Source organism: Crinia signifera, chromosome 7, assembly GCF_055691185.1.
Source record: "Crinia signifera chromosome 7, ASM5569118v1, whole genome shotgun sequence".
In the NCBI taxonomy this organism is placed as follows: Eukaryota; Metazoa; Chordata; class Amphibia; order Anura; family Myobatrachidae; genus Crinia; species Crinia signifera.
Window position 1 is genome coordinate 165925902 of NC_139223.1, and position 72089 is coordinate 165997990.

Consider the following 72089-nt stretch of genomic DNA (forward strand, 5'->3'; position numbering starts at 1 on the left):
CGCAGCCCCAAAAGTGTGGTTGTACATCTGAGAGGAATCTTTTAAAATGCCTTATTCAATGGTTGATGATCCCCAAAGCAGTTATTTTGAGGCAAATGTAACAGAGTTATGTGTGGGTATAGCTACCTTGTGGTAGCTGTGCAGAATATGTTTGCCCAGGTTGCTATTGTATAATCTAGCAGATGTTTTAAATATGATGCATTTTCATGTCTACTTAAACGCCATTTTTTTGGAGGAACGGGGAATACAGCAGAGGACCGGAGGTAATATTGGCCCCCCGGATTACCATAAAATTAATAATAATAATTTTTACAGTGCTTTTCGTTTCCCCTCCACCTTGCTCCTAGCTTCCCTGCTAAGTGCAGGTAAACTGGAGTTTGCTGCTCTTTTCCCATGTGGGCCTCTGGATGTTGCCCTGTTTTTCTCCCCCACACCCTCCTTTATCCCGGCTGCAGCAGTGGGCCAGAAGCAGGCCACTTCTGTTCGTCTGTGACCAGGTGTGGGGAACGGGAGCTGCTGCTCTTTCCCACAGCCTGACGCCTCAGCCACCTTCCTGCCCGTACGCTGGGTCCCTGACCTGGCTGCAGTGCGATGAGCTGCTGGCAGTGGTTTCTACTTTGTAAGCAGCATGGCGGACAACAGTAATGGGAGCCGTTGGGAGATGCAGCGCCGTTGTTGCTGCTCTGCAGCCCAGTGCCCGCTCGCCGAAAAGCATGTGGGCTGGCGGACAGAGGATTGTGTCCGGAACTCCACTCTCAGCCGGGGCAGACCGGGGATGTAGTCTGGCTTGTATGCCCCCCTCCTTCCGGCACTGTTCCCATTGTCCGCCGCTGCTGCACCCCTACTCCCCATGCTGGTGACTCCCCGCCGATGACTGAAGGTGACCCCCTTCCCCTTTCAGTCGCCGCTGGCCTGGCTGGTGACCGGGAGACTGCGGCCCTGTCTGGGCCTACAAGCGCTGATCGTGTCGACCGCCGAGCGATACCGGAGGTGAGTGGGGCAGGCTTGGTATCTGCTGCAGCGCTGCTATCCGCCCCGCTGCTATCCGTCCCAAGGTCCCTAATGACTCGTGCGGGCGGTCGGGCAGGATGGTACTGCTCTGAGGCCAAAGAGCGGGGGCTTTGTAGTACATTTAGCAGCCCATCGTCCCGGCCCTCGGTCTAATATTAAGTATAGGGCTGGTAGTTATTAAGAACAGGGTTTCCTGTATAGTCTGTACTAAAGCTGCTAAGATTAGGGCCTTGCTGTTAAAAGATTTGCCACGCAAGTAGGGTTCAAATCTCCTATCTATGAGCCCCCCTGTAATCTATGGACCTAATAGTGTAAATAAGGAGAATCTCTTACCTGGGCCATCCAGGGGAAATTCCACAGGGAAAGGCAATTTAAAACCTACAGTAGGCCTCAATTCTAAAGCAGGCTCAGTGGTGAAAACAAAGGATTCCACTCACCGAGATCCGACAGGAAATAGGCCATAAGCAGGAGCAGCACTCCCCCCGACCATCCAGAGGAAATTCCACAGGGAAAAGAGGAAGACTCCTCCTTCCCTGCCTCTATTATCCCAGCTAACTCTGCCCTCCCCTGTTTTCCTATTGGCTCCGAGTCACATGCTCCATAGTGTCCACACAGCCTTGGATGTTTAATTCACTCCTTTCCTATGGCAGTCATTACGTTATTCTACACAATGCAGTGGGTGTCTGTGCGATACGGGCATCATGAACAGCTGCAGGGGGAAAAAACATTCATCCCAGCTAGGATTTTTTTCTTGTTCCTCCACTTCCTGTAAGTGTAAAGGATCTGAAACAACGCAAACACCATGATTATTGCCAGTACGGTCAGTATTTACACACTGGTTCCAACAAGAGAGAAGAGACTCACATATTGGGCTGTAAAGTGGAAAGCGTATATGCCTCTTAAATGGGTACAAGATACATTCAAAACTAGACTGCTCATTGATTACAATAAAAAAGGGTGATTCATTGTCTTCGGCCTTGGCATTTTTAACGGATATTTTTCACATCTGTCACAGCAACGCTGGCACTCAAAGGGTTAAGCAAGATACTTAATAACAGAACACTGAGATCAATTTCCATATTATTTTAGAGAATGTCTTGGAAAAATAACACAGATATAATGGAATTTATTCTTCTTGGAATTTCCAGTAACCCAAGGACACAAATTATTCTTTTCATTGTCTTCCTACTTTTGTATATGATTATATTAATTGGAAACATTTCGATAATTATTCTAATCCTGTCTGATGTCAACCTTCACACACCTATGTATTTCTTCCTTGGCAATCTCTCTTTATTAGATCTCTGCAGTTTTTTTGCCACTGTGCCGGGGATTTTGAAATATTTGATGTCAGTAAAGAAAACTATATCATATGCTGGGTGTGCCACACAAATGTACATTTTTCTCTCTATAGGGGAGACAGAGTGTATTCTACTTGCTGTTATGGCATACGACCGCTATGTAGCTATATGTTATCCATTACATTATGCCACAATCATGAGCAAGAAGGTCTGTGTCAGATTAGCCACCGGTACATGGATATGTGGGTTCCTTCTCTCTATTTCACTTGTTACTCTTGCGCTCAACGTAAATCGTTGTGACAATAATGAAATCGATGATTTCTTTTGTGAAGTGCAGAATTGTTATCACTAAGTTGTGAAAACATTTTGTTTATTGAATTTATTATTTTTGTTGAAGGTGTGATTCTTCTTATAATGCCAGTGACATTTATTGGAATATCTTATTATAAAATTATTTTATGTATCTTAAAATTTGCATCTTCAGCCGGGCAGAAAAAAGCTTTCTCCACCTGTGGATCTCATATATTGGTTGTAACCATATTTTATGGCTCAGCTATGGCTGCCTTCATGAAACCTAGGTCAAGCTCTTTACCTGGTACCGACAAATTCATTGCTATATTTTACGTAATTATTACACCGATGCTGAATCCTTTGATTTATACACTTAGGAATAGTGAAGTAAAAGCAGCCTTTGTAAAGTTCAAAATGAGAAATTTAGGGGTTAGATTGCAATAATAACCATACAGAGATCAATAGGTCTATTTTATGTTACTTTTTGCTAGATACATTTAACTAATTATAGCCTATCAAAATGTGTGGTATATACTATAGATTTGTACAGACCCCCATGTCTTTGTTTTGATTCCAAAACCATCACTGTGCTTTGGTTTTGGCTTTTTCCAAAAACACCCATATTTTTTTTAGTGTTTTTCTGAATTTAATTTGAAATGGTAAGAAAATTATGACATTTGACAATATTTTTGTATTTAAAAATCATCAACATTCACTTAAAATCATCTACTGTATAAAAACAGAATTCATTATATTACCATCAGCCAATAATATTTTCCAACCTGATTTCAATTTCAATTTTGTTAACTCAACAATCAACCCTACCCCAAAATAGAAACATATAATTTGATGGCAGATAAGAACCATTTGGCCCATATAGTCTGCCCCTTTAAAATCTCACTGTCTAGGCTTCATCCAAATTTAATCGGTGTCTAAATAATGTTACAAACATCTTTTAAAAAAAAAACTTTTCCAAAATACACAAAACACTGCAAAAACTGGAAACCATGGACTTATTGTGTCCTGCATCGACTAATGCAATAATCTCATTATTGTTTTCTCCATAAACAGACTTTGCGAGGTAACTGCAAGGATGATTTTCATCCCCTCTGTACAGTTCACATATAACCTCACATCACTTTCGCATCCTCCTGACCCCGGGGCGAATATTTCTATTTGTCCATATCATAAACCCCATTAATAACTTTTGCAGTCTGTCAGGATCATTATGCAATAGGTAGCACCCGTCCTTGAGTATCAATGCCTTTTTCCTTGTAGATTGTAAGCATGCAAGCAGGGCCCTCCTACATCTGTGTCTGTTACTACCAAGTTCCGTTCAATCTGTGTAGTTCCAGATGTCAAGTTCAACAGAATATGCTGCGCTATATAAGAAACTGTTATTTAATAAAAAATAATGTACAGTTTACTTTTCTAATAATCTAATCAACTGTCAATATATCCAATTATTTTTCAATCTCTTCTCTATAAAAAAGTCAGACAGGAGGTAAAAATAAGAAATGATTCTCCCAATCCAACCAATGACTGCCCATGATATCAATCAAAATAATAAGCTCTTGATTTAATAATACAAATCAAATATACAGAGGAATGGTATGATTTGTTACCAAAAATTAGAGCTGAGTGTATCAGAATGGATCAGACAGTTCTCCTGAGTTTTGTATTGCATATAATAGTCTGTGCATTGTGATCAGGTACAAAACTGTGATTAGACTTTTTTGGAGCTCAGTGCACAAAAGAACATTTGCACCCCCTCCTATTTTTCAAATAGGGACACAAATAAACGTCATTATGAGTAAGAAGTATGATATTTGCAATTCTGGAATGTTGATGACACCACTTATGTTAGACACTTAATTTAATACAGTATATAAATTACTTTAGAGCTATTTGCTTGTGGGAAGCATGTGAATTTTAACTATATTAACGTTTTGGGTCCTATCTGGGACCTTTTATCTTGACAAAGGTCCCAGATGGGGATGGGGACTGGAATGTTGATTTCTACCTGCCATGTTGCCTGATTAAAAATAATTTACACTGCAACAAGACTGGTGAGTGAATCCATATTAATAGTGCATATATATTAACACTGGACCATATGGACATATGGATATATGATAGTCTAGATTTTCACAGTATCCCACTATATTCCTTTTTCTGTAATCAACAACCATCTATGGCTGGGAACATGTTCCAAGCCTCTGGGTCCAATGTCCACTCTTTAGGAAAATTGTCCCTCCGAAGAATGGCATCAATACCCTTCTTGCCTTCTTTGTCAGTCTCTGTTATCTGTATTGGTGTACACTCATCTTACTCCCTTTGTTGGGGTTATTCCTTCCAGTTGGGTGTGGCTGTATCCATGTGCAGTCAAAAAGGATGTAGAGAAGGTTTGAAACTGTGTATTATAAATTATCTGTTCTTATTAATAAAGTTTTTCCACTTATGATACCTCTGTTTGAAATTTCTATAGCAACCGCTGGTAATTATCTCCTGAATCTCTTCAGCTTTAACAGCAATCTTAGTAAATTCAGCCAAACTTCTAGGACAAATGACAGTAGTAGTAGTACAATGATTTATAGGAATGTCATATAAACACATAGGGTGTGGTTCCCCTATTAGTCTCTCAAGAAATTCAAACATCATATGACAACCGATAACTGCGACAAATTCATTTATACCATCCTTATCATCATGGTGAATTGTACATTTAAAATTACATGGATGCCTGTTCATGCTGACTAACTCAAACTAATGATAATACAATTGTTTGTTGTAACTCAATACAATGCTAGTTAAAGAATATGGACATATACCACATGTTGTGGTCTGTAAACTGACATGAAATTTGAGGGGGTGACCATTGGCAGAAGACAGGACAAGGTTTGTTGCGGGTACCAGGGATAATGAATATAGGGACTTATTCTAGTTCACTCTTTCTGACAAAATCCTTCTTAGATGGACAAAACCATGTGCACTGCAGGGGGGCAGATGTTACTTGTGCAGATATAATTAGATTTTCAATCTACACTTTATATTCTCAACTCCATGCCGACGTGGATAGTAGGGGTATGAAAAGGTCGGAGGCCGCGTACAGCCGCCCCTCGCAGGCTCGCTACGCTCACCACGCTTCGGGTTGGCATCAAACGTGGGGTGACGTTCACAATGGGGGGGGGGGGGCATATACAATGAGAAATGGCCCATATTGGCCCATTTCCCATTTTTTTCCCGATTACAATGTTAAAAATATTTTAACATTGCACCCTATGGCAAAATCGGGTCCATCGCGTCGGTCGCGTTGCGTGCCATGTTAATGCACCCGACCGACGCGATGGACCCGATTTTGCCTTTGCCGGCAAAATGGACCTGATTACAAAGGAAATCGGGTCCATCGGGGGTAATCGTGTACCTTAAGTTAAGGTACACGATTACCCCCGATTGTGGCCGTATTATTATAGGATACATATGGTGGGCCCCACCGGTATTATGTGGGACACCAAGTACTGTATTATTATAGGATACACATGGTGGAAACACAACGGTATTATGTGGGACCCCAAGTACTGTATTATTATAGGATACACATGGTGGAAACACACCAGTATTTTGTGGGACCCCAAGTACTGTATTATTATAGGATACACATAGAGGGCCCCACCGGTATTAACCGGGACCCTAAGTACTGTATTATTATAGGATACACATGGAGGGCCCCACCGGTATTAACCGGGACCCCAAGTACTGTATTATTATAGGATACACATAGAGGGCCCCACCGGTATTAACCGGGACCCTAAGTACTGTATTATTATAGGATACACATGGAGGGCCCCACCGGTATTAACCGGGACCCCAAGTACTGTATAATTATAGGATACACATGGTGGGCCCCACCGGTATTACATACCTCCCAACATGACCCATGCCAGGAGGGACAAAATGCTCTGCTTATGGACTTTCCTCTTAATGTATGATTGCCATCACCTGTTTTTGAACAGGTTAACTAATAAGAAAGGTGTTTCTCCACAGGTGATGGCAATCCTAAATTAAGAGGAAAGTCCAGAAGCAGAGCATTGTGTCCCTGCTGGTGAGGGTCATGTTGGGAGGTATGGTATTACAGTATGTGGGACACCAAGTACTGTATTATTATACAGTAGGATACACATGGCGGGCAACCAGGTACTGTACACTGTGTACAGTAAACTTTGAGTGAACACAGGAATTAAAGGGTACACTTGGCGTTACTACTGTATACACTTGTACTGCAGTCACCACTTTATTAAAACTTTATTCTGGTACACTGTACAGTATCCTCACATTACTGTACTTACAGCGCCTTATTGCCTGAAGTCTGTCAGGATCTCTCCTGACCAGGTCGCTCCACCGGCGCTCTAGGGAGCGGACAGACCGCTCACGGCCAGTGTCAGCCAGAATTGCCCTACGGGCATTTCTATACGCCCGCAGCTTCTCCCTGTTGCTGGAGAGAGTGAGGTCTCTACAGCGCACCAGGTGCCTAAGCTCCCGGGTGCTGTATGGCTCTTCTCTGCTGCGCTGCGCCATTGTACAGCATACAGTGCAGTAGGCTAAAAATGGCGGAGCGGGCGTCCTAGTAACACACGCTGTGTGCGACACATGACTTTCATCATGTGTCCCAAAACTTTTTTTTGTTCTTGTGTAGTTTCACGGCGCCATCATGGCGCCGTGCTACTTCCGGGTTGGGTACGCTCGCCAAACTATCTAAAATAAAGTAACTTAACTCCATGCCAACGTGGATAGTTCATACCCCCACTGTCCACGTTGGCATGGAGTTGATTTTAGATAGCGTGGCGAGCATAGCATCCGCAGCCCCAGTGGCGAAACCCGAGTCCCGGCAGCATCTGAGATGGCCCGCCCCTTCGTGAAACCAGCGTCTGAGACGGCCCGCACCTTCGTGGATAAGCGCTGCAGGAGATGGTGTAGTGTAATGTCCTGGAATGTATTTCAGGTCAGTTCAACCCCCCTCCACCCCTGGGGGGGAGGGGAGGAGGCGGTTGACTTCAGCTGCATACACATTACTCCCTGGAAGAGACAATAGTGCAATGGTACTGTACTGTAGCCAAATCAAGTCCTCTTACTCTACAGTACCAACACTTCATGAACACCTACAGTAGCTGGGGCACAGGTGTACTCGTTACTGACTGACACATTATAAATGATCCACAGGTGGAGCTAATTACTTCACTTACAGTATGATTCTGTGAGGAGACCTGTAAAACATTAACTGTTTTATTTGTATAGTTTTGTTAAAACTGTTACATTTCATGGTCTAGTTTTATGAAATATCCCTCGACAAAATATTCAAATAAAAGAAAAAAAAAGAAAAAATTGACACCGTAGTCGAACACGGGTCTCCTGCATGAAGACGCACGCATCTACCCACTACACTACGCAACACAGTGATGTGTATGGTCGGTAGAGTGCTGATATAATAATCTGTGGCATCCGCAGCCCCAGTGGCGAAACCCGAGTCCCGGCAGCGTCCGATACGGTCCTTTAATGAATTAGCGCTGTAATGTGATGTAATATACTGTACTGTATTTCAGGTCAAGTCGACCCCCTACACCCCTGGAAATGGAGGAGGCGATTGACTTCAGCTGCATACACATTATACACAGTACCAACAGTTCAAAATATTCAGCATCGGCTACGTGAACGTGAAGGTAAATGCTTGTATAGGATCATGACTCTACACAGCCCTTTTGCGCGCTCCGATGTTCACGAGCGACTCATTTGCACGAGCGTCTCATTTCCTATGAGCCGCTCATCGCGCACGAGCGTCTCATACTTTAAGCGCGCTCCGTACGGAAAATGGCGGGTTTCCATTGGCACATTGCAGTATACCACTCCGACTCTAGCTTGATGGAGCATTAGCCACCCAGTGGTGGCGGATTGTATTGCATGGCGTGCACCCACGCCCCTTGGCGGACGCCGACGCAAGAAGAATATCGGAGCGCCAGAACCTCCGCCATGGCGGCCTGGCGGCAAGGATGGGACCTACTCCATCTGTATATTACATAATTGGTAAAATACTGCAGTCACAGTGGTGTGATAATAATCAAATAACAGTTAAGGGTGAATAATAAGAGACTCCTTAGTAATGCAACTTTAAAATATGAGTTATCATCAAAGGAGTCTAGTTCAATAACGCATGACACAAAACAGTCATCATAAGACCTCAATAAGAAAGTGATTTGACTAAATGTTGCCAACATACTGTATATGGCAGTCCTCCAAAGTGTAGTTTGATATCCCAATGATGGGTACTTGTTCCCAAAAGATGGGTGAAGGGATAGAAAGAGCTCCTCTAACCAGACTGATGGTGCTTCTGCTGTCTGAGGTGAGTTACTACACCGAGTACTCCCTGATCGTCCCCCAGACAGGTACTGGCCCGGCCAATCACTGCTTAGCTTCTAAGTTCTGGTGAAATCAGGCAACCCAGTGATGTGTGGTAGTAATGTTCCTTGTGCCCTCTCATCTACATGGGTCTCTATTAATATTGCCAATGTGGCTACCACATTTACTCTATGAGTTCAGTAAATATTAATAATGTGTGCCATTCTAGTCTGCTCATTTCAGGCTGTTTCTACAGGTCTAACAATGCAGATGCACACACATATCTATTCACATATTCTCACTGCCTGCGGCTAACATAATATCTCAGCTTAATGCTAAACACACACCGCACTGAACTGATGAGGTCTGATCAGTCACATTCAGTATGTGATCCGCTACCGCCTCAACCCCCTGACATACTTTTCGATATGCTTGCTGATAGGTTCCTATGAAATGCTGGGAGTTCTCATGGGCGCAGCCCGTCACCACCACCCAATGCCCGCCAGCTGCACTAATAGGTGCGAACGGGATAATTATAATGGGAAATGCAATCTGCCCAATTTTACTAAAAGGAAAAATGTAAATGAGCAGTGAGCCCTGTGATAATAATGCCAGTTTCAACTGACGTAATCACAGGTCACACTGTGATATATAAGTCTGCCTCCAAGGCTTTTTTCTTCCATTAAAAGAACTATCATTCTAAAACATACTGTACAGTACAATGATTGGATATTTCATTTTTGAATCACGCTTGTAATATGAAAGGGAATTATTTAGCGTACTTTGTTCATTGCAATAAAAATATTCATGTGCACTTTAGTGTAAAATTTAATAAAAGCTCAATTGACAGTGACCTAATTTGCATGAATATTTAATGCAAATCAAATTTTGCTAAGACATGTTGCGATGCTCCAACAATGCCATCTTCTAGATTTGCTTCTCCATTCCACATAGTGGAATACTGAGTCTAATTCGGAATTGTATGCAAACCTGGTTACTCTCAAGGGGCCCAGAATGGGTCCTGCATGGTCAGTTTACCCTAAGGCACTACAGAAAAAGCACTCGAGCTAGGACAGCAACTACCAAATGTCAAAAGTTTTATAACATAAAAAAGAGAGAACTTAGAACTGAATAAACTGGTTTTAAATTGCAACTTTCAGAAGTGTGAAATGCATCAGGGATGGCAGTTTAACAATTATTTCTGCCTCACAGCAGAAATACCCTGGAGTATTGAAGTTTACAGGCTCATCAGCAGCTTGGCACTCAATAAATCTAGGCTATAGCAGACAGCATAATCATTGTAAGATATTTGAACCTGGTAAAGCTGCCAAACAGGAAACACAAACAGCAGGGGATAGTGATCAAAGCCACACAATGCTAGGGGGTGCTATATCCGGATAAGGGATACCAAACCTGTACTGCTTATGCCAGGGAGTTTGCCATTAGTGAAGTGGAGTTTACTCAAGTCAATGGAAGCAGTTCGTAATCATATCCATGGGAAGCCCAAATCAATTGGGTGTACAGCTGTTGGAAGCAAAAAAACTATTTATTCTCCCTCTAGAGAGTGCCAACTTGCAAGAAAAAATCCCTCTTCTTATGCAAAATGGTATAAATGTGTCCTCATACATATAGCTTCGGTATGCCACACAGCATGAGACACCTGGGTTAAGTGAGCTGATCCATTTTAGCACCTTCTATAAAATGCTAGCGAGAAACTCATTGGTTGCTGTGGACAAACTTTCTGCCTCTGTAAACCTGCACTTTAGTAAATTTACTCATGAGTGTGTATTCAGCGCAAAATAGAACTTGGAATGAAAGACGTGACTTCGGTATCTTGAACTTGCAGATTCAGAAACTCAGTAACGCAATGATGTAAAAGTGTTGGAGATCAGATTAACCAGAGCAGCCTACTGTTGTGTCCGAGTCACATTACATAGTAAAATAGTAACATAGTAACATAGTATTTAAGGCTAAAACTTTAGCCTTAAATACTAACCTTTAGCAGCGAAAATTAGAAACGAGCATGAGATTGGGGGAATAAAAATAGGGAATATGGTTTACAAAACCGCATTGTATGCGGATGATATACTCCTCACAATATCTGATCCGATGTCATCCTTAACAAAATTATTGGAGATAATACATGATTTCAGTATGATTTCAAACTTCAAGATTAATACGGAAAAAACTGAAGTTTTGGACTTTCATATGTCTGCTGAAATGAGGGAGACCATCTCATCTGATTTTTCATTCAATTGGAAAAAAAGGCAACTGAGCTATCTAGGAATTAATATAACAAATAAATATCATCTTCTATATGAGGCAAACTATCCCAAATTGATAAATGAAATAACAAATGACTTAACGAGCTGGTCTGGGCAGCATATATCATGGACAGGCAGAGCAAATGCCCTGAAAATGAATGTGCTGCCCAGATTCTTGTACTTATTTCAATCATTTCGATTCCGGCAATTATTTTCAAAAATTTACATAACCTATTTTTAAGGTTCTTATGGTCAGGAAAGAGATCAAGAGTTAGGTTGAAAACTTTACAAAATGGGACAAAGGAAGGAGGACTGGGGGTACCGAATTTGAAGTTTTACTACTATGCGGCACATATAGTGCAAGCAGTACTCTGGCATGCAAATACAGTAAACCATAGATGGGTTCAGCTGGAATCAGAAGGTTTACATCTTCATTCCGTATCAACCTTGTTATGGATACCAAAAAATCAAAGACCTAAAAATATAGGATCTTTCCCAACAATTGCATTTACAGTGGCTTTGTGGGATAAAGTATGTAAAGGATATAAATTGATCTCCTCCCCCCCGATCCTGACTCCCATTTGGGATAATCCACAATTTAGGTCCAGCAGAGACAGACAATTTGAGAAGTACTGGGTAAAAACAAATGTATTATTTACTAATGATCTAGAGTTTGGTGGAAACTTCTTATTATTTACAGATCTCCAAGCAAAATATGATATACCAAACAATTGCTTTTACCAGTACTTACAGATTCGAAGCTTATATTTATCAACTCGAACAGTAAACAAAGAAAGGGCTAAAACTAAAGTGGAAAGTTTGTGTCAGAAGAGAGCTAACGCTAGGGGTTACATCTCATTAATCTACCAGTTACTATTAAATTATGGAAAAAAGACCCGCTCGCCACATGAATTAGCGTGGGAAGCGGATCTTGGGAAGCAATTAGAGACAGAGACATGGGACAGGATTAAAGAGAATTTGATCTCGTTATCCCCAGCAATACGTTATAGAGAGAACGCTTATAAAATATATTCACGTTGGTACCTGACACCCAGCAGATTAGCACGTATATATCCCGACGCGACAGATCTTTGCTGGCGGAAATGTGGAGGAAGCGGCACGCTGATACATATTTTTTGGGAGTGTCCACGAATTTTAGAGATCTGGAAGTATACTCACAGCCTAATACAACATGTTACAGGTGCTAAAATACCATTTCAACCCGAGTTCATGATACTCCCAAAGAATATACCAGGGATCACAAAAGCAGCACAAAAACTTATCTGGTTTATGACCAGTGCGGTTAAAATAAAAATAGCAGCTCACTGGAAACTGGAGTCCAGCCCATCCAAAATCGCAATAAAAGAAGTGATTTGGGATCTATATCATATGGAATACCTCTCTAGCATTGTAGAGGAGAACCCATCACCCTTCAAGGCAATTTGGGACCCATGGTTAGCTTTTCATAATTTGCCATTAATATAATAGGTAAACAAAGTAAGGTGGAGTAGATAACAAAATTAAGATTAAATATAAAAATTACTGAAAGACGATCTAATAGATAACGATAATTAAACACCCAACCCCTTTTCCCTATTTATTATTATTTATTATTTATTGTAATGTAATGTCTTGTCTTGGTTGTTGTATTACTGGCTTTTGTTTCCTTAACCCCTTACCGCCGCAGCCTGTTTTTGCCTTCCTGACAGAGCCCTTTTTTTCAAATCTGACATGTATCACTTTATGTGGGGATAACTTTTTATTGCTTTTACTTATCCCAGTGATTTTGAGATTGTTTTCTCGTGACACATTGTACTTTAAGTTAGTGGTAAATTTTGGTCGATACAGTCTGTTTTTTTTTTGTGAAAAATACCAAAATGTCGTAAAAAAATTGAACATTTTGCAATTTGCAAAATGTTAAATTTTCTGCTTGTGAGACAAATAATCATACCACTCAAAATAGTTAATAACTAACAAAGACCTTATGTCTACTTTATTTTACCATCATTATTTCAACCTCCTTTTAATTTTTTTGGACACTAGGCGGCAGCAGAGACAAAATTATACACAGAACACAGAAAACGCTGCAATTGGCTGTTCATATTTGAACAGCCAATCGCAGCGATCGCCGATGGGGGGGGCATCGCTGCCCCCCCTGGGCCACGAGGGAAGATGTCTGCTGTCAGGGACAGCAGCCATCGTCCCTCTGTCACCGCGTCTATAGACGCGGTGACACTTTAAAGTCATGACGTACATTTATGCCATGCGTCGGGAAGTACATCCCGACCATGACGTAAATGTACGTCAAATGTCGGGAAGGGGTTAATATAATTATATGTTTTTGAAAATGGCTTAGAATATGTAAAAAATAAGAAGCTATACGTTATACAAAAGAAAATGATGCACTGTGTATTGAAAAAATTTTGAATAAAGATTTATAATGTCAGTATTTAAGGCTAAAAAAAGACATTGGTCCATCGAGTTCAACCTATTTAATGTGTAACTACTGACTTGCCTAAGTCATACCTATAGGATTCCGTTAGTGGCCAAAAATGTATACAGTTTTGATTTAAATTCATTAACAGTAGTTATAATCACCCCCACCAACTATGAGTTCCAGAATGTTACTGCTCTAATAGTGAATAATCTTATTTTTTATTCAGTACGGAATTTATTTTCCTCGTGCCTCAGTACATGCTGGCATGTCCTAAGTATAGGCCTGTTAGTTAACAAATAATGTTAGAGTTCCATATGATTCCCAATCCTGTATTGAACATACTAATCATATCACCTCTCAACTTCAATTTCTCCAATGAAAACATATTCAGCTTGGTTAACCTATCTTGGTATTCTAGTGATTCGAGACCTTTTACTAGCTTAGGTGCCCTTCTCTGTACCTATTCCAATTCATTTATGTCCTTTTTAAGGTGCAGTGCCCAGAACTGAACACAATATTCCAAGTATGGTCTCACCAATGTCTTGTAAAGAGGAACTATCACATTGGCATCCCTTGAATCAATTCCCCTTTTAATGCATGCCAGTGTCCGGTTTGCTTTTGCTGCTGCACTTGAGCAGTGTGCACTACTACCCAATGTATCATCTATGATGACCCCTCTACTCTACAGCAGAATTCCCTATAATAACTCCATTTAACCTATAAGTATCTTGTTAATTTTTGTCCCCAAAATGAATAACCTTACATTTATCAACGTTAAACTACATTTTCTACCTCTCCGCCCATATTTCCAGTCTATTTAAGTCATTTTGTAGTGTTTCCACATCCTCTCCTGAGTAAATTTCCTTACTCAATTTTGTGTCATCTGCAAATATTTCAATTTTACTCACCATGTCACTTCCAAAATCATTAATGAATATACTAAACAAGGTACTGCTACTTTGGACCTTACCCCAGCTGGAATGTATACCATTTACCACCACTCTCTGTCCCCAATTGTGCAACCAGTTTTTAATCCAATTACAAAGTTTGTCTCCTAGCCCTAAATTACCTAGTATCATTAGTAACCTGTTATGAGGCACTGTGTCAAAAGCTTTAGCGAAATCAAGCAGTATGACATCAACAGATTCCCTAAGTCCAGCACCCTACTGACTTCATCATAAAAGCAAATTAAATTAGTCTGAAATGATTTATTTTTGATGAACCTATGCTGAGCCTTACTTATTATTATTATATTTTATTTATAAGGTGCCACAAGTGGTACGCAACACCGTACATATAGAACACATAAGAACAGTACAGGGTAAACAGAACTAGACATAACAGTGACAGAAGATTAAAAACAGAACATAATTAACAGCACAAACCTTAGTACACAGTACAGCTGAGATATAGGGAAGTGAGTGAGAAGAGATGCAGGTATAGATGGTAGGTGAGTAAGAGAGCTGTAGTTGAAATGGTACTTATCACTTTCTCCTGTTCTAATACATTTTGGATAGTATCTCTTCTTATTTCTTCTAATATTTTCCCCACAATGGATGTAAGGCTGACCGGACTATAATTTCCAGGGTTAGTTTTGCTACCTTTCTTCCATATAAGTACTATGGTAGCTATGCGCCAGTCCCTTGGTACCATCCCCGAGTTTATTGATTCCTCAAATATCATATATAATTTTGGTGCTATGACAGAACTCAATTATTTTAGTATCCTAAGGTGTATTGCGTCCGGGCCATGAGATTTGTTACTATTTAGGTTCTGTAATCTATTTTTGACTATTTCCTTACTTAAACATACAGTTTGGGAGCAATTGAGAGCCCAGCATTTAATATGTGAGAGATCTTCTGAAGATTCTTCCCTTGTTAATACCAAAGTAAAAAATTATTTGAATAATTATTCTATCTCTTTTACTTCTATTACCAGGGTACCCTGCTTATTTTTTAGTGGGACAATATTTTCCTTCTTTAACAGTTTTCCAATTATATAACTGTATAACTTTTTGGGATTAGATTTGCTATCTGTGGCTATTTTACAGTCAATCTCTAATTTAGCCATCTTCATTGTATTTTTACATTTCTTAGAACATTCTTTATATGCGACAAATGATTTGGGTGTGACTGTCCCATCTTGTTTAAACGCTTTGAATTCCCTCCTTTTTTAACTATTTCAAATTTGACTTTGCTGTTAAGCCACATAGGTTTCCTTTTGACATTTGTTCTTTCATTTACAATAGGTATAAATTTATTAGTGCCCTCCAGCAGTATTTTTTTTAAAGTTTGCCATCTTTTAGTGGTATCCATACCTCTAAATAATTCCTTCCAGTTTTTATACTTTAAGGACTTCTCAAACTTACCAAAGTTTGCTTTTATGAAATTTAAGGACCTAGTTGCTCCAATATAATTATCTTTGTAAAAATTTAAATCAAATGTGATCATATTGTGATCATTGATCCTCAATCTCTCCCTTATTGTTATGTTAGTAAGAATTTCCCCATTGTTGCTTATAAACATATCCAGAATATTGTTTTCTTAGGGTGGGTCCTGCGCACTGGGGTGGCGCGGTGCTAGCTGCTGCACTTGTCCGGTGACCGATCCGGATAGTTTTGGCAAATGGTTTTCTTTCTGGTAGTGCTGCGCTTTGCTCCTTGGGGTTTGTGTGTGTGTAAATGAATGGATGATTGCTGAGTGGTTTATGCAATGCGTTTTATTTAAACAAGGTGCAGGTTTATACAAGGTGCATACAATGTGAATACAAAGTATCGGTAACCCTGTTACATAACGTGCAGTTTGTAATTATATAATAAAAAAGGGGGGGGGTTCAATACAATAATGCGTTATTAATGCGAGAGTGGCAGTGGTGACCGTTGTTTTATGTCACCTGATGGTGGGACAGGTAGCGGCGTCCCGCTTGCCTGTTTCCTGGGTATCCTCGATATCCTTAAATCGGTGGTGGTAAGTGGCAAAAAAGTTCCTGAGTTCTTGGGTGCTCAGGTGTGCCTTATTCAGTGGGGGTATGGTTGTGGTGGGGGTACAGCCAGAGGGAAGCCGGCGATGTTCTTAGGTCTCCTTGTGTGTTTTCCTGACAAGTGTTCTCTGGTTGGCGCTTGCAGGAGATAGGAGCGTCCGGGCAGGGAGGTTCGTTATGGCCGGTCTGGACTCACCGTGTGTCGCTTCCCCGCGGGTGGGTCTCCCCGTTGAAGGCTGGATTGTGTCCTGCCTTCCCCGGTGTAACTCGCCGTGGGTACCGCTGACGTGGTGTGTCTGGCGGGGGTCGCGGGCGGGTGATGCTTTTGATCGCAGCCCGCCGCCCGTAGTTTCCCGCCGACGGACCTGTCAATACTCACCTTCCCTGGATCCGTCTTCTGGGTCAGCGTGTGTGGCTTGCTTCGTGCCGGACCGGCGGGTTTCCTGGCACCTGGCTTGTCTGTGCTGTACGCTGCGATGTTCCTTCTGCTGTGCCGGTGGGATTGCACAGTGCAGTTGCGCGGGGGTCTGTGATGACGGATGGCGGAGGTGATGGGGATATCGGGGATGCCTCTCCTGGTTGCTGTCAATCTCGTGGGTGCTTGTCGCTGTGTGTGCTCCAACGCGTTTCGGCCTACTGGCCTTCTTCTTCTCCCAAGAAGAAGGCCAGTAGGCCGAAACGCGTTGGAGCACACACAGCGACAAGCACCCACGAGATTGACAGCAACCAGGAGAGGCATCCCCGATATCCCCATCACCTCCGCCATCCGTCATCACAGACCCCCGCGCAACTGCACTGTGCAATCCCACCGGCACAGCAGAAGGAACATCGCAGCGTACAGCACAGACAAGCCAGGTGCCAGGAAACCCGCCGGTCCGGCACGAAGCAAGCCACACATGCCGACCCAGAAGACGGATCCAGGGAAGGTGAGTATTGACAGGTCCGTCGGCGGGAAACTACGGGCGGCGGGCTGCGATCAAAAGCATCACCCGCCCGCGACCCCCGCCAGACACACCACGTCAGCGGTACCCACGGCGAGTTACACCGGGGAAGGCAGGACACAATCCAGCCTTCAACGGGGAGACCCACCCGCGGGGAAGCGACACACGGTGAGTCCAGACCGGCCATAACGAACCTCCCTGCCCGGACGCTCCTATCTCCTGCAAGCGCCAACCAGAGAACACTTGTCAGGAAAACACACAAGGAGACCTAAGAACATCGCCGGCTTCCCTCTGGCTGTACCCCCACCACAACCATACCCCCACTGAATAAGGCACACCTGAGCACCCAAGAACTCAGGAACTTTTTTGCCACTTACCACCACCGATTTAAGGATATCGAGGATACCCAGGAAACAGGCAAGCGGGACGCCGCTACCTGTCCCACCATCAGGTGACATAAAACAACGGTCACCACTGCCACTCTCGCATTAATAACGCATTATTGTATTGAACCCCCCCCCTTTTTTATTATATAATTACAAACTGCACGTTATGTAACAGGGTTACCGATACTTTGTATTCACATTGTATGCACCTTGTATAAACCTGCACCTTGTTTAAATAAAACGCATTGCATAAACCACTCAGCAATCATCCATTCATTTACACACACACAAACCCCAAGGAGCAAAGCGCAGCACTACCAGAAAGAAAACCATATCCAGAATATTGTTATTTCTGGTTGGACTTTCAATAGATTGATACAAATAGTGGTCACTTAGGGCATCCAATAAAATATTTCCCTTAGGGGTACTACAGTACTTGACCTATCTTTACAATTTATTTCTGGGTAGTTAAAGTCACCCATAATAATAATGTCCCCTAAGATGGCTGCTTTTCCTTCCTGTAGAAAGAGATTATTTTCCCCCTCCACATTTATGTTGGGTGGTTTATAACATGTTCCTACTATACGTTTTTTAGCCCCTTTAATATTACCTGGGATTTCTACCCATACTGACTCCATTGTGCTCTTGTAAATGCCTTCCCTTATGTATGGTTTTAAGGATGGTTTAATATATAAACACCCTCCCTCCCCTTCTACCTAATCTGTTTTTTTCTAAACAGACTATAACCTTCTATGTTAGCCTCCCACTCATATGATTCATCCCACCAAGTTTTGGTAATACTTATGAGATTAAAATCTTCCTCCAAAACTAGGGTCTCTAGATACCCCAATTTTACCAGTTAAAATCCTAGTACTCAGATCTCATTTTTTCTTTGCCCTTGTAATGTTACCTGTTACAGTGGCAGAAGGTTCCTGAAATGATAAATCAGTATCATGGATAACATTTGTACTTGCCTGTGTGTCTCTCATACACTTTTTGTATACATTGGTCCCCTTTCCTCCCTTCACCTTGCTTCCTCTACAATGTAGCTGTCTTTTCCAACTATTCTACACTCATTTATTGGTTTAAGGTTTCTTTCTTTACCCTCCCCCAAACCGCCTATTTTAAAATCTCCTCAAGCCTTCCCACCATTCTACCCCCAAGCACCCCTGCCCCCTGCTTGTTCAGGTGCAGTCAGTCGCGGCAAAAGAGATGACAACTGACCAAGAAGTCCACCTAGTTTTCTAGGAACTCAAATCCCTCCCTCCTGCACCAATCATTGAGCCACACATTAACCTCCCTATATCCCTCTATCTCCTGGCTCATGGCACAGGCAATATTTCTGAGATAATTAACTTAGATGTCCTTGGCTTAAGTTTATTGCCTAGATCCCTAAAGTCTTTTTTGAGGACATCCTATCTACCACTGACTTGGTCATTGGTGCTAACATGCACCAAGACCACTGGGTCTTCCCCAGCTCCTTACAATAATCTGTCCACCCGGTCTGCGATATGACGTACCCGAGCACCTGGGAGACATCAAACTGTACGCCTATTGTGGTCTTGACAACAGATTGCCCTATCAACTTTCCTAATAATTGAATCCCCTAACACCATCTGCCTTGGGCCCTTCCTCTCTGAATTACCCTCCATGCCAGAGGGTGTACTCCTCTGGTTGCCAGAGTAACCCTTCCCTGCCAGCTCCTCACTCCCAAACTTAGTTTCTTTGTCCATTCAGGCATATCTACTAGGGTTAGTTATTCAGAGCTTGCCTGTTGCTTCCTCCATTTTCTATTCCTCATAGACCCCCTAACTGTTCCCCAGCTACCTATCCTCTCTTCCTCGCTTGACTCAACCTCTGACCCCCCTGAGCCCCCTGTTCCCCCAATGCAGCAATGATAAGCTGCAAACTCTGCTCAAGGTTAGATATCTCCCTCAGTGTTGCAATTTGATGCTCTATATCCTTGACCTTGGCTTTCAGAGGAATAACCTGCTTGCATCTGGTACAGACATATTTGCCTTTGATCCCAATGTACATCAGCGAATACATCTTACAAGATGCACACTGGTGGAGATTCTCAACCTTGTTCCCCCTCATTTTTACCTGGTTGGAGAAACTGCTACTAAATCACAACACTTAGTATTAAATACCAGTACAATAGTATTGCAGAAAAGTAATCAACGGTAAAATTGAAAAGTCAGGAGAACAAGGGTATTTACTGTGAAGAATGGGGTAGTACCAGAAGACGAGTGATATAAGTTGTGAGTACATACTCGGCCCAGGGTAACAAATCTAGCCAATTGTCCTGTGAGGAGGAAACAAAGAGGCGTATGATTGCTTCTAGATCTTGGTTGACCCATTCAGTTTGGACATTCGATTGTGGATGATATGTGGTAGAAAACTTGAGCCTGACCTGGACAGCTTAACATAAAGATTTCCAGGACTTAGCAATAAATTGTCCTCCTCGGTCTCAAATAATTTCTTTGGGAAGTCCATGAAGCTTAAAAATAGTGACAATAAAGAGTTGTGCAAGTACTGGTTCTGATGGGAGAGACTTTAATGGGAAGAAATTATCCATCTTGGAGATATAACTGTATGATCTTTTGATGGAGGTAACTCTGAGATGAAATCCATGGACAGATGTGTCCATGGTTCGGTTGTAATGGGAAGCAGCAAAAGGGTTCCAGCAGGAGATGTCTGGCACATTTGACACAAGAACAGATGAAATTGTTTACATCAGTTTGCATTGAAGGCCACCAGTAGGACCGTTGGAGAAACATCATGGTCTTTTGACCCCCAGTGTGTCAATCAAAACTAGAGGAATGAGATCACAACAGTAGTTTCTTTCGTAAGTTGACTGAAATGTAGGTCTTACCAGGAGGAGGTGTAGGATGGGTGGTTATTTGAGCAAAGACTACCGGATTGAAAAGGGGTTGGGTCTGAGGTTTCTCTTTGACGGTGAAATCAAAAGAACAATATAGTGCATATGCTTTTCCATTCTGGGTTCCCGGTCGGTATTTAATTTTGAAATCAAATTATTTAAAGAACAATGCCCACCGGGCCTGACGGTAAGTAAGACATTGTACATTACAAAGGAAATAAATATTTTTATGATCAGAATAAACTGTAATCTTGTGTTGAGCTCCCTCCAGCAAGTATTGCCATTCCTCCAAAGCTAGCTTGACTGCTAATAGTTCTTGTTACCCTATGAGATAATTTCTTTTGGCAGGAAAATAAGCACAGGGATGGAGCTCCTGGTCCTCTCCCCTTTGTGACAGAATCGCCCCTACTCCTTCTGAAAAAGCATCAACTTCAAGAAAAAAATGGTTTGTTGATTTCTAGCTGGAGAAGGATGGGCGCAGAGACAAATGTGTGTGGATAGCTGGAAAGCTATTGTAGCTTCAGGAGTCCATTGGGAAGGATCTGCCCCCTTCTGAGTGAGAGTGGCAGCTATGGAGGAGAAGTTGCGGATGTACCGGTGGTAGTAATTAGAGAACCCCAGGAATATTTGTATTCCCTTAAGTGTACTGAGGGCAGTCCATTCTTGTATGGCTATTCACTTTTCTGGGTCCATCTCTAAACTGGTACTGGATATGATGTGCCCGAGAAACGGAAATGAAGAGACTTCGAATGCACACTGTTCCAGCTTGCTAAAAAGTTGATTCTGGGGGAGACAGGACAGTACCTCCCTTACGGATTGTCAGTGGCGTAACTTCAAATATTGCGCCCCCCTGCCAAAGTTTTCTGGTCCCCCCCCCTCCCCGCCCGCCCACTCACCACCCCCCACCCATATACTTACTTACTCAGCAGAGTCCGGCTGTCAGCGATGTGGGTGGGAGCCGGGATGTGATCGGTGCGGGTGGGAGCTGGGATGCCTGTCAGCTCTGCGGTGGTCCTGGCTCCCGTCCTGGCTTCATTCTGATATGAAGAACGGACCATCACAAAATGTCCGCCCCCATACAGCAGACAGTTTCAGAGAACTGTCTGCTATATGGGGGCGGATATTTTATGATGGTCCGTCTCAGAATGAAGTCAGGACGGGAGCCGGGACCACCGCAGCGCTGACAGGTAAAGCTGCGGGGCATGGAGGGTGAGCATTACAATAGCACCGCAGCCCCCCGGTGCCCGCACGTACACTGCGCGGGGGCTGCGGTGCTATTTTTACGCCACTGCGGGTTGTCTATAAACCTAAAGATTGGGTTAGAAGATGAGGATATTGTCCAGATAATCTATGACAGAGGTGTACAGCATGTTTCTGAAGATGATATTAGCAAACTGCTAAAACACAGCAGGCGAATTACATAGCCCGAACGGCATCACCAATTATTCGTAATGGCCGTCACAAGTGTTAAGTGCCATCTTGCACTCGTCCCCATGTCAGATTTGGATCAGATTATAGACTCCACGCAAATTGAATTTGGTGAACACTGTGGCACCCTTAACTTTGTGAAAGATGAGTGGAAGAGGATACCGATTTTTTTTTTATAGTAATGTCATTTAGCCCTATGTGGAGACCCATACTCAGAAAACCCAACATCAGAGATGTTGAAGGTCTATTGCACCCCTTATTTAAGTTTTCTTGGATGTAACTGGTCATGGCCTCAGTCTCGGAAGAGACAGGGAATAGATTCGTCCTCTGGGAGGAGTCTTCCTGGGAATTAGTTTGATGGAACAGTCCCATTGCCGGTGAGGAGGAAGAATGTCAGCACCTCCTTCACTGAAGATGTCTAAATAAGAAATATATTGAGGTGGCAGAGAAGGAGGAGTGTCTTGATGATGAGTTTGTTGAACAGGTAATACTCGAGGTAAGCAAGAAGAAAGTCTGTACTCCAGGGCTTGATTTCCATGGTGGGCCAGTGAGGATTTTGTTTAGAGTGCTAGGGCAATAATGATAAACTCTAAGAATTCCTCTATTTGAAGTTCAAGGGGAAAAGTTTGCAAAGAGATTTGTGCATTAGGAATGTGTCTGCCATTGATTGCATTTAGAAACAAAGGTTGATCCAATGATTCTACAGGAAGAGAAAACTGGGAGAAAACAGGACTCCTAATCTTACCTCTCCCTTAGTTATTAGGAGAGGTAATTTCTCAGATGATGGGGGGAGGCAGATACTACAGTATGTTATGTTTTACATCCTTGCTGGCGGGTCGCCAGAACGTACGCGCTGGCGACCCGCCAGCAGCCTCGCCAGCGAGGAGACTGAGACGCGCGTGCGTCTCACGCGCAGGCGCGTCTCAGTCTCCGTCGCTAGCGCGACAGAAACCCTGTCCGTCTCCGCCTCAGGGAGACGGACAGGGTTAGGGGGGGTTAGGGGGGGTGCGGGCAGGCGGCGGGGACCCCGGGTTACCGCCGGCAAGCCGGCGGGGACCCGGGGGAACGGATGGAAGCGCCGTCGGAAGGGGACGCGCGTGCCGCTCGTGCGCGCGCGTCCCCTTCTCACCATCGCCATGGTCCATGTCTCCTCTTCCTGAGAGAGGTGGATATGGTGGACACTTGCATTGGTTCTTCTGGTAGTAGATTCAAGGAATGGCAGTTGGACTGGGAGGAGGCCGGAATCTAAGATGCTCTGCTGTATTTCTCTCCAGCTGACAATTCTGAAATCATAGGTCCACTTTATTACACAGGGATATTAGCTCATCTTAAGGTCCATACACACTAGGCGATATGGACAGCCACACCCAGTGTGTATGGACAGCAATGATCGCTATCATCACTGGGGGGAAAGCCGCTCAGTGCATACTCACTGAGTGGCTTTCCCCATGCCTGGTGCCATCAGCGGGGCGAGGATGGCTTTGCATTGCGCAGCATTATGCAAAGCAGTCCTCAAAGCCGCTCATCTGCTGGTAATACTCGCAGCAGCTCTCACCACTCATTGCCAGGCCATACACACAGGGAGGCTTTGAGCTAAAAGTCACTCAAACTTGCTGTTTTGAGCAGCTTTCATCTCACAGTTGCCCAGTTTGTATATGCTATAAGGTGGAAGGCATACCACAAGTAGTGAGCTCATCTTTCAGGCCTCTTCATTCTATCTTAATTCAGAAGCTAAAGTCTGGAAATGTACAAAATATTGGGCCACCGGATGTCCCCCTTGTAAAGTTCTCAGAATTTCAGTAGCTGCGTTGCACTGGTTAAGGAGCCCACAACAGGCCTTAGGTGATCCGTTGTATTTATTTGGCATAAATAACTGCAGGTGACCTGGAACTGTCAAAGCAGATGTGGAGACTGGTAGAGAAGCAGCTTGAGAGACTCGTGGTTGAGCATGTGAAACTGTGGAAGGGGTTTGTGGAGGTATTAATGTTTGGAGGTATTGAGCCACTTGTCACTGGGATGTCTCCAGTTGTTCTAAGCGACTCATTATTCGTTGCAAAAGGTCCGCAGATAATCCCTGATTCCCACTCGATTCCATTGGGTCAGTGTAAACTGTCATGGTTGAGGGATTTGATGGGATTGTGTGGTGCTCAGGAACTGCAGATGGATCAGAAGATGAAGGGTTAAAATGAGCAGGTTTAATGAAGGATTTCATAAATGGAAAACAACAGCTGGACTCAGGGGCGGATTGGGAATTAAAACCAGCCCGGGAAATATCTTGGAGCAGCCCTAACGGAGGCGGGGTAGCAATGTTGCAATGTAGCAATGTTGGGGGCGTGGCCTATCAGTATGGGCGTGGTCTATTTCACAGAGGCCACACCCAATTTTTGCAGCTGTGGGGGCTTGGCTAGTGGCTCTCTGAGCTGCTGGCTATGTTCCCAGCCCCTCAGGCTGCAGAATAGGCGCATGCGTACAGCGTCTATTCTGCAGCCTGTGGGGCTGGGGAGATAGAGACGGAAGGGAGGGGGAGGGGGGGTGACAGGGGGTCTCCCAACTGAAAAAAAAAATCACCCAAAAAATATAAAAAAAATCAGAAGCAGCAGAAGGCACTCTGGACAATTTTGCAACAGCTGCACGGCGGCAGTGACACAAGTAGATAAGAGCAAGACAGCAGTCTAGTGCATCAACGTTTCGGGCATGTGTCCCTTTATCAAGACATGACAATCGATGCAATGATACTCACATATATAGGGGAGTGTGAGGGCAGGAGCACCTCGTGCAGCCATCACCAGCTACGGCACCCGGCGGGCAGTAGATGACTACATCAATGCCACTTGTCGGGGAGCCCGGGGTCGCCAGGGGGCGTGAAGGAAAGGAGATCACCATGGAAACCACAGACTCTGAATAAGGCGTCCGTGTCAGTGAATGTGCGCTCTGGCGGCGGCTAGCCAAGGGGGAGCAGGACAGACAAAAACGGGAGAGGCCCAGGGATGGAAAGTCCATTGTCGGCTCGTGATGTTTGCATGAGAGCTCGCGGGGACATCCTGGTGTCTGTGAATAAACATACACACAGAAACTGTCAAATATGCTGGCCAATAAACACATGTACACAATGTAGCCAAATATATATAGATGCCCACAAAATTAGAACTAGAGAAATACAGAGTCTCATAAATTAAAACAAATGAGAAAAGCAAAAACTGCCACTGTCCGCTGGCACAGTGCGGGGAAGGAAAAGATATAATAAGTGTGCACCCAGCAAGTGTGAAAACAGGTAACTGAGAAAACTGAAAAGTGCCAAACCAAGGGAGTGATAAGAACGTGATCGCTGGTGCGGGAAAAGGAGCAGAACAGCATGTGAATAGGGGATGGGGTGACTGACTTGGGTGCTGAAACAGGTCTGAGACGAGGGGAGAGGAGCGGAGAGCCATGGAAGGTGCCGACTAGAGATGTGGAAGCGTGCAGAGAGCAACTGCGTGGGAAAATGGAATGCGCATGGAATGTGGGTGTAAAAGATGTGTGCGCGGAGAAAGTGTGTGGAAGATGTGGGTGGGTGTGGGAGCGGGTATCAGTGGAACAGATGTCAGTAGATAGAGCGAATGTGGGAGCAGAGGTGGAATGTCATGAGGAATGCTAACTCCGTCTCAATGCTAGTGACATAGAGACAGTGTCCGCTGTGTGTAAGCAGTGGGGGGGGGGGACCGAGGGAACGTGTCAGGTAAGGGACACACTGGAACCTAGTGCATGGACATGAGAACCTGAATGTGCATGGTGGGTGGTGTGATGGGTGCAATTGCAGATGGAGGGAGGAGGGGGGGGGGAATAGCTGAGGGTGGAGGTGAAAGATGCAGAGGGTGAGATGATGATGTGGGAACAAAGTGCACAGAACGGACAGGGCAGATATAAACACGAAGTCAGGACATAACATTAGAACAACAGCTTAGGAGGGAGACCAAGTCAGGAACGGGGGCATGCGAACATGCACCTAAGAGGTAGGAGGGAGGCCAGGGGAGTTTACAAGAAACATGGGAATGGAAATATCTAATATATATATATATATATATATATATATATATATATATATATATTTATATATATAGATCTATATATATAGAAAAAGAAAGAATAGAGGTGCGCTGGTGTAGGTTTCACCTTAATTTCATACACAATGGTAGAATAAAAATAATTTATTTTATACAATAATATAAAAACAGTAGATTCTCACATAAATGTTCATATCAAATAGATACCATTTCTAACAAGTATGTTTTCCTGATAGACCCTACGCGTTTCGTCCCGGAGGGACTTCTTCAGGGGTAACAGGGTATCTAGAATGGTGAAACATTGCCGTTTATTAATACTGAAATAAATTACATTAAAAACAATATTTTTAAAAAAAACAATATTTTAAAAACGGAAATCTGTGCAGATGTGCATATATTCAATGAGGAGGAAACCAGGTTGGTGGTGGAAGATGGGGATGAGGATGAGAGGGAAACAAAATAGATTCAAAGAGATGGTTCGTCTAGGTGTAGGTAGAGATCTCTTCCCTTAATTTTATGGGTTTTTGGTATACATACCGATCTGAATTGTGTTCACTCTTGGTGGATGGATGGACCGATAGAAGTCCGCCCCTTTGAATGGGGTATTGGCTACCTGAATGTCTAAAATAATTAATTAATTAAGATTACTGAGAATACTTATAACATGTTTATTAGGGAATTAAATCTCCTATATTGACAAGGTATGTGAAGCAGTTAAACTGTGTACATACCCTCAGCTTGGGGAGGTGAGTAAAACGGGTCCAACTGATATCTTCAATAGATATATGGAAGATATCAGTTGGACCCGTTTTACTCACCTCCCCAAGCTGAGGGTATGTACACAGTTTAACTGCTTCACATACCTTGTCAATATAGGAGATTTAATTCCCTAATAAACATGTTATAAGTATTCTCAGTAATCTTAATTAATTAATTAATTATTTTAGACATTCAGGTAGCCAATACCCCATTCAAAGGGGCGGACTTCTATCGGTCCATCCATCCACCAAGAGTGAACACAATTCAGATCGGTATGTATACCAAAAACCCATAAAATTAAGGGAAGAGATCTCTACCTACACCTAGACGAACCATCTCTTTGAATCTATTTTGTTTCCCTCTCATCCTCATCCCCATCTTCCACCACCAACCTGGTTTCCTCCTCATTGAATATATGCACATCTGCACAGATTTCCGTTTTTAAAATATTGTTTTTTTTTTAAATATTGTTTTTTAAAAAAATATTGTTTTTAATGTAATTTATTTCAGTATTAATAAACGGCAATGTTTCACCATTCTAGATACCCTGTTACCCCTGAAGAAGTCCCTCCGGGACGAAACGCGTAGGGTCTATCAGGAAAACATACTTGTTAGAAATGGTATCTATTTGATATGAACATTTATGTGAGAATCTACTGTTTTTATATTATTGTATAAAATAAATTATTTTTATTCTACCATTGTGTATGAAATTAAGGTGAAACCTACACCAGCGCACCTCTATTCTTTCTTTTTCTATGCCTATCCTCTACCTCTATTAACAGCGAGTTAGTTAGAGGTGCAGCTAACCTCTTAGCGCAGAAAAGGTCACAACCCCCCATTTCTTGTGAGATCTATATATATATATATATATATATATATAGATAGATATATATTTAGAATGAGGTAAGCTGTATTATTTATTATTATGATGGCACTTTACCCGCCTCCTGCTGCTGCTGGGGAGCATCAAGTGGCCAGGCAGCGCTTCCGCCCGTACTTCATCCAGACCGCGGCCAGCCCTCCCGCGGCCATCTTCACTTCTGGAACAACTGCGGCCGCACTTCCCTACATCCTACAGACCGCGGGAGCAGCTGTGTGCGCTCGCGCATGCGCACCAGCCCTCCCGCGGCCATTTTAACTCAGGGAGCAGCCGAGGCTGGCCGCGGCCATCTTCAATTAGGGAATAGTGCTGCGGCCGCGGCCAGCTCGGAGATAGCAGTTCAGCGGCCGCGGCCCAGATAGGGCGTGTGGGCGGCCACTTCTGCTTTAAAATGTGACGGCCCACCGGGAAACGGCCCGGTTTCCCGGTGGGCCAATCCGCCCCTGGCTGGACTCAAATATTTATTTGAGGAAAGTCAATGATCAACGCCAATAAAGCAAAAGTCCTTGCATAAAAACTTGGGGTATGGGTAGTGAGGATATGTGTGGAGCTGCTCTGAAGACTGGAGCTGATTCTGTGATGCATAAAAAAGAGTCTGGAGGTAGTATCTGTAAAGAGAAATGGATTTAATGACAAGACGATTGGATCCAAATGAGAAAGCGCTAAATTACTATGGTAAAAACAAACAAAAGGTGTGGTGAAGCGCTAAAGGTTAATCCAATTATAGAATAAATTGGATAGTACAACAATAAAATTGGTAGTTTTAATTGTATATTAAAAATGAAAACACAGTATATATATATATATATATATATATATATATATAAAGCAGCAAGTGACTGTCACATTAAAATGAAAATTGAATACAAATAATCTCACGTAATAGTTATGAAGAGGACAAATGAGGTTATATACTTATTTATCGGAGTCCCAAATGGTAGACTGTAGCTGGACCTGGAACCGAAACTGGAGGGCACTGAGGTATTCCAAAGGGTACCAGTAGGACTGGAGCAGAAGGAGGGACCAGACCAGACTGAGAGACTGCGATGAGGTCAGAGGCCAGCAAAGAAAAACTGACAGTTTGGGTTAGAGCAAGCAGCAGGCACTAGGAATAACCAGGAGCCTTTCCAAATGATCTGCACAGCTCAGAAGACTTTTTGCACTGACCCTGATTAGCCTTGGCAGATCCCCTATATACATAAAGGGCGGCTACCATTGGCTGTCTGGGCAGGGAACAGGAAAGACATCTAGCCTGGCCCAATCGCTCTGTAGTCCTGAACCAAGATGGAGGTGCTGGCCTTACAGCACCGCCAAGCATAGACAGACTCTGTGTTTGGCCTCTTTTCACCACTTTACATGGCCGACACGTTCTGCCACCGTCCGCCTAGCCTGGATGCATGCCAGCCGACAGCGGACATGGATGGGTGAGTACTGTACAAAAAAACAATCAATCGGATAAGGCGCTCCCACTTGGGGTATAGGTATGATGTGAATGTTCCTTTTCTTTCTTTTTCCTTTTTTTCCTCGGATAACTCTTTGTATACCTCAAAGAAAACACAGGAAAAATACACTCCTCATAGTGTAAACCATCTGACAAAAATGCATATGATATTTCCTCTTTTTCTGTAGCAATAAAACCGTACCATAAAGGAGCCTTCACTTAGGCCACAAGATATCTCGCGTATAGATCAGGTGTCCGTAATTCGATCAATCAAACGATATCTTCAAAAACTCAGGTGTACCTCGAATCAAGAATTAAATGCTCCACATAGTGTAAATATGCAAACATTTATTAATAAAAACAACAAATATAAAATGCCAACTGGCGTAGTACCGTGTCTGGCCTTATAATCAAGGCTATTCGTGTCACATAAACAAGGAGGAGAGTATGTCCTGGAGAGATCCCGGGTCTCTACAAAAGATCTGCCCTCCCGATATGGAAACAAAAGATGTAACAGCCATGAAAAGTCCAGGTTCACGGTAACAATGTCCAGTTGGTCCCCACCAACGCGTTTCTGCTTATAGATAAGCCTTCCTCAGGGTGTGTAGTGAATGCTGTGTGTTAGGGTTTATATACCCAGCATGCTTATCACTCCTCCCTCTTGCAAGTTCTCATGGGAGGTTGATAACAACAATACAAAAAATCAAAATATACAGAGAGATACACCAAAACATACATCTACTATACATATCATTAGTCCTAGTAAATTTATATCGCAATTCTAAAACTAAAAACTGTTTTCATCCAATAACGTTTATAAACCGGAAGTAGTCATACCCAGAAGTAAATACACTCGTAAGTTTCGAGTGTTTACCATTTTCAATATACATGAGCCTATTAATAGTGAATACACTCCCCATGTTAATATCATAACGATAGGATGATCACCACAATATGGATGTGCGTACCGGCACAGTTTACTCCGTAGTAGGAAACGCATCTTCCATTTGTTCCCCCGATGGTCTGACACGCATCTGCGTGTCATTGTGCCAGATATGTGTTATAAAAACAGCTTCCGGCACGGTACCTCCGTACCCGGAAGTACGTCACTTCCTACTCACTGTTCTGCTATGGCACGCATCTGCGTGTCAAACTCCGGAAGTGTCTAGTGTTGTTTTTGCAAGATGCCCCCCAGAACGGAGGCTTAATTTCCAGATATCTTAATGCACAATAAACCTGGATCAACTAATATGTATGACACGCATATGCGTGTCATGTACCGCATCGGCTTCCTGATTAGATGGTAGCCTTATAATAAATATATTTATATGACAAATAATTTCTAAAACCGGGGAATAAATATAAAATCAGATTAATAATATATAGTACATTTTAAATGTTTTAAATGTTAAAATATTAAATTATTAAATTATAAAAACCACTTAATTTCGAAGTCACTATTCAATCCTGATGGTTCAAGGGTTTCAACCTCATAAATTAATCTCATCTCATTTTTTGCTAAAAAACTTTCAGTTCCTTTTATTCTCCAATTGCCCTCAATCTTTTTAATCCCCATCATATATTTTATACCATCCACTGAGCAATTGTGCTTCTCTTTAAAATGTTTCGAAACACTGTGGTTGAGAAAGCCTTTTTTAATATTTCGTATATGCTCGCCCCATCTTTCTCTTAATTTCCTTGAGGTGCGGCCTATGTATTGAAGGTTGCACTGACATTCGATAAGGTAAACACAGTTGTTACTATTACATGTCATGAAATCCCTTATGGGAAAGCTTTTTTTATTTGTACTGGATTCAAAATTCACAATCTTAGTGTCTTGTCCTATGTGGGTTCTACATACCAGGCATGAGCCACATCTATGGAAACCTTTGGTTTTTATACGATCTGAAGTCTTGTTTGGCATTGCGCTTTTGACCAACCGGTTTCTAATATTACCAGATTTTCTATAAATAAATTTTGGTTTATTGGGGATGATTTCTTTTAAAATAGGATCTGCTTTCAGTATATGCCAATGTTTGGCAATGATTTTCTCCATGGTTTTATATTGTGAGTTGAATGTAGTTATAAAAGGTACAATAGGTTGGTTTTCTTGTTTTTTATCTTTATACTTTAAAAGATCATCTTGTGGGATCTCCCCCATTTCATTTATAAGTATCTCTATATTTTTACCATTATACCCTTTATTTATAAACTTATTTTTAGTGGTTTTAACCTGTTCTAAAAATACATCTTTTTTAGAGCAATTTCTTCGTATCCTTTGCACCTGGCCCTTAGGTATATTTTTTAACCACTGAGGGTGGTGTTGGCTGGTAACTCCGATATATGAATTGCTATCTGTTGGCTTATTGAAATTACAAGTATTGTGAGTACTGTGCCTGCCATGTACTGTACACTCTTAGTATATTCATGTGATACTCTTAGTATATTCCTTTTATACTCTTAGTATTTTTTTACTTGCTCCTGGTGATTTCTATGTTCCCAGATATTCTCAGAGTCCTGGCAAATTCCTGTTTGAGATTACTCCAGAGTTCAGAGTATTTCAACCTGTGTCAGAGAACCATTGCCTCGAGTCTGTGAGATCCTGCCTGTGTCAGAGAACCATTGTCTCCAATCTAAAATCCTGACTGTGTCAGAGAACCATTGTATCTGGTCAGTGTTCAGCTTCTGTGAGTACCAGTGGCTTCCCCACACATTTTGGTGGAAGTCAGACCATTAATTTATATCTGTCGTTGGTATTCTCACAGTGCCAGCTGGAGCCATAGCTCTTGTCCTGAGACAGATTTATGGAGACAATTAGGGTGCAGGCCTAATCGTATGCCGACTTGTCTTGTGTATGTTTCTTGTTTGTTTGTATCCCGGCAGATGCCAGAGGCATTAATCTAGCCTGGCAATGGTGTCGCTTAGGTGGTTAGATTGTAAATACCTTGGTTATTGTTTTTTTGTTTATTGCGACGGATTAGCATTACAGTGTTAAGTGCCACAAATCCTGTGTTCAGTTTCCTGTTTGCAAGATTGCATACTCTAATTTATGTTCATGTGCAGAGCCTAGTTATCTTTTGTTATTTAGTCAGTTTATCCTCTTACTAGTACCCTGACTCGGTTTGGACTTTGTGTCACCATGAAAGACCAGGTGGCATTGAGTACAGGTTGGAGCTAGTCTGCCCTGGAAAGGCGGCTATTAATGGTGAAGTCTTGGACCAGCGCAAGTGCCAGCTGACTCAGGGTATAGTGAGAGAGTCAGTGTCAGCCTCAGATGCTGCTGTGGCTTCAACATCTCTCACTATACCTTACAGACCTACCAGTCACAGAAAGTCTTAACCCCAACTTCACCACAGATTATCATAACACTATATGGATTTTTTGCAAAAAGAAAATGCTTGTTCAACAGCAAGGCCAATTCATTTGAATGCTGTGATGATTCATCTTCTTTCTGTTTTTTTAAACTGAGTGTAATCCGACCACCTCTTGATCAGTTAGGCTTGTTTTTTCCCATAACACTTGGAACAGAAGGTGAGAAGGTGTCTGGCTTACTGCAATATTCAGAGCGTTTATCATAACCCCTTTATTACTCATCAAAAAAAGAGACATCATATTCAAATAGGTTTGGGTTCTGCATGGTTTACAAAACAAAGAACTAGGGATCCAATGTGACTCTTCTCTTTCTCGACCTCTCTAGCTCTACAATGAAGATACACATAGATTAAGAGAGTTTTGGATCAATGATGTACAATGATGGCTGCCTGGATGCCATTTCTTTATTCATCAAAAACCTTTTTAAATCATCAAGAAAAATCACACTATTGTGGACAACAGGATGGCATCTTTCCATGTGGGAGAGTCCCAGGCCAAGACCTAACCAGTCAACAGGGAATTGGCAAAATATACTGTACATTGGTTTTATCTGTTAGGATGTTAGTAGCATGTATTTCAAATTGTATTGAACATTGATGCAAAAATAAAAAAAAAATAATGTTGGGTTCACTTTGTAACTTAAGTGAGTTTTTTGTCCACAAAGAAGACCAGGTTTATTAATTTGGAGCTTCAGGAGGTAGCTCAGGTTGTGACTGGAGAAGTTGAATAGTATTGGCATCTCTGCAAGGGTCTGTGAGTTCTGGGCTTGGTCTTTACTCACCAGTCTGTTAAGTAGGCAGTCTCTACATTTTTTTGGTGAGCAGAAACCAGTGGCAACTACAGTATGTGGAATATACTAAACCAATAGAATATAGAATATACTACAGAAATAGACTATGCTACACAATTCTTGCTAGAATGATATGGTTATTATCTGTATTATGTAAGAGTAGAGGCAGTAAGTATAATATACTGTATCAGTGGTTTACAACACGGACTCCTGCAAAGGGCTTTATGCTCTGCTGTGTCTGATATATAGGCTTTGAACCTTTGACTGGGCTGCTAATGTATGGGGCTAGTAAACTCTGGAGAAAGCAAAGACAGGTAGAGAATAGACAATAGCAAAATAATCTACAGAAATGTGTCAGCACCAGGTAGGCAAAGCATTATCAGAAAAAAGCAAAATTAGGTAAGAAGAAAGAAAAAGTCTTGAATGCCTTCAGCTATTGAGTGGAGGAGATAGAGCTGCTTGCACTGTGGTCAGGGAGAGAAAGTGTTGGCCAAAACCAAGGATACTTGGTAGAATCCAGACAGAAAGCTGAAGAGAGCACTAGAGAGTAGAAGACAGCAACAGCACCACCACAGCCACTAGATGATAATTGGCAACACTAGCCAAACCACCACATATCTCTAGAGAGAGCCAGCACCACTAAACTAAAAGAATCTAGTCTCTGGATGACAATAATTCTAAGAACTAATTTGCTAAGCTGTATCCCCATTTTGTTTCAATCAGTGAAACCATAAGTATGTATGTAATAATATATATATATATATATATATATATATATATATATATATATATATATATATATATATACACAGTAGTATACTATGCACCACTGCACAGATTTCTAGCTACAGAGAGTTTAATTGATTTCCAAATTATTTAAGACTAATGTTATATTGTTTCCTCATTTGGCTTTTATGGTTTGATTCCCACCATGGCCCTAACTGTGCAGAGTTTTGTATATTCTCCCTGTACATGCGTGGGTTTACTCCAGGTACTCCAGTTTTCTCCCACAATCCAAATATATACTGGTAGGTTACTTGGCTTGCACTAAAATCAACCCAAGACTGAATGTGTGTGCATGTACATGTGGTAGAGAACATAGATTATTAACTCCACTGGTGCATGGACCGATGTGAATATTCAAATATTCTCTGTAAAACGCTACAGAATATGTGTGCACTATAGATGCGATGCGGATGCGAATTTGCATCCTTGCGAGTGACCCAGATCCCACCTTGTGAATGGTAGTACGACGGTGCACCATTCGCAAGGAGTGTTTGTTTGCACTGGCTGCAAATGGATGTTTTACAAAAACATCCATTTGCATGCCAATGGGACCCTCCCACATCTTGCAATGGTCGGTGACCGGTTTGGTTACCGTGGTTGCACACAACAAGCAATACAAAAACATCAGCCCCATGCGAATGCACTCGGGCATGCGAACATACCAGAAAAAGGTCCTATATAAGAAACTGTTAATAAATAAATACATATTTAGCTGTCACATCAAATACTAGTGTTGACTACATGGTACTAATTACACATATTGGTTGTACTGCTTTACAATAATCGTTGCCTGGAACATTAGCCTGGAACTTTGAGACTATAAAGTGCCACTCGTCTTCAATAACTTTGCTTTGCTGTGGGCATTTTCAATTTCTTTGATTACTTTTCTATACACTTATTGAATGCTATCAACTTCCTTTATTTTGTAGTTTTACAAGTTTAAACTATGAGCTATAATAAGAATAATTTGAACAGCATTTATATTAATCTACCAGGATCAGTATTCCTTGGAGAGGCTGAACAAAAAATTGCTGCTTTTATGTTTTGGTAGAGCATTAATGTAATTGTTCATGTGTGATGTATGCATCGGGGTATAACACACTTAGGAATAATGTAGCTTTATAACCAAGGGCTCATCTAAATGTTGAGAAACAATTTATGGACATGGTAGTGAGTATCCGGAATAAGGTACTGTATGTCCTTTTACCATTTCCAAAGCAAATCTTTAAACATTTTTAGCAAAGTTATTCAATCAGATCTGTAGAATATTGGTTGTCTGAAATCAATTAACATCTTTGACATTAATTTATAGATACTTTTACTTCACAATAGATTAATTTATAAAACATATAAATGCTGAGGTCCATTGTAGGAAAACATTAAACACTTTAAGTACGTAAATCTTGTTGGAAATAATTTAAAGTACATCTTATTAGTATCTTGTTTGGCAAATCTGAATATCATAGGTGTTGGAAGATTATTTTTTCATTAATTGTAGAAAATGAGTGTGGATAACCAGTCAAAGAAATCTTAGAACGCTTTGTGGCTTTATGGCTAAAAATGTCTGTTTGGAGTGATTTGGAACCTGCCATTAATTGACAGTGATTTATATTTGTCAATTGATAGCATTTAGTAAGCAGTGGTTTTTGGTGTTAAACTGAATTCGGTGTCTATCAGATTAGATGCTATTTTATACATATAATTTAATGTTGTTTTTATAGAAAGAACATTCATTCTATCAACTGTGTATATAAGCTTTTTTATTCATATAAAGTATTATTATTATTACTAATATTATTATAATTATCATCATCGCCATCATCACCATCAACAACAACAGTAATTTTAGTAGCACCAGCATTTGGAGCAAGTAGTAACACCATAAAACTGAAGATAAAACAGACTTCAGTTACAGCAAATTTTTCCTAAGTCAGAAATTGGCACTTTTTGCAGGTCGAATTTACATTTGACCTTTGCAATTACAGTTGGACAGTTGGAAAAATTGTCACAGTCAGAAATGCAGCCGTTTTAGACTACTTTCCACTGATGCAGAGTTGACTTTTTATCGAAAATGGACTCAATGAATACCCCCCATCACAGTAAGAGGGCCCTGTTCAACAAGTTATTCCTATTCATATTAATTAAATGGTGCTTTAAGATAGACATCATTTAGCTGACAACATAGACACAGGCATCTAGTAACTTTTTAGACTCGCACTGTACATGTTTTTTTTGTGTGCGTATAATGAGATTCTGTCTTTTTTTATATTTTTAGTTTTTCTTTTTGTAATTTTGTACAAGACCAGTCAAGTCTGGTGAGAGCAATCATAGTCTTCTATAGCCCAATCGGTCATATTCCTGTCAATCTTTGATTGAACATCAAAATGAAATCAAATAAACCTAATAAAGATATCATATAGCGTTGTGATGCTATTAATAAATCAAGAGAAATGGTTTTTGTATAGTTTAGAAAGATCTGATGTGATTTACAGTATATACCTAAATAGGTCATCTGGTTAGGAATACAAAATGAGGGAGGGTTACCCAAGTAAGTTGTCTGAGATTTGCGAACATGAATTAGTTCAGAACCACTCCATGTGGTGATATTGAATAGATAACCAGCCATTGATGAGATAACCAGCAAGTTGGGAAATATATAGCAGACCCAATGACTGTTTTCTCACTAGGTTCAGGAACTACAATTTCTTTTGCTAAGACACCCTATAGTTGGTGCGAGGACACTCCTCGGTTTCCTACTACCTTTGTAAAATGTCAGAATTTATGAGTATACGGTATGACTAAAGCATGTTGGAGAAAATGAAATGAGCTGATGTAAATATAGTTATCTACTACGGCAGGGGTTCCCAATCTTTTTTGAAACACGGCACATTAGAGTATCAGAATTTTTCCACGGCACCCCTAGGCCCAAAAAATACATATAAAATTAAGTCGATTGTGTTTATATGTGCTTCTTAGGTTCAGTTATGTGTTAAAGGGCAGGATTTGCTTCTGATTGTACACATATTTTATGATTGGTTTCTTCCAAAAATAATTGATCATAAATAATTTGACTTGGGTCTGGACCACCAACCCAGGGCACCCCTGCAAGTGTCCCGAGGCACCCCAGGGAGCCACGGCACACAGTTTGGGAACCACTGTACTACGGTCTTCCATAAGACACCTAATAATGTTTATGTTCATTTATAGACATATTATATATTACAATATTGTAAACAAATTTAGAAATGATAATATGGCTGATTTTATTTTCAGTTTTTAAAAATTACAAAGAAACATTATTCAGCAAAATTTTAAAAAATATAACAACATCATTTTCCATTTTATTGTAAGGAATGCCTTGGAACAATGCTACAGATAGAAAGGAATTCATTCTTCTTGGACTTTCCAGTGAGCCCAGGACACAACTTATTCTTTTCTTCGTCTTCCTTCTTGTGTATATGATCATATTAATTGGGAACATCTCCATCATTATTTTAATCCTGGCTGATGTCAAGCTTCACACCCCTATGTATTTCTTCCTGGGCAACCTCTCATTTGTGGATCTCTGCTATACAACTTGCACTGTGCCGAGGATGTTGAAAGATTTGATGTCAGTAAAGAAAACTATCTCTTATGCGGAGTGTGTAGCACAAATGTATATTACTCTCTGGTTAGGGCAAACGGAGTGTGGTCTGCTTGCTGTTATGGCATATGACCGTTACGTAGCTATATGTTATCCATTACATTATACCACAATCATGAGCAGAACGGTTTGTGTGGCACTAACCATCGGTACATGGCTTTGTGCATGTCTTTTCTCCACTTCACTTGCTACTCTTACGCTCAATGTAAATCGCTGTGACAATAATGAAATTCATAACTTTTTATGTCAAGTGCCAGAAATATTATCGCTAGGCTGTGAAAATATTTCATTTATTGAATTTATTGTTTTTGTTGAAAGTGTGACTCTTCTTCTTATACCAGTGATATTTATTATAATTACTTATTCGCAAATCATTTTATGTATCCTAAAAATTAAATCTTCAGCCGGGCAGCAGAAAGCTTTCTCCACATGTGGATCTCATATATTGGTTGTGGTATTGTTTTATGGCTCAGCTATGGCTGCCTTCATGAGACCTAGATCAAGTTCTCTACCAAGTACAGACAAATTTATTGCTATATTTTACCTAATTATTTCGCCAATGCTGAATCCGTTGATTTATACTCTGAGGAATAATGATGTAAAAGCGGCCTCTTTAAAATTAAAATTTAGAATGGTTTCTTCTGCTATACATTTATGGGCTAGATTGTCAACATAACTACATTCATTCTATTTTATGCCAGTTTTTTCTAAACACATAAGACCAGATGCACTAAGCTTCAAAAGTGATAAAATGGAGAGAGATAAACAACCAACCAATCAGCTCCTGTCTGACATTTTTCAAACACAGTTTATGACGGATCCGATATGATTTCCCGGCGGTCGGGATCCCGGCGGTCGGAATCCCGACACTGGAATCCCGACCGCCGAAATCCCGACAAGGGGGGGACATGGATCGCCCCCCCTTGCGGGCTCGCTGCGCTCGCCACGCAGCGGGCCCGGTGCCTCGCTACGCTCGGCACGCTATTTTATTCTCCCTCTATGGGTGTCGTGGACACCCACGGAGGGAGAAAGTTTCGGGATTTCGGCGGTCGGGATTCCAGTGTCGGGATTCCGACCGCCGGGATCCCGACCGCCGGGAAATTAACCGCATCCCTTTATGACATGGCAGGTAAGAGCAGATTGGCTGATTGTTTATCACTCACAATTTTATCACTTTTGAAGCTTAGAGCATCTGGCCCATGGTTTACTATAAAACATGTAGAGAATTGGTTTTATTTGAAGTAAAACATGTTACCATAACACAATCTAAAGTACAGTATACAAAAAAGATTTCCAAAACCATATTTGTGGTTTGATTTTGGCTAAACCATCCATTGATTTTGGTATTAAATTTAAAAAGTTAAAAATATATATGTTATTTTTCTCTTCTTAAATATTATTGCATTTACTTCTGCTGTTACCTTTCTAATTAAGAAAAATCTCAAAAATAAAAATGTCCATGTGAATTATTTAAAAATGTCTTTAATAATAATTATTATCATATAAAATACATAAAACAAAGACACAGATTATATACAATATTCCAAAAATTAAAACATTTAGTTAATACTCAATGCTCAGTAATGAACGTCATTTATATTTTAATGAGAAAATAAACTGTTCATAATGTGGTCACAAACAAGGGATTAATAGTCCAGCCAGTTAGCCAAGCCAGAAACAAAATAATGATCTTATTGCAACACTGCTGTATTTTCACTTCAGTAGTTTTTTAATCATTCCGAATGAAAGAAAAAATCCTTTGAGAAGGACATTTATGAAACAATGCTCCTAATCACACAAGCTTTATAATGTAATAAAAAAAAGACATTGACATATGTAACGATTTGTTGCAGAACAATATCAATATAATTGTTATCCTGCTATACCATCTGCAGTGGCAAAAATAGGCTCAGATCATGACAACTTTTCGCTATTTGCATTTCCTGAGTAGCATGCTGTTCCCAGAGCCGTTGCAAAGTATTCCAGCACTCTAAGAAAAACATCTTATTGATGTCACCTTCACCCACACATCGATACTCACTTTCCAAACCGCAGATGAAAGTGTGGAGGTGGCATATTAGAAAATCAACACCTGCTATCTGCATTAAGTCCAACAAGGACAGATTAAACGTCTTTCGATTCCTATCAATTTGCATATAAATAGAATCACTCCACTTTTGTTGTCCTCAATGTCCTGCATTAACACATTTAAAGTTAAGGACATCATATGTGAGGATCTTTTTTGTACATTTTAGTTCTGGTTTTAATTCTGTTGTGCATTCTTTATTAATATATAAGTTATTATGTCCAATTATGGATATACGTGTAATAATTGCGGTGGTAAAATTGGAATGTCTTAGGTCAAATTAACACTGGGGTCCCACAAGGATGTGTCCATTGTTATATGCTTTGTTTACCCATGACTGCAAGTCCTCCACTGATTCAGTAAGGTTTGTAAAGTTTGCTGATGACATAGTAGTTGTGGTGTTACCATATATACTCGAGTATAAGTCGACCCGAATATAAGCCGAGGCACCTAATGTTACAACAAAAAGACTGGGAAAACGTATTGACTCAAGTGGGACCATCACTCGAGTATAAGCCAAGGGGGGCTTTTTCAGCATAAAAATGTTCTGAAAAAGTAGGCTTATACTCGAGTATACAGTATATGGTAATTAGAAACTACGATTAAAGTTTTTATAGAAATTAGATAGTGCACTGGAGTAGGGTAAATCATCTTGTCCTAAATGGCGCTAAAACAAAATAAATGATAATTGATTTTCAAAAAAAGTATAGGACATGCTAAGTCATAAGTCACAAATAATAGAGGAGACTAATATTGAGATAGTTGAATATTTTAAGTTTCTAGGTACAGCACCATGGTTTCAAAATTTTTTACATGGTCAACAAATGTTTTAGTTATTTTAATCCTTTCAAGTTTAACACCTAATCAGACACCTTGAATTGCAAAAAAAAATATGTGGACTTCAAAAGGTTAAAAGTTCAGCAACACCTCTTCTTTTTTAGAAGATTGAGAGCGTTGGGTGTGAGCTGAGACACTCTAGTAAAAATTTATCGTTGGGCTATTGAGAGTATTCTTACATTTAGAATAATGGCGTGGTTTGGGAAATGTACTGCAGGGGAGATAGGGGGTTATAATGTCTTGTATGGACTGCAAGCAAATTATAGGGATACTGCTTCTTAGTGTGCGTGAAATCTACGAGAACATGGTACTAAAGAAAGCCCACAGTATTAAGTGAGAGCCTGGTCACTCATCACTCATATCGGGGGTGGGGGGGGGGATCTATCTTTTTAAATTTACCATCTAATAAAAGTTTCAAAGAATTAATGTTTCACACTAATCGATTACAGCAGCATTTACTGTACATTGAAGACAGTTTTTTTTATACAATATACACAGTATGCATTGTGGTATTAAAAATGGCAATGAAGATACAGAGGCTTACTAAAAGGGAAGATGTGTAGGAGGATTAAAATCAGTTATGCTGAAGGGAAGGGGGCAATGTGTAAATGGCTTTGCTATACAGTAGCATCTCTTTCACTGAAATGAGGTTTTGTGACCACTTTCTTATCTGCCTGTTTGCATGTTGATACTGTACATTGAGGCACACTACAAGGTCAACTAGCGGTGTAGTGCCCAGTGTGGGCTGAGAGTGGCAAAGCATAGAGTTTACAGACTGGGGGCAGGAGCACAGCTGTGGAAACAGAGGAGCATAGTCCAAATGCGTACAGTAGAATATACTCTGTGAGAAACTGACCTGGCATTTTTTTCACATCCAAATTATGTGTACAAGTAAAAATAAATATAAACACATATTAACGAACACAAAATATACATGCTCCCGGCAAGATCCAAACACTAGGCACAGCGAGAATTACAGCTACTGTATCTCTAGCCTGTCAGATTATTGAGATTTGATGCAGGAACATTAATTCATGTGTTAATTAATGTGTTAAACGGCTTATAGTTGTGTAGCAATCACCACCCAGCTGTGAAGCAGTGTAATTAGATGCTTTTGCTTTGGCCACAGTATGCCTTAGTGGGCCTTAACGGATCATTTCTCAGTGTAACTTGTCAGTAGTCTTCACCAGGGGCCCCAGAAGGAACATAAGTCTTCACTGCACCCAATGAGCAGGTCTCTCTGAAATTCACTATGTTACTTGGGATGTTGTATGAACTTGAGTGGTCTTTGGCCACCGATGTAGGAATCGTGATGTAATTGGAGAGTGTAGTATATGGCAATTGGTCTGGGAACTGATGGTAGCAGGATTATAGTAGGGGACTGATGGAATCAGGAATCTGGTCTGTAAACCGATGGTATCAGGTCTTCGGTCTGGAAACCGATGGTGTCAGCACTTTGGTGTGTGCACCTATGGTATCAAGACTTTAATTTGGGAACTGATGGTATCAAGACTTTATTCTGGGAACCGATGTTATCAGGACTTCAGTCTGGGAATCAATGGTATCAGGATTTTGGTCTGGGAACCATTGGTATCAGGATTCACTCTGGGAACCGATGGTATCAGTCTTCGGTCTGGTAACTGGATCCTGTGCTGCATAACCTGGACTGTAAAACAGAAGAGTGCAGGAATGAGATGGAGATGGTAACAGCAGCAGTAGGGATTCTGGAAGCAGATGATAACTAGGAAGCAGGAGAAACAGCAGGAGACACTCACAGGAACAGACAATTGTTCAAGGTAGTGGAGGATGGTACTTGTTTCCTAGCACGGCCACAATCGCAGGCATCGTGTGCCTTAACTTTAAAGCACACGATGCCCGCGATGCCCGCGATTTCCTTTGAAAAAAAGCAGTACTCGGGTACATCGCGTCGGTCGTGTGCCTTAAGAAGGCACACGACGCGACCGACGCAATGCCCACGATTTCCCCATAGGCTTTAATGTTAAAATATTTTAACATTGAAGCCTATGCGCACACGACATGATGCCCCCGATTTCTCCATCCGATTTCTCCATAGGCTTCAATGTTAAAATATTTAACATTGAAGCCTATGCGCTGGACCCGATTTGTCCCAAGGCTTCAATGTTAAATTATTTTAACATTGAAACTGAGTCCATTTAACATAGGAAAAAATGTGAAAAGGCCGAATAAGGGCCATTTCTCATTGGGTATGGCCCCGTCATGTGTGTAAAAAATAATGGCCCCCATTGTGGCCGCCACCCCCACGATTGACGCGAACCCGAAGCGTGGCGAGCGCAGCGAGCCCGCGAGGGGCGGCGGTGCGCGTCCTCCGACCTTTTCATTCCCCTACTATCCACGTCGGCGTGGAGTTGAGAATAGATTAGTGTGACGAGCGCAGCGAGCCACCGAGCCCGAAGCGTGGCGAGCGGCCGCTGATACCTGTGAAGCCCGCGAGGGGACGCAGGGATCTGTGAAGGTATCAGCGTCCCCTCGCGGGGCACGCTGCGCTCACCACGCTTCGGGCTCGGTGGCTCGCTACGCTCGCCACACTAATCTATTCTCAACTCCGCGCCGGATTTGGGATTTTATCTCATTTTAAAATGAATTTCTCCAAATCCACTGCGGTTAATCTCACTATCTCTCCCATATTAGTGGAAAGTTTGACAAACTCCTTCCTCTTCTCTTGGCATCCCCAAAGAATTAAGTACTTGGGTGTTTGGATAAACTGAGATTTATCTCAACTGTTCACAGACAACTTTGCACCTCTTCTAGTGAAGCTGAGAAAGGAGCTCCATGACTGGTGCCAGGGTATATTCTCGTTGCTAGGAAGGGCAAGTATAATTAAAATGAATATGCTTCCCAGAATATTGTACTTGCTCCAAAACCTCCTTATACATATACCCAGGAACTGGTTACTGACTATTCTGGTCTGGGAGGTTGTATTGGTGGCTAGTAGAGCCTGTTTCCATCATGATGTGCTTTTCCACTACATTTTCCCTTGGGGATGGCTCTCTCCTCCTATCAATTATGGACATGGGCAGTGGGGCTAAATATTGACCAATTGGTTTTCCCCACTGGTGTTCTGTCTTTACCACTAATTATGGAGACTTGGGACCTGCCCTCCTCAGTAATCTGGAGATATCTCCCTATCAAATATTTCCTTTATAAACAACCATATTGTGAGGCTGCCAGTAGACCCCTGGCATCTTATGAAACCACTCCTCAACATATCCTTTCAATGGGTTATAAACTCCTTATAGAAGACACGTTTTCCACACTGCCACATTTTACATCAGATTGTGAGAGAGATCTGGGTATTCAGTTAGGCCCTAAGGAGTGGGAGAAAAATTTTCAGGTTACTATTTACTGTCCTGTGAGCTATTCGGTAGTGGAGACCAAGTTTGAGGTTCTAGCTCAATGGTAAAGGTGCCCTTCTATACAGGCCACAATGTACCGATGAGTACCTGTGTCATGTTGGAGGTGTAATTCGGCTGTGGGTTCCCCATTTCACATTTGGTGGGATTGTGCTGTCCTTTGCCCTTTCTGGAATTCAGTGTTTTCTCTGACCAAAGAAATCATGGTTCAAGACGTCAGCACTGATCCTGTCTTTTGGCTTCACAATAAGATAGATTGCTCTATTTCCACCTATAAAAAACCTCTACTGAAGCACTTGAACATTGCAGCCGAAGCTGTTATCCCAATACACTGGAGATCTACTTCTTCCCCAGCCATAGTGGAAAGGTTCACGCGACTTGAGTTCTACATGACCATGGACGACCTTTTATCATCTGGCTCTTCCAACTATAAAGTGTTCAGTGCTATCTGGACACCATGGCTCCTCTTGAAGGACTCCCCTTCCTACTTAACTTACACTAGTACATGAGTCTACTTTGTTAGACTATGGATTTAGCTTGTAAATGCATGCCCACGTAGTACCCCCCTTTCCTTCCATTCCTTTCTCTTCTTTCTATTTTCATATTCTTCTCTTTATGTGATACTTTTAAGTTTGTTTGATTGTAATGTGTATAGAAATCTTTTTTGATAGATGTGAATATGGGCGGGCATATCTTTATTCAGGCCTTTCCTTTGCTTGATACGCCAATCTCTGTTGCCTGATATTGTATTGTTTATTTGTACAATATGGGTGGGGGTTGGCACTGGCAGAACAAAATTAGGTAACAAATAAGTACACTAAAATTGTTAAACCAACATATTTAACATACAAACTGAATGGTTCACGGTATCTGGCTGGTGGTGCTCCCAAAAAAGTTCAGCATGAAATCTGAAAGGGGTTGAGTCACAGAAGTGACGACAAGGAAGAACAAAAAAGGGTTTTTGGGGCACGATTGTCAAATGAAAAATTGATTATTATTAAAATTTAACTTTTATTGGGTATCTTGGCTAAAATATCAGTACGTACAAGAAAGAAAAATATATAATGACGTATTAACGTTCTGGTCACTAAATTAAATTCAAGTGCGAAATTACAAGAATAAACTCATGGTATATATATTATTAAGAAGAAAATTTTCAATATCATTTTAATATAATTTTATATCATATGTGAGTATTTGACGCATGACACTAGAACCCCTGTGTAGATTATAGTGCGGTATATTCCAAAAAACAATTATATGTCATAACAAATGAGAAAGCAGAATAGGAGGATATGAGTGACAGTATGGAGTACTCTGTCAACCAGACTGAGGTGTTTTTACTGTCTGGTATCTTACAGCACCGGGTATTCCCTGTTGGTCTCCCACACAGGTACTGACCCAGCCTATCACTGCATAGCTTCTGAGTTCAGAATGGAATTCAGGCTTGCCAGTGATGTATGGCAGTAATTCTACCAGTTAGATGAGAGTCTACCTGGATCTTTTGAACAGTAGCTCAGGTGTGCTTCTGCTTTTTATCACATATAGCCTCCACCCCTCGTTGCCAAATTGCATTGCAGATGGATTGGGGATAGAGCAACAAATGAGAGAGCAACGTAAATTAGAGTATTTCAGAAAAGAGGTGGGTGTCGCTGTACCCCCCTTCTACTATTCACCATCTACCTAAGGTATTGAATGGTAAATGAGAGTAATAGGGGTCAACGAGAGTCCCACCTGAAAAAGAAGAAAGTTTATAATTGTGAAAATGTACCCAAGTCTCCAATGAGGAGTTGTGCACCTGGTGTCAGTATTAATGCCACTGAATACCTGGTTACACCCACGGGGAAATATTATCAAACAGAGTGCATTTTGCCCATGTGAGACATGCACAAACAATGGTAGGAGAGGGAGAGCTACAGTAACACATGCATGGGTGAGAACTGAAAAATAAAGTTTGAACAGAGTTTGATGCTGATTAAATACACAAGTCTATGTAATGACGTATTACTGGGTGATCAGCCTAAATAGGCAGGTATAGAGCTGGTTAATAAATGATTACATTGTTAACCTACTGTAAATCTAATAACTGGTAGCTGAATTAACAGTATAGGCAGTCTAATTAGTTGGGTTCAGATTGCTGTGTAGTTTAAACGTTCAAAAAAAGACACATTAGCAAAGAAAAACATAGAATGAAAGCATATTGAATTCTGCAAAGTACATTGGTAATTAGAGAGATACGGACGGCACAAAACACTGTTTGTCTGTGCTATGTAAAAGGATATTAGACTCAGCTGAGTAGATTACCAATTAAGGAAGTGTCCGTGGCACACAAAGCACAGTTTAGTTAATCTGTGCTACATCAAGTTTGCTTGCAATGCTGTATTTGTTGTGGCTTGGAGCCGCTTGTGATGTAATAGCAGGAAGAACGGCAAGCCGGAGAGGATCCACCATGCACGGCACCCGTCCTAGGGAGTGCACACGTCGCCTGTGTCACGGCAGTGGTGCAGACTCACCTAGACATCAGGGAGCCGGGCTGGGTCACGCTCTGCACGGCACCCAAGTACCTGGATACCTGAAGTTAGAGTAGCCGGGGACGTAAGTTGGAGATAGTTGCCGCTTCCAAGTCGTGGACAGGGGGAGTGTCAGAGGCGTCTTCTTGACACGTGTTTCTATTGGCTTGTTCACAGTGACGCGTACTGGAGGGGTTGAGGGGCCTGTTTTAAAAAGGCTGGTGAATCCAGTGTGCAGGCTTGTAATTGGTTAATATGGGAGAACGCCTGTCATAGCCCTGACTAGCCCGATGAAGGGGTTGGTTTCTTTAAAGTTCGATGTGGAGCATATTGATTGAGCTTAAGTTGGTATAAACTATTTGTCCTGATATTGGGAGGCATAGGATATGTATATATATATATATATATATATATATATATATATATATATATATATATATATGTATGTATATATATATATATATATATATATATATATATAAAACAAAAGGTACCTAATACCGCGCCCTAAGAGCCCAAAGCAGCACCCCTGAAGGTCCCCTGTTAGCTGGAACCCAGAACAGATAGAAATACAAAGAATCAGGGTGCGCTAAGGTAAATCATACAACTGATAACGATTCAAAAGTACAAATATTTAATACAAACAATGCCAAACAATGGCTAAAAGTAAATATCATACAAAGTTACACTATGATATCACAATTAGTTTTACAATCTGAGAAAAGGCCCTTTTCTCAGATTGTAAAACTAATTGTGATATCATAGTGTAACTTTGTATGATATTTACTTTTAGCCATTGTTTGGCATTGTTTGTATTAAATATTTGTACTTTTGAATCGTTATCAGTTGTATGATTTACCTTAGCGCACCCTGATTCTTTGTATATATATATATATATATATATATATATATATATATATATATATATATATATATATATATATATACAGGAAGAATGTCTGCTGGCACTCCTGAGGTTTTTCAAATGCGTATAAGGTAGTCAAATAAATAACACCAACACTAGGATAGTGAAAAACCTCAGGAGTGCCAGCAGACATCCTTTCTGTATATCTTCTATATCTATATCTATATCTATATATATATATATATATATATATATATATATATAGGTCTCAGCTCAGTAACAATCAGCGGCACTCCAACGGACTTCAAAACAGCAAACTTTTAATGCACAATAGTGACCAACGTTTCGGGGACAACGCTCCCCGTTTTCAAGGTGTGCACACCTTGAAAACGGGGAGCGTTGTCCCCGAAACGTTGGTCACTATTGTGCATTAAAAGTTTGCTGTTTTGAAGTCCGTTGGAGTGCCGCTGATTGTTACTGAGCTGAGACCTGCATTTCCCCCTGCCAGAAGGCACCCACGGCAGTTGCACTAGCACCCCGGGAGTGCCAGGCTGACACCTTGTGTATATATATATATATATATATATATATATATATATTAGTGTTATTGGTGTGAAAAAAACACACACAAGTAGCAAATGGGACAAAACTATAATTCCAAAGAAGAGAAAAGTAATAGAGAATTGGAGCCATCTGGTGGGGAGCTCTGGTACTGGATTTGATTTGATTGGTTGTCCTCAAGTAACGTAACAAAATTGCTACTGCATGATATATATTTAAGCCTAGCTAGGGCAGGATTAGTACCTGGGTTTTATTAGGAGCCTACTATAGGAGTGGGATGTGTCACTGTCACTTATTGTTATTAGACCATAAAAATTAGGGTCAAACTTATAAAGTGATTGTGGCTGATCATGGATGGCTTTGGCATGGAACAGATTGTGATGCTACAGTAGGTGTGATAAAGAAATAGATCTCATTCCTACAAGGGGTTTGGATGATGTAGAATAACAAGTCACAAATCCCCTGCATATCTATTGTGATTTAATAAATTGTAGGAAACCGACAATAAAGGGGTTAACGGCTAGGAGATAGGTACTAGGAAAGGCACATGAGCTGAAATCATATAACATTAAACCTACTGGTATTAGGTAAGAATATCACTTTTAGAAGACTTGGTTATGTAATAAGTTGTATTCACAATGTGATTGTTGGCTGGTACAAAGCAGATAGAAGAATGTTGGGTACTGGGTAAGATTAGAGAAAGGCACTAAAGTGTATTCCTTCATTGAGGCCATTGGGTGCTAGAGTTCCCAGTTATTGCATTGTTTATTGTAAGCTCCTTACATATTTGTTGGTATTTTGTATCTTTTGTTTTTCTGTACGATGACTTCAATAAAAACGTATAAATGTTAAACTAAAATTTGTATTAAAAAAGTGACCAAACAGCACTTTAATAATAGTGTCCCCCGGAGAGACATACAGTAACATAGGGGTTCTGCTTTTATATTATTGCAGAACACTGTTATAATTGTGCATGTGAGACATAGTAACTAAGGCATAACACACTCAGGAATAATACAGCTGTATTCAGGGCCAGCTCCACCACTAGACAGCTTTAGGCAGTTGCCTAGGGCGCCGGAATCTAGGGGGGCGCCACCAAGTCTGCCTATCAAAATGATAGTAAATCAAGAATGTCTGTAAGGATCCTTGTTATACTTAATGCAGGTGGTTGCTGTGGAACCTCTATGACCTCACCTCCATACTTTCTCTTGAGGTATACTTCCCTATTTTTCTGCCCTCTCTTCCTGTACTCTGTTGTGGGTGGCAAAGAGGAGGGTGCTGGGGGCCTCCAGAGAAAGCAGGGGACTTTCCCACGTACCTGAGGGGCTGGACCACTCAATGTTGGGAGGCTCCCTGCCATTCCAGAATGTTAGGCAAGTAAGCATTAAGGGATTGGTAAATGGTTATTGGTGGCAGTATGGGGGGGGGGGGGGGGCGGGCGGCAGTAGGTTGAAGTTTTGCCTAGGGTGCTGAGAAGCCTTACACCAGCCCTGGCTGTATTATAAATATTATTATAAATAATAAGAAATCCGCATTGTTCTCTTACCAGAGCTTGTAGCCACTATAAGGTACAGTACGACATCTTAGCATGCCCAAAACAATTTTCTTGTAATTTTTAAGTTGTAATTATGAAATAATTTTTGTACAATTATCTTAGTTTCAGATCATAATGGTAGTCTGAAAGGCAATTACGATTTTTAATAAGTAAGATTAATTCAAGTTTGGTTCGAAAACGCTTAATTTCAGATATGTTTTAGGAACTTAACAAAAATATTTCATGCAGTGTACATTATTAGATCTCTCTATCTGTTGATACGTTGTGTTGTATTTTTAGCTTTTTTTGATTGATCTATTGCAACATCCTCTCTCCTTCAGGTGGTTTGAAAGTTCAATACTTTGGATGTTATACACTGTGTTGTTGGAGCAATTCCTGCGTAGCCTTAAGAATTCACCTTTGGGGATATTCTCCACAGTTGGTTGGAAATGGTGGCTGGTCTGATGGAGTAGATTGTTGGTAGCAGTACTTTTACGAAAGAACTTAGTTTCAATATTGCCCGTGGAGTCTTTGTAGATTTATAAATCAAGAAAATATATTTCTGATTCACTGATTTCATGTGTCAATCACATGTTAAGATTATTAGTATTCAATTGGCTCGGGAAACTCATCAAAAGTTCCCTGCCACCGCTCCATATTAGAATGGTATCATCTATGTAGTGATGCCCTATTGCTACATGTTGGGTAAATTCATCTTATTTCTCACAAAACACTATCTTCTTCTCCCACCAGAATATACAAATGCCACACAGTTAGGACCATAGTGGGAATTGAGCGGTGCTGCGAGGCTGTGATGCTAACCATTACACCGTCCATGCTGCCCACCACACCCATTGATCTTACCATGGTTCTAATGTGCAGCCAGATAAGGCTATCTCTTAAGTTAGGTTGGAATAATTTGGTCTACAGCATGATGGTCGACTGTCATTAGGTCGATGCCATTAGGTCGACATATGTCTAGGTCGACATGGTTCTAGGTCGAAAGGTCATTAGTTCGACAGGCCATTAGATTGACAGTGTCTAGGTGGACAGTCAAAAGGTTGACATGGGGTTTTTCACTGTTTTGTGACCCGAATCTCAACACAGTCCACATGGACACAGTTTAAAGTCCACCGCATCCCCTCGTATCACTTGCTGCACTCGTGATGCTTAGGGCACACTATTTTATTTTCTCCCACCATGCCCAATGGTTGGTAGGGCATGAAATACCACCTGTCATCACATTTCGGCTCCAAAAACAGTGAAAAACCCCTGACGACCTTTAAACTGTTGACCTAGACACTGTCGAACTAATGACCTGTCGAACTAATGACCTTTTGACCTAGAACCTTTTCCCATGTCAAAAATTTACCATGTCAACCTTTTCCCATGTTGACTTAATGGTGTCGATCTAATGACTGTCAACCATTATGCTGTAGACCAAATGACCGCATCCCCTTAAGTCTTACACCAAAATTATACAGCAAATGCTAGAGGTCCCTAGATGACTATTGCCACATATTAGTGGTTACACACTATGGTACAATTATCTTTGCCTCTAGTCCTAACCTTGATGGATTTTGCATGGAACATTATAGACTATTAATGCTGCTTTTAGACCGCAAAACTGGCTTTGACCAGGTATTTTAAAACGTTTCTAAAAACGGGTCTGCCAGCTAAAACCCCTTTCACACTGCATCTCTTTAAATGGTATTTCAATGCAGGGTAGTTGTGGAGTATCACGGCTCCCACGATGGCCATCGCACATGAAAAAATCGCATGCGATTTTTAACAGAAAAGCATCCAAATGTATTGAAATTAGTATGAAACATGTTCAATGGCCCCCAAATGGCATTTTTGAGGCTGTACCACCCCCACTATCAACGGGAACCCGAAGCGTGGCGAGCGCAGCGAGCCCGCGAGGGGCGGCGGTATGCGTCCTACGACCTTTTCATACCCCCACTATCCACGTCAGCGTGGAGTTGAGAATAGAAAGTGTGGCAAGCGCATCGAGCCACCGAGCCCTTCACAGGTATCTGTGTCCCCTCGCGGGCTTCACAGGTGTCCGCGTCCCCTCGCGGGGCTAGCTGTGCTCACCATGCTTCGGGCTCGGTGGCTCGCTGTGCTCGCCACACTTTCTATTCTATATCCGACGTGGATAGTGGGGGTATGAAAAGGTCGTAGGACGCGTACCGCCGCCCCTAACAGGCTCGCTGCGCTCGCCACGCTTCGGGTTCGCGTTGATAGTGGGGGTGGTACAGCCTCAAAAATGCCATTTGGGGGTCATTGAACATTTTTCATACTAATTTCAATACATTTGGAAGCTTTTCTCTTAAAAATCGCATGCGATCGCATGCGTTAAAAAACTGCAAAAATCGCATCCCATAGCATGCCATCGCATGCCACTATATATGGCATGCGATGGCATGTGATGGGAGCCGTGATAATCCACAGGTACCCAATGCAGTTTTTGTTCCTTAAACAAATAGCAAAAGGATAGTTGCGCTACACACTACATACAGGTATGCAATATTAAAAATACATTTATTTCACAATAATACATTTAAAAGGTATATTTAATAGCTTAAAAAAGCCATTATAAAAAGTAATAAGAAAAATAAAAAAAAAATGCTGCAGTTATTCGTGCACATTTTAGTAAGATATTTATATGATCTTTGAAAAGTCACCTTACATCCAGGTGTGTCCCAGTCCTTTTTGGGTTCAAAAGGTGTTTTTTGTAAGTCCAGACATCAGGTCAGTGTCAGGAGTATGTTGTAGTCCTCCAATGTGCTTCCTTCAATCGGATAGAGATGGCTTTTCCCCACAGGGATGGATTAGCCAAAGCAGGGACTTGTTGGATCTTGTTTGCGGCAAATTAGAGAGGTGGCGTTTCTCCACAGTAAACAGTCGAGCCTGTGTGATGATCCTGTAGTCCAATGTTGCACATATGAGACTTGTTATTCCTTCAATTTTTTGGCACCTGAGGGCACACTCTGGAAAGGGTGAATACTGGCAGCAAGGTACTTGTGAGTTATCCGGGCGTCCGATTTTTTGATTGTATGCCTTAAGTTAAGGCATACAATCAGATGCGATGCGATACGATATCGCATCGCATCGCATCGCATCGCATGCGACCATCGGATGCGATGACCCGATTTTTTCATAGGAATCAATGTTAAAATGGACTGAGTCCATTTTAACATGGAATTCAATGGGAAAAAGGGGTCCTTTTCATACCCCTACTATCCAAGTGGACATGAAGTTGGATATAAACCTGTGGCGAGCGTAGCGAGCCACCGAGCCCGAAGCGTGGCGAGCGAAGCGAGCCCCGCGAGGGGACGGTATTCCGTGTCCCCTCGCGGGGCTCGCTACGCTCGCCACGCTTCGGGCTCGGTGGCTCGCTACGCTCGCCACAGGTTTATATCCAACTCCATGCCCACTTGGATAGTAGGGGTATGAAAAGGACCCCTTTTTCCCATTGAATTCCATGTTAAAATGGACTCAGTCCATTTTAACACTGATTCCTATGGAAAAATCGGGTCATCGCATCGCATCGCATCGCATCCGATGGTCGCATGCGATGCGATGCGATGTCCCGATCCGACCCGATTTAAAAATCGGACGCCCGGATAACTCACAAGTACCGGCAGCAATTCTGGTGTACCAATTGCCAAATCGTTTCGCTGCTCCTGCAACTTTTTCAAGGTTTTTGTTCCTTCACAACACTGAACCCGTTTTAACCCATAGAAAACAGTGGATGAAAAAAAATGGATCTAAAATGGGTAGGACCCTGCTTTATTACCAGTTAGAAATACCAGTTCAATAGAACCGGTAAATGCACTCTGCACCTTTCAGACTTCACAAATTACCATTTTAAAATGGTAAAAAAACTGTAAACTAATGGGTAAAAAGTGCGGTCTGAAAGGGGCATAACTGCCAGACTCCCATGTAGAATGGCCAATCCCAGGATCGACAGGATCCCGGGATTTGGTCTCACAATTCCCAGGATTTAAATCCCAGGGTTGGATTTCCAATTGTGGAATTTTGCGATTAGACTGCGTATGTGCAGTCTAATGCCAGGCAGTGTTTCAGCACCTGCTCAGATGCTGCCCATCTTCTCTCGTCCCCAGCTATGTGGCTCTGTGCGGCTTGGCACAGCAAGATGTGGTCAGAGGTCATTGTGCAGGCCGCACAGCCACATTGCCTGCCCCCTGGATGCACTGCCCCCCCCACATGGCTTTCTCTTACACACCCCTGCCACCCAGCTTATAGCTGCACTGCGCCACCCATCTGCCCAGCTCCCAGCTGCACTGCCATCCCAGCTCCCGGCCGCACCTAACCACGTAAGAAAATATGAGGGGCGGCCATGGCATAGAGAAGCCAATCCTGGGATACCAAGCATCCCAGGACTGAGCATCTTTCAATCCCGTGATTGAAAAAATGCCCAGTGATTGGCTTCCTTACTCCCAAGTATAGGCAATGAGATGGCTCATCTTCGAGTATTTGGCTTTGGTGGTGGACTTTTTCTTTACCTTGCTTTTAATAGATAACCTAATGCATGTTGTAAGCTTCCTTTATTTTTCAGTTATAACTGTTAAAACTAAAATGAATTTGAAAAAATTAACAAAGGAGCAATTTAGAAAGGGTGTCCCCTGGAGAGACAGAACACAAAGGTGCTGCTTTTATGTTATTGCAGAACACTGTTATAATTGTGCATGTGAGACATTGGAACTAGGGAATAACACACTCAGGAATATTACAGCTGTATTATAAAGGGCTCTTCTGAATAATGAGAAATCAGTATTGGTTAGTTGCCAGTGCCTATAGCTTATAGAAGGTACAGTATGACTTCTTAGCACGCCTAAGGCAAATTCTTAGTCATTTCCTTTTTTTGGGTTATTAAATAATTTCTGTTGAATTATCTTAGTTTCAGATCATAATTGTAGTCTGAAAGGCCTTGGCATTTTTAGAGGATATTTTGCCCATCTAACACAGCAACGTTGGCACTCAAAGGTTTTAGCAAAATACTTAATAACAGAACACTGAGATCAATTTCAATTTCCATATTATTTTAGAGAATGTCTTGGAAAAATAACACAGATATAATGGAATTTATTCTTCTTGGACTTTCCAGTAACCCAAGGACACAAATTATTCTTTTCATTGTCTTCCTACTTTTGTATATGATTATATTAATTGGAAACATTTCGATAATTATTCTAATCCTGTCTGATGTCAACCTTCACACACCTATGTATTTCTTCCTTGGCAATCTCTCTTTATTAGATCTCTGCAGTTCTTTTGCCGCTTTGCCGAAGATTTTGAAAGATTTGTTGTCAGTAAAGAAAACTATCTCATATGCTGGGTGTGCCACACAAATGTACATTTTTCTCTCTATAGGGGAGACAGAATGTATTCTACTTGCTGTTATGGCATACGACCGCTATGTAGCTATATGTTATCCATTACATTACATCACAATCATTAGTAAAAAGGTCTGTGTCAGATTAGCCACCGGTACATGGATATGTGGGTTCATTCTCTCTATTTCACTTGTTACTCTTGCGCTCAATGTAAATCGTTGTGACAATAATGAAATTGATGATTTCTTTTGTGAAGTGCCAGCATTGTTATCATTGAGTTGTGAAAACATTTTGTTTATTGAATTTATTATTTTTGTTGAAGGTGTGATTCTTCTAATGATACCAGTGACATTTATTGTAATATCTTATTATAAAATTATTACATGTATCTTAAAATTTGCATCTTCAGATGGGCAGAAAAAAGCATTCTCCACATGTGGATCTCATATATTGGTTGTGACCATGTATTATGGCTCAGGTATTGCTGCCTTCATGAAACCTAGGTCAAGCTCTTTACCTGGTAGCGACAAATTCATTGCTATTTTTTACGTAATTATTACACCGATGCTGAATCCATTGATTTATACACTTAGGAATAGTGAAGTAAAAGCAGCCTTTGTAAAGTTCAAAATTAGAAATTTAGGGGGTTAGATTGCCATAATAACCATACAGATATGAATATGTCTATTTTATGTTACTTTTTGCTAGATACATTTTACTAATTATAGACAAAATATATGGTATATACTAAAGATTTTTGCAGACCCCCCATGTCTTTGTTTTGATTCCAAAACCATCTTTGTGCTTTGGCTTTGGCTTTTTCCAAAAACACCCATATTTGTTTAAGTGTTGGTACCTTTTCTGAATTTAATTTGAAAGGGTATGAAAATTAGGTACCTATGTAGTAGTTGGGCGCCCACTAAGCAATTTGCTTAGTGGCCTATTCTGCGTAATTAAATCGCACTGCAGCGCATGTTTATTTTTTAGTGCCGTGTGATGCGATATTACTAAGTAATTTATTCACTGCTATTTTTATGTGGGTTATCGCATGTACCTCATGATGCAATGCGATGCGATCTTACTAAGTAATGTATTCCCTGCCTAAATTCGCATCTGATTGTATGCGATTTTGTAAGGTGTGCATTAACTGTAGTGGCAATTTTACCTCCCCCCCCCCACTATCCACACCACCCTACAGCATTGTAAGCGCATCGTTCCCCCGCTATCCACGCCACCCCAAAGTGTGGCAAGCGCAGCAGAACCTCAATCCCGACCTTTTCATACCCCCACTATCCACGTCGGCGTGGAGTTGATTTTATATAGTGTGGCAAGCCAACGAACCCAAAGCATGGCGAGCATTGTGATACCCACAAGGGGACGTGGAAAACATGTAAAGTAATGCACGTCCCCCTGCACTCGCCACGCTTCGGGCTCGGTGGCTTGCTGCGCTCGCCTCACCATATAAAATCGACTCCACACCGACATGGATAGTGGGTGTAGGAAAAGGTCAGGAGGACGCGTTCCGCTGCGCTTGCCATGCTTCGAGGTGGTGTGGATAGTGGGGTGCTTTCAGGAACACATTCACAGCAGTCAGACAACACATCTGAGACAGTAATGTGGACACATGTTAACGTCAAACTATAAATATAGTGAGAAATTATTAAGAAACTGTAAATTTAGTGAGAAATGATTAAGATAGTGAATAATGAATAAATAACAATAGCAATACATCAAGAACAGTAAAGATTAGATTATAATAACAACAATATAAGGAACAAGATAATGAAAAAGATGAAGAAAAAAAGACAGGCACTAAGTGGGCACTGCAGTACCCTTTGGCAGGAGGCTCACTGCATATAATATGCGTTCCAATGGGTTGTCTGCAGCCACAGTTCTCCTCCACATGAACTCCTGCAGGTATGAGTTTAAGTGCTGCCTTGCAGTGCCTCAGTGCTTCTTATTCCTCCATTTGGCTGCCCCCCACATCCTTTCTATATTCTGGGTCCACATAATGATACAGTATTTGTGGTTTACCCTGCAGTGTTCATAGCCAGCCTCCTGCAATTCCTCCATCTTATAGGCCCTCCAACAGTCATTGAAAATGATCGATCCAGGGGCAACATGCGCTGCAATGGCAGCCATAAGGGTGGTGGTGTCTCTCATGTCGACGGCTGTCAGTTAGCAGGCCCCAGTCTCCATGCAGGTGCCACCAAACACCCATTGCTGGGGCAACATCCTCCCCACGGCATATTTTCTTTTGGAGAACAGGGTCTCATCGACCTCCACCACAAGTCCAGGTCCTCCAATTTGGGTCTGGGTCATTAGTGCATTCTACTTCACCGTCGTCTTAATAGACATCTCTAACTCCCTTTCACAGTAGGCGACACTGGTAAGTTCCTGTGCCCAGGCGTATAGAAACCATATCAGAGTCAAGAATTGCAGCCGGCATCCAGGGTACCACAGGTCTGCTCGCACAGTCACCTTTGGCAACAGGACTTTACATGGCACCGCCACTGACCTTCTCTCACTGACATGGGCATCCCTCATGGGATGCCCATTTACGCAATTCTGCATCACCGGAAGTACATTTTTGCGCTGTAAAAGAGCAACGCCTCCTCCTCTGATGTCGCCAGGCTAAATAAAGAGATCTGCTGACCTGCTGCCATGCTGCTGTCGACACTACGCACTGAAACAGTGGAAGAACTCTGGGTAGCATCCATCACTGACACTGTTTTACCTCAGAGTGAGGGACCAGGAGCACTTACACAACTTCTGACTGACTACGCTATTTACGTAGCTTAAGTTTATTCACAAAGCATAGTTAAGGTACTTTATATGCATACATCAGTACTATATGCATATAAAGTAATGAAATCGCATCGCATCGCACGGATCGCATGCCACTAAACCGAGACATGCGATGCGATGTTATTTCCTTCCGCAAGCGTACGTAGCTAAATTACTATTACATGAGTACTTTCAATTATGTAATGTGACTATTTTCCTTTTTATAAATCATCAAAATTCAGTTACAGTCATCTACTGTATAAAAACAGAATTCATTATATTTCCATCGACCAGTAGTATTTTCCAACTTGATGTCTCTTTCAGTTTTGTTAACTCAACAATCAACCCTACCCCACATTCTCACTGCCCAGGCTTCATACTTGACCCTGAACTGTCTTTTATTCACCAAAATCAATCTGTGTCTAAATAATGTTACAAACATCTTTTAAGAAAAAAAAACTTTTCCAAAATACACAAAACACTGCAAAAACTGGAAACCATGGACTTATTGTGTCCTGCATCGACTAATACAATAATCTCATTATTGTTTTCTCCATAAACAGACTTTGCGAGGTAACTGCAAGGATGATTTTCATCCCCTCTGTACAGTTCACATATAACCTCACATCACTTTCGCATCCTCCTGACCCCGGGGCGAATATTTCTATTTGTCCATATCATAAACCCCATTAATAACTTTTGCAATCTGTCAGTATCATTATGCAATAGGTAGCACCGTCCTTGAGTATCAATGCCTTTTTCCTTGTATATTGTAAGCATTCGGGCAGGGCCCTCCTACATCTGTGTCTGTTATTACCCAGTTTCGTTCAATTATGTTGTTCCAGTTGTCAAGTTCAACAAAAATATGCTGCGCTATATAAGAAACTGTTATTTAATAAAAAATAATGTACAGTTTACTTTTCTAGTAATCTAATCAACTGTCAATATATCCAATTATTTTTCAATCTCTTCTCTATAAAAAAAGTCAGACAGGAGGTAAAACTAATAAATGATTCTCCCAATCCAACCAATGAATGCACATGATATTAATCAAAATAATAAGCTCTTGATTTAAGAATGAAAATCAAATATACAGAGGAATGGTATGATTTGTTACCAAAAAGTAGAACTAAGTGAATTAGAGTGGAACAGACAGTTCTACTGAGTTTTGTATTGCATATAATAGTCTGTGCATTGTGATCAGGTACAAAACTGTGATTAGACTTTTTGGAGCCCAGTGCAAAAAAAGAACATTTGCACCCCCTCCTATTTTCCAAATAGAGACACAAATGGACGTCATTATGGGTAAAAAGTATGATATTTGCAATTCTGGAATGTTGATGACACCACCTATGTTAGACACTTAATTTACTACAGTATATAAATTACTTTAGTGCTATTTGCTTCTGGGAAGCATGTGCATTTTAACTATATTAACGTTTTGGGTCTTATCTGGGACCTTTCATCTTGACAAAGGTCCCAGATGGGGAAAAAATGTTGATTTCTACCTGCCATGTTGCTTGATTAAAAATAATTGACACTGCAACAAGACTGGTGAGTGAATCCATATTTGTACTGCATATACAGTATATTAATACTGGACCATATGGACATATGGAGATATAAAATATAAAGACTACCTTAATACAAAGTATTGAAGAAAAAACTGAGGCCCTTTGGGTGACCATAGAAACAGGGGAGAAGGCGATTCTTCGTATAGGGGTGATCTCATGACCACCAGGTCAGGAAGAGGAACTAGACAAGAGCCTATTGCAGGACATCAATAAAATGGCATTAAAAGGAGAGATGATAATCATGGGAGACTTTAATCTACCTGATGTAAACTGGGAGCTGCCTGTTGCAAGTTCCACCAGAAGTAGGGACATGCTGAATTCCTTGCAAGGAGCATCCCTCCAGCAATTGGTGAGGGAGCCCACTCGTAAGGACGCAATATTAGACTTAATACTTACAAATGGTGACAGAATATCTGACATAAATGTGGGTAAAAATCTGGGATCCAGTGACCATCAAGCAGTATGGTTAAAAATAAAGACAGAGACTGACTCATCGCACACAAAAACAAAGGTGTTAGATTTTAGGAAGGCTGATTTTGTAGAGATGGGAAACTCTGTAAGGGATTCTTTGGCAGAGTGGAGAAACTTGGAAGGAGTGCAGGATAAGTGGGAAAAATTTAAAAGTGCAATTCTAAAAGCAACAGAACGTTGTGTCAAAAGAGTAAGGAAAAACACAAGAAAAAGAAAGCCATTTTGTTTTGCAAAAGAAGTAGCAAGTATTGTGAAAGCAAAAAAGTTGGCCTTTAAGAAATTTAAGCAGACAGAGAAGAATGAGGACAAAGAGGTATCTTGTTAGACAGAAGGAGGCTAAGACGGTAATCATATGTGCAAAAGCACAGGCTGAAGAGAAAATGGCCCAGTCAGTGGGTAAAGGGGGGAAAACTTTTTTTAGGTATATAAGTGAAAGGAGAAAAACAAAAAGTGAAATAATTAGACTGAAGACAGAGAGTGGAAGTTTTCTTGAGGGGGACAATGTAATAGCAGATACAATTAATAATTATTTCTGCTCAGTATTCACTGCTGAAAGAGAGGGGAAGGGGCCACAGTTAAGTTGCAAGTATAGTCAGAAAACTGAGGGAGAGACAAGTACATTTACAGAGGAGAAAGTCCTCACAGAACTCTCAAAACTGAAAGTGGATAAATCAATGGGGCCAGATGGGATACATCAAAGGAGATTAAAAGAGCTTAAAGGGGAGCTGGTAAAACCAATAACAGTATTATTCAACCAGCCACTAGCTACTGGAGTAATCCCAGAGGACTGGAAAACAGCGAATGTTGTCCCACTGCACAAAAGTGGAAGCAAGGAAGAGGTAAGCAACTATCGACCTGTGAGCCTTACATCAGTAGTAGGGAAATTGATGGAAACACTCTAAAAACAAAGAGTTGTAGAATATCTCAAAACTAGCAATTTACAGGATCCAAAACAGCATGGGTTTACTGGGGGAAGATCATGTCAAACAAATCTTATTAACTTTTTAGACTGGGTGACTAAAGTAATAGATCAAGGTGGGGCTGTAGATGTAGCTTATCTAGACTTTAGTAAAGCTTTTGACACTGTCCCACATCGCAGACTGTTAAATAAACTTGAAAGCTTGGGATTGGATTCTAAGATAGTTGAATGGATAAGAGCGTGGTTGCAGGACAGAAAACAGAGAGTTGTAGTAAACGGAGTACAGTCAAAGGAGGGAAAGGTTACAAGTGGAGTACCCCAGGGATCTGTACTTGGACCGGTGCTTTTTAATATCTTTATTGGTGATATTGCAAATGGAATTGAGGGTAAAATGTGCCTTTTTGCAGTTGACACAAAGGTATGCAACAGGGTAGACACACCAGGAGGGGTAAAACAAATGATTGAGGATCTAGGTAGATTAGAGGAATGGTCAAGAGCATGGCAACTACAGTTTAATGCCAAAAAATGCAAAATCATGCACTTGGGTCTCAGAAATCCAAAGATTAAATATAGTATAAATGGCACTATAATGGAAACTACTGAGAAAGAGAGGGATCTAGGTGTCACTATTTCAGGGGACTTAAAAGCAGGAAGGCAATGTAACAAAGCAATGAAGAAGGCAAGTCAGATGCTTGGTTGCCTAGGGAGAGGTATCAGCAGTAGAAAGAAAGAAGTAATAATGCCACTGTATAGGTCATTGGTACGACCTCACCTATAGTATTGTGTTCAGTTCTGGAGGCCATATCTCCAGAAGGATATAAATACATTAGAGACTGTACAAAGAAGGGCAACTAAAATGGTGCATGGCCTACATCACAAAATGTACCAAGAAAGACTAAAATATCTTAATATGTATACTTTAGAGCAGAGAAGGGAAAGGGGGGACATGATAGAAACTTTCAAATATATCAAGGGTTTTAACAAGGTACAGGTGGGAGACATTCTTCACAGAAAGAGGAGCAACAGAATACGAGGACATGCACTGAAACTAGAGGGAGGAAGATTCAGGGGAAATGTGAGGAAGAATTACTTCACAGAAAGAGTAGTAGATAAGTGGAATAGCCTACCATCAGAGGTGGTAGACGCAAATACAGTAGTACAATTTAAACATGCTTGGGATAAGCATATTGATATCCTTACAAAAAAATAAGGATCAAATAGGGTTTGAGGTAACATGTTTAAAAAAGGGGCAGACTAGTTGGGCCAAGTGGTTCTTATCTGCCGTCAAATTCTATGTTTCTATGTTACCAGATTTTCACAGTATACATATAACCCTTTTTCTGTAACCAACAACCATCTGTGGCTAGGAACCTGTTCCAAGCCTGTGGGTCTAATGTCGCCTCTTTAGGAAAATTGTCCCTCTGAAGAATAGCATCAATATTTTTGATACCCTCCATGCCAATATTCAAAAAAGGAAAAAAGGGGGATCTTGCAAATTACAGACCTGTAAGTTTAACATCAATAGTGGGTAAATTATTTGAAGGATTTTTAAGGGATAGTATCCAGGAATATTTAGATCATCAAGGTCTACTCCGTGTGAACCAGTATGGGTTTGTAAAAAATTGTTCATGCCAAACCAATCTACTAGGTTTCTATGAGGAGGTTAGCAAAAATCTTGACAACGGAAACACTGTGGATGTGATTTTTCTTGATTTCGCTAAAGCCTTTGATACGGTACCACACAATAGGTTGATAAATAAAATGGAGGACATGGGATTGTGTGAAAATATCTGCAGATGGGTAGGGAACTGGCTGTGTGATAGGGAACAAAGAGTGGTTGTGAACGGTGCCGTATCAAGCACAATACCGGTACTAAGTGGATTGCCTCAGGGTTCGGTTTTAGGACCCATTTTATTTAATATTTTTATCAATGATATTTGGAAGGGGTTGATCAGCAATGTATCCATCTTTGCTGACAACACAAAACTAAGCAAAGTTATTAAGTCAGCAGAAGATGTCACCACGCTTCAAAAGGATCTTGCAAATCTAGAGGAATGGGCTAAAAAGTGGAAGATGAGGTTCAATGTGGATAAATGGAAGGTCATGCACCTTGGGAGACCCAACCAGTGTGCAACCTATAATCTGAGCGGGGAGGAACTGGGTAAGTCTTTACTTGAAAAGGATCTAGGAGTCCTAATAGATAGCAACCTGGGATGTAGTGCCCAATGTAATGCAGCGGTAAAAAAGGCCAGCAAAATTCTAGCATGCATAAAAAGGGGCATGAAAACTAGGGTAAAGTAATTATGCCCCTCTATAAATCATTGGTTAGAACTCACCTCGAATATGGAGTACAGTTCTGAGCCCCACATTATAAAAAGGACATCAGAGAATTGGAAAAATTCCAGAGAAGAGCCACAAAGCTTATTAGGGGAATGGAAAATTTAACCTATGAGGAGAGATTTTCCAATTTGGGACTATTTACATTGGAAATGAGATGTCTGAGGGGAGACACCCTGTCAAACACCCTGTTTTCTACTAGAAAGGAAGCAAGGACACGGGGGCATGAATACAGAATATAGGAAAAAAGATTTCGGACAGTTAGAAGAAAAAATTTCTTTACAGTCAGAGCAGTCAAACTCTGGAACTGTCTTCCCGGAGAGGTGGTGTCGGCTTCTACAATACATGCATTCAAAACAAGGTTGGATAAGCACTTGTTGGGCAATAACATCCAGGGGTATGAATAAGAGACACAATCTATAATATAAAAACATACTATACGTACTACTAGATTGAACTTGATGGACGCAAGTCTTTATTCAGCTTCACCTACAGTACTATGTACTTCTCGCCTTCTCTTTCAGCATCAATCTGTATTGGTGTACAGATAATAATAATAATAATAATAATAATAATAATAATAATAATAATAATAATAATAATAATTTTATTTATATAGCGCTCTTTCTCCAATAGGACTCAAGGCGCTTAACAGATAGAATGAATGTAACACAAGGACGTTTAACCCTATTGTAGTCTGGTAGACACCCAGGGGGGACCATTGGCGGAAAACTCTAGTTGCAGGTACCAGAGATCATCTTTGATGAATATAGACTGTATTACACCTTGTGTTTTTTATTACCAGACAACATACAGACAGGCAAACATAAATTACCCCTTTGTGAGGCGTTAACTGAAGTAATACCTCAGAGTCTGGTCTCCACACTGGGCCTGTGAAAGCTGCCCCAACAGTTGATCACATATAAACGTATATCATTATGGAAACAAAATTTTTAGAATGAAAAAAAAAGTGCAAAAATATACTGTATGACAAAAAACGATGCATTTTGTGTGAACTGAATAATCAGGTTATATGATATATATAGGATAAATATAGGATATATGATATATAGCAAAAGGAGTGACATAAATGTATAATTTGTCCTGTAAATTACAAGACACTGAGAGTCAGAGTCTCCGAGCATCTTTCCAGTCAAAACGTTACCATTATATGTCCCTCTTTTAAATATTCATCTGAATAGAGCCCCATATTGATAGATCCTTTAACAAGTCTCTTTGGCATAGTCAGTCACCCCTGCTGGCCTTGCCAATTGATCGGGAGAATACGAAGAAAATGACACCAGGCGGTTATCAAGCTCAAAGCATTTTGCTTTATTGTGGTGTGTTTGTTTCTTATACACAAAATAGCATAATTGCACCACACACATATCCCACCCCTCTGAGTTGGGTGCATACATTAATCCTCCCCAAAGGAGGGGTCACAGGCTAAATATTGGTTCAGCGTAGCAAACGTGCACTCCATCTTCTAAGATAAGGGATGTTCTTTTACCGTACTGCACCCCCCTGCCTACACCCATCTGGTGAGTCTCCCATGTCCTTGTGTGTTGAACGGACATACAATTATCTCTGTACAAGTTCCTTCTGTTCCTTCTGTACCAAAACATTTCTCTCATGTGACCTGTACTTTTCCCAAAACAGAATGTAAGCTTTTACGTTTTCTTAGTTACAAGCGGCCTCTAGCATTTTGCAGCTGTAAGCATATAATTAATGTCATGGCTAATCCTTGTGCAATGTTTAACTCATTATAACCTTATAGCCACTCTGTATGTGCTTTGCGTGACCCCTTGTGTATATGCCTGCCAGAAATGCCACCCCTGAAGGTGAACCCCCCCCCCCCCAACACCTCGTCTCACCCCTCCATTTTCCAACAAGACTACTTATGTAGCGAGGATCAGCAGATATACTTGTCTATGGTCCCTATACTCCTCATGCTGTCAATTAAAAATGACCATCACAAAATAGCCATCCCCTTACAGCAGACAGTTATTAAGAATGTTAGAGGGGGCCGCTACCTCCTCATCATCATCATCTTTGTTTTATTTAACCTGCCCATCATTTAGAGTGTACCGGGAAAGTATTTAGCACAGCAGGGAATCATGGAGCATTCAGCATAGGGGGCTATGTCCTAAAATGTAAAAACTAATGTTCATAAATATTAACTGGAAAGTATATGGGAATACATCCATTTACAACAAAGTACTCAGACGTCTGTTATTAGTGTAAGATGCCTTAATCCCATTGATACCTTTGCTGGGGCACAATCACAAAGAGCACTTCAGCCACAAATGTGGCAGCTTCTGTCACTAAAATGTTTGGCTTTGTACATTTTTAATTTAAAACATTAGCATGAGTGGGAGAGTCCAGGGACAATACAATTGTGTACCATGTTTTATTGTATTGTGCTCTACTGGGCTGTGCTTTACTAGTGTGCTGTTGAAGGTCTTCTGGTTTGCAAGAGTTATGTCCCTGAATTACTTTTATTTAAAGTTAATAACTTTATTTATTTATTAACAGTTTCTTATATAGTGCACACAGATTCCGCAACACTTTACAGAGCATAGTTATAATCAAAAACACATAACAAATTACAGTACAAGACAGTTTAGGACAAGTACATGGTTAATATGGATAGTTGCACCAGGGGACAGGACACTAAAGAAATTATCAGGGTGGCAGAGGTTTATATATTCAAGAAAGGTACATAAGGAGATAGGGCCCTGCTCGTGAGAGCTTACATTCTAAAGGGGAGGGTTAGACAGACAGGGGTGACACAGAAGGCGAAGAAGTGAGCTTACAAAGGTTAGGTTGAGAGATTGTCAGGTTTTATGCAGGAGGGTGGGAAGAGGTCAGCTTAGTCTTTAATATTTTAAGTCTAAAAAAGCGCTGGGTCATCCAAGAGTAGACAGCAGAGAGACAGTTGGAGATATGAGTGAGGATAGAGGGAGAGAGATCAGGAAAGGATCGGTAGATTTTAGTATTATCAGCATAGAGGTGATAGTGGAAGTTGAGTGAGCAAATATGCTCACCCAGAGAGGACATGTAGAGATAGAGAAGAAGAGGGCCAAGAATAAAATGTTGGGGGACACCTATTATCAATGGAAGAGCAGGAGAGGGGAAATCATTAGAGGTACAGCTGTGCATTTTCAAAACAGACAGTGCATATGCAAGCAGAAAGAGTAATATTCAAAGTGTTAGCAGTTAAGAGTTGCACTTAAGGGAGCGCAGGGGGCCAAAATGGCCCCCGGAGCAAGATAAGGGGGTGGGGCGCTAGGCACCCTGCAGGTCAACGGCGGGAAAACTGGGTTCAGGGGGATGGGGGGGGAGGCAGCAGCCAGGGTGGCCGGTCCCCTTCTTGTCACCTAGCCACGAGGAGGGCCAGTGAGAAGAGACATGGTTAATTGAGGGGGACGTGAGCAGCAGCAGGAATAAAAGCAGAGAGCAAGGGGGCTGAGCTCACTCATCACCCAGCTAGGACAGAGACACCCACCCACCCAGCCCAGTTGTTTGGGTAAAAGCCGGGGAAAGGCACTTGACAGGTGTCAGGTTGCAAATCTTGTATTGGACATGTTTAAAAATGTTGTAGTTGTCACGTCAAAATGTTGTGTTTAAAAAAAAAAAAATTATAAATACAATAAAAAAAAAAATACAAAAGAAAAAATAAAAATAGAGGAAATATATATATATATATATATATATATATATATATATATATATATATATATATATATATATATACTATTTGCATACTTGATGAATTATGTTGTATAGGAAGGCTATATTGGCTATGAGTGTAATTGTAACGTTGGCTTTGGTTATCATTGTCATTACGGTGTATAAGATGCTTGAATAAGAATGTTGTCACAGTATTGCGGGGAGGGAGCAGTGCACAAGGCAGGAAATGTAGGGGAGTTACAGAATGCCTCGCATACTCACCATTAGGCGGCCGCACGCCTGGTTCCAGCATTAATACGGCAGGGGCCATACGGGTTGCATGCCAGGTATGGTGAGGTGTGGATGGTAGCTGATCCCATAATGGTAAGGGGCGTGTTCATGTGAGTCACATGGCGGTGGCTGGCACGGCCCATAGCGGGTAAGGGGCGTGTTCACGTGAGTCACATGGTGGTGACTGGCACGGCCCAGGCGGTACCAACTTGGTAGGGGGCGTGGTCGCGTACCCACGGCGGTGGAATGGACACGTCCCAGGGGTACCACATTAGCAGGAACAGAGCGCACTGCTCCCCTTTCTATCCCTTGCCCTGCAAAGGTGTTTGGTTATGATTATGGATTTGTGAAATAAAGCTGTGACCATTTTAATTGCCACAAACTATGTCATCATGTTTCCATTATTTCGTTGACCAGAGCGGGGTGCCGGTAAGTCGCCCTCTCCCGCCTTATGATGATTGCTTTTATATATGCTCCTTACTAGCAGAGATCTTTGCAACAATGATTCTTGCATGATATAAAAAGTGAAAGTCATCAAACAGACACAGTATACTGAATCAATGGTAACAGATATGTGATACTGGAACTCCCAGCCATGACCTACAACATTATACTGTACATTTTTTTCAAGAAATTATCATTTTGAATGGAACCTATACAGAGTGACAGTCATCAACAGTCAGGGCTGGCAACCGATCACACCAGAATGGAGCAAACATGTAATAGTTCCATTGGGCACCATCTGCTGGCTCGCTAACAATTGAGTCAACTGTAGTGGTATAAAGATGCATAAGTATTTACAAACATAAACCTTTTAACCCATACTATACCAAAAGAATCCTGGTCTCGTTAACAACAACAATAAATCTATTACCCAGTGGCGTAACTATAAATTTTGCTCCCCGCAGCCAAAAAGTTTGTGGCGCCCCCCCAGGCTCCTCTGCCGCGTGTTTCCCCAGCGTGTGACGTGAAGACGTCACACGCATATCGGAGAAGCTGAAGCGCGATAGAGGAAGAGAAACCAGCATACACTGCTGCTTCCCTTGGCTCCGACGCATCCCAGGCTGCCCTAGCACGCCCATCCGCCTGCCCATCCTGTACACAGTAGCCAATAGCTGGCTCTGTGTACAGTCAATTGAATCAGTGGGGTGATTTGTCATCTCTGCCATGGCTGCACCCGCGCTGTGGCTGACTCGCCTCCAGTGCTCAGTCAGTGGGCAGCGGCAGGCAGCAGCATGTCGGTGCGTCAAACGGGTGCCGGCACCCACACAGACCCCACTCCTACTTGCTCCCCCAAGCGGCTGCTGGGGCTGCCTTACAGTAGTTACGCCACTGCTATTACCGCAGTTAGTGATAAATTGTATGAACTTTGAGGACTCATTTTGATGGACATGGCTATATCAGAATCTGAATAAACAATGTTTTATATATATTAATTGAATTGCTGGTGATGTTTGGCAGGGTTTGAGGTGGCAGTTTGTGGCTCCGCTATTTGAATTTTAGGTGCTGCAATCCCACGTCTGCTAAGGCCACTGATTTACATATTCTCTATGTTTCTTTGTTGTTGATCATTCCATATTTATTTATTATATATTTATTTAGGGTTTCATAAAAATCGGAATATTCCAATTGTAAACAACAGTGATTAAACAAATTGAGTAGAAAGAAACCAACATAGAGATAAGAGGGCCCTGCTCGCAAGCTTACAATCTATAGGGATAAAAGGAGGGATACATAAGGATAGAATTCCATAGCATGGCAGTCCCACCAGATTACATGACAGTCCTGATGGGATGCAATTAGATATAAATGTTACTGGAGGTTGTGTGGGTGTTCCTGAAAATGAGTTCCTTCCATCTAATCTCATGTGAATCTTACACTCTCATGACCTCTTTTTCCCCCTGCTCCACTCACACCCTGTACCACTCACTATGTCCTGCCATCTTACCCCCTGTACCACTCACTATATCCTGCCATCTTACCCCTGTACTGCTTACCAAATGTTCCCATCTTATACCATGTGCCTCTCACACTCTTTTTTCATCTCTTTGTCCATGCTCCACTCACTATGTCCTTCTATCTACTGCTCACTAAGGCCTTCTTTCTTACTGCTAACTACATTTATCCATATTCTCCCAAGCACCTTTCACGCCCTTCCTCTTACCCCCTGTTCTGCTCACTACATCCTTACATCTTACCCCTCTGTTCTTCCATTTTACCCCCTTCACAGCTCACTGTGCTCTTCCACCTTACACCTCTGCACCTCTCACTGTGTCCTTTCATCTTACCCCCTGTACCACTTACTATGTTCTGCCATCTTACCCCCTGTACCACTCACTATATCCTGCCATCTTACCCCTGTACTGCTTACCAAATGTTCCCATCTTATACCATGTGCCTCTCACACTCTTTTTTCATCTCTTTGTCCATGCTCCACTCACTATGTCCTTCCACATCTACTGCTCTCTAAGGCCTTCTTTCTTACTGCTAACTACATTTATCCATATTCTCCCAAGCACCTTTCACGCCCTTCCTCTTAACCACTGTTCTGCTCACTACATCCTTACATCTTACCCCTCTGTTCTTCCATTTTACCCCCTTCACAGCTCACTGTGCTCTTCCACCTTACCCCTCTGCACCGCTCACTGTGTCCTTTCATCTTAGCCCCTGTTCACTCAGTGCATCCTTCCATTGTATCCCCCTGCGACAATCACTGAGGTCTTAAATCTGACACCCTTCCATCTTAGCACCTGTGGACTCAGAAAAAGGTAAAGAGCTGCACAGAGCATGGAAAGTGAAAATGTTGAAGTGGTATGTGATAACCCCTCATGCTGGCACATTTTGAGCACTGGTTTAATGTGTATGAGGCACAAAGGTGTTTAATGGCATGTATGGAAAACCGCCTACGGCCCACACCCTCCCATGTACTCTCTTGTGTGAAATGGTGCCATATCACAAGACAGGGAGTCTTAAATCAACCATTATTTAGGTATCAAGCACTCCCTTTTGGGAACCTCTGGGATGCTTAAACAAGTTTCTCAAAGTCTCTAATTGAGTCAGATAGTCACACTTCTTATCCAAACCAATTGATGGGACACCAACAAGTCTGTCTCCACTATTTGTGATGATTCATCACATCCAGGGATAACCAAGTTTGCAGACTAAAAAAAAAAAAAACACACAAAAACACCCATGTGTTACCAATATGATACTATGGCCCTTATTCTGATCGGTGCGGATATATCCGCGTGCGTTCGGCCCGCCGATGTTTTGTGTCTGCGCATGTGCAGAGGCGTCTCTGCGCATGTGCGAGCGGGGCGTACGGCCAAATTCCGCATGATATGTGAACACTCCGAACAGGGGGTGGAGAGGGGCGTGAAGGGCTATTTGGGCTCATTACCATATGCATACGCCCCGCGTTTCATGGGAGTTCCCATGAAAACGCTGGGCGTACGTATGGTAATGGGGCCGTGACGCACGTGTAGGGGGCGGACATATGACATCGCCGGATGTCAGCTGCCCGCCCAGATCTCTGCTTTTGCACGGAAAAATGTCCGTGTGGTCTGAGGTTGCGGGTGCTGGTGGAGCACTCGGTCCTGCATTCGATGGTCTGCGACCATCGAATGATGGGGTAGGTTCCCTTAGATGGAGGAGGCGTATTCCGTGAAAAATACACGTGCGGTCCGTTCGGACAGCTTCTTACCGCATACGGACGGAGTTGGCGATCCGTATGGAAGGCGGGGTTTCGCACGCACGGTCCTGGCCGCATAATCGGCTCCGGCCGCACCGATCAGAATAAGGGCCCATATGACCGAAGCATCTAATAGCCAGAACCATGCCCCAGTGAAGCTTACCATCTATATTCCCTAACACATATACACGCACACACAGACATTCTAGGGATAATTTTGTGGTTGCCAATTAACCTACCAGTATATTTTTGGATTGTGGGAGAAAACCAGAGTACCTGGAGGAAACCTATGCAATCCCATGGAGAATATACAAATATCTCAAAGTTAGGGCCATTGTGGGAATTAAACCTATGACCTCAGTGCTGTGAGACACTAATGTTAACCATTACCCCATCCGTGCTGTCCACCACACACATTGATGTCTCTATGGCTCTACTGTGCAGCCAAATAAGGCAATCTCTTAAGTCTCACACCGAAATTCGACAGCAAATGATAGTGTTCACTAGATGACTATTGCCACATTGGTTATACACTACGGTACCATTATCTTTGCTTCTTGTCTTAGCTTTGATGGATTTTGCATGTCATGTTACAGACTATTAAGAGCCAGATTCCAGAGCACAGGCAATGAGTTGACTCATCTTCATGTACTTGGCTTTGGTGGTGGAATTTTTTAGCCTTGCCTTTAATTGATAACTTTTCTATAAACCAAATGCATGTTGTAAACTGACATAATTTTACAGTTATAAAAGTTAAAAGCCTGGGTCCTGACGGATACACAGTTTTGTATTATAATACGTTTAGCTCAACTCTCTTACCCAGGATGTTATCTGCCTTTGAGTCCATTTCAGATAAGGTTTGTTTTTCCTCACAATCCCTCGAAGCTCACGTCATGGTTATACATAAGGAAGGCAAAGACCCAGCTCTATGATCCAGTTACAAGCCCATCTCCCTTCTGAACACTTATGTTAAAATATACACTAAGCTCATCGTGAATAGACTCAAAACTCTTCTTCCGGCACTAATCCACTCAGACCAAGTGGGCTTTGTCCCTGGCCGTTAGGCATGGGACAACACCACCAAAGTGATTGATTTAATCCATATCTCTTCAACAACCCAAATCCCAACTATACTTATTTTAACTGATGCGGAGAAGGCATTTTACAGGATAAATTGGT

At 41.5% G+C, this 72089-nt stretch overlaps 2 protein-coding genes and 1 pseudogene across 2 annotated transcripts; all 3 read left to right on the plus strand.

The window, feature by feature from the left end:
* Positions 1-2103: 2103 nt before the first annotated feature.
* LOC146021276 (putative olfactory receptor 2B3) lies at positions 2104-3047 on the plus strand (annotated as a pseudogene).
* Positions 3048-37730: 34683 nt separating this feature from the next.
* On the plus strand, positions 37731-38696 carry LOC146021277 (olfactory receptor 2B6-like). Its single transcript, XM_083155072.1, has one exon. The coding sequence runs from the start codon at positions 37731-37733 to the stop codon at positions 38694-38696; it is 966 nt and encodes a 321-aa protein (XP_083011198.1).
* Positions 38697-54883: 16187 nt separating this feature from the next.
* On the plus strand, positions 54884-55819 carry LOC146021278 (putative olfactory receptor 2B3). The gene has a single exon (XM_083155073.1). It carries the CDS (start codon positions 54884-54886, stop codon positions 55817-55819), a length of 936 nt encoding a protein of 311 aa, XP_083011199.1.
* Positions 55820-72089: the final 16270 nt, after the last annotated feature.

Excerpts from the sequence above, each read along its gene's own strand:
- LOC146021277 (XM_083155072.1), top strand. The coding sequence starts at position 37,731 with ATGCCTTGGAACAATGCTACAGATAGAAAGGAATTCATTCTTCTTGGA.
- LOC146021278 (XM_083155073.1), top strand. The coding sequence starts at position 54,884 with ATGTCTTGGAAAAATAACACAGATATAATGGAATTTATTCTTCTTGGA.